The sequence below is a fragment of the Taudactylus pleione genome, unplaced genomic scaffold, assembly GCF_031769625.1.
Source record: "Taudactylus pleione unplaced genomic scaffold, aTauple2 ptg000016l, whole genome shotgun sequence".
Classification (NCBI taxonomy): domain Eukaryota; kingdom Metazoa; phylum Chordata; class Amphibia; order Anura; family Myobatrachidae; genus Taudactylus; species Taudactylus pleione.
Genome location: NW_028284418.1, coordinates 21,964,516 through 22,036,604, shown reverse-complemented (window position 1 = coordinate 22,036,604; position 72,089 = coordinate 21,964,516).

Genomic DNA, 72,089 nt, shown 5'->3' with positions numbered 1-72,089 from the left:
GATGTGTCACAGTAAGTACAGAGGTGGCAGAGTAAATACACATGTGTCAGAGTAAGTGCAGATGTGTCAGAGAAAATGTAGATGTGTCACAGTAAGTACAGATGTGTCAGAGTAAGTGCAGATGTGTCAGAGTACGTACAGATGTCTCAGAGTAATTACAGATGTGTCAGAGTAAATACAGATGTGTCAGAGTAAATACAGATGTATCAGAGCAAGTACAGATGTGTCGGAGTAAGTGCAGATGTGTCAGAGTACGTACAGATGCCTCAGAGTAATTACAGATGTGTCAGAATAATTACAGATGTGTCAGAGTAAGTGCAGATGTGTCAGAGTAAGTGCAGATGTGTCAGAGTAAATACAGATGTGTCAGAGTAAGTGCAGATGTGTCAGAGTAATTACAGATGTATCAGAGTAAGTACAGATGTGTCAGAATAATTACAGATGTGTCAGAGTAAGTGCAGATGTGTCAGAGTAAATACAGATGTGTCAGAGTATTACAGATGTGTCAGAGTAAATGCAGATGTGTCAGAGTAAATACAGATGTGTCACAGTAAGTACAGAGGTGGCAGAATAATTACAGATTTGTCAGAGTAAGTGCAGATGTGTCAGAGTAAGTGCAGATGTGTCAGAGTAAATACAGATGTGTCAGAGTAAGTGCAGATGTGTCAGAGTAAATACAGATGTGTCACAGTAAGTACAGAGGTGGCAGATTAATTACAGATGTGTCAGAGTGAATGCAGATTTGTCAGAGTAAATGCAGATGTGTAAGAGTAAGTAGAGACATGTCAGACTAAGTGCAGATGTGTCAGAGTATTACAGATGTGTCAGAGTAAGTGCAGATGTGTCAGAGTAAATACAGATGTGTCAGAGTATTACAGATGTGTCAGAGTAAGTGCAGATGTGTCAGACTAAGTGCAGATGTGGCAGAGTAAATGCAGATGTGTCAGAGTAAGTACAGTTGTGTCAGAGTAAGTAGAGATGTGTCAGACTAAGTGCAGATGTGGCGGAGTAAGTGTAGATGTGTCAGAGTAAGTATAGATGTGTCAGAGTAAGTGTAGATGTGTCAGAGTAAGTAGAGATGTGTCAGAGTAATTACAGATGTGTCAGAGTAAATACAGATGTGTCAGAGTAAGTGCAGATGTGTCAGAGAAAATGTAGATGTGTCACAGTAAGTACAGATGTGTCAGAGTAAGTGCAGATGTGTCAGAGTACGTACAGATGTCTCAGAGTAATTACAGATGTGTCAGAGTAAATACAGATGTGTCAGAGTAAATACAGATGTATCAGAGCAAGTACAGATGTGTCGGAGTAAGTGCAGATGTGTCAGAGTACGTACAGATGCCTCAGAGTAATTACAGATGTGTCAGAATAATTACAGATGTGTCAGAGTAAGTGCAGATGTGTCAGAGTAAGTGCAGATGTGTCAGAGTAAATACAGATGTGTCAGAGTAAGTGCAGATGTGTCAGAGTAATTACAGATGTATCAGAGTAAGTACAGATGTGTCAGAATAATTACAGATGTGTCAGAGTAAGTGCAGATGTGTCAGAGTAAATACAGATGTGTCAGAGTATTACAGATGTGTCAGAGTAAGTGCAGATGTGTCAGAGTAAATACAGATGTGTCAGAGTAAGTGCAGATGTGTCAGAGTAAATACAGATGTGTCACAGTAAGTACAGAGGTGGCAGAATAATTACAGATTTGTCAGAGTAAGTGCAGATGTGTCAGAGTAAGTGCAGATGTGTCAGAGTAAATACAGATGTGTCAGAGTAAGTGCAGATGTGTCAGAGTAAATACAGATGTGTCACAGTAAGTACAGAGGTGGCAGATTAATTACAGATGTGTCAGAGTGAATGCAGATTTGTCAGAGTAAATGCAGATGTGTAAGAGTAAGTAGAGACATGTCAGACTAAGTGCAGATGTGTCAGAGTAAGTACCGTTGTGTCAGAGTAAGTAGAGATGTGTCAGAGTAAGTACAGTTGTGTCAGAGTAAGTAGAGATGTGTCAGACTAAGTGCAGATGTGGCAGAGTAAGTACAGTTGTGTCAGAGTAAGTAGAGATGTGTCAGACTAAGTGCAGATGTGGCAGAGTAAATGCAGATGTGTCAGAGTAAGTATAGATGTGTCAGAGTAAGTGTAGATGTGTCAGAGTAAATACAGATGTGTCAGAGTATTACAGATGTGTCAGAGTAAGTGCAGATGTGTCAGAGTAAATACAGATGTGTCAGAGTATTACAGATGTGTCAGAGTAAGTGCAGATGTGTCAGACTAAGTGCAGATGTGGCAGAGTAAATGCAGATGTGTCAGAGTAAGTACAGTTGTGTCAGAGTAAGTAGAGATGTGTCAGACTAAGTGCAGATGTGGCGGAGTAAGTGTAGATGTGTCAGAGTAAGTATAGATGTGTCAGAGTAAGTGTAGATGTGTCAGAGTAAGTAGAGATGTGTCAGAGTAATTACAGATGTGTCAGAGTAAATGTAGATGTGTCAGAGTAAGTACAGATGTGTCAGATTTAGTATAGATGTGTTAGAGCTTCTTTCTCCAATTTACACCCAACTCCTCATCTATCCCATTGTGTGTAATATTCTGCTCGGTAAAGGAACTAACACAATTACAAATGTGTCCTTATACGCCTAGGGTATATTTAATAGAGTTTGATTTTTGAGTCGATTTTAAGCGACTGAAATCGACTAAAACTTGATTGTATAAATCACTGGCTAAATCTCTCCTTTACTAACAATCGATTGTGAAATCGATTTCAAAATCGAATGCGAAGTGGGTCAATTTTAAAGAATGCAAACATAGCCAATTTGGAATGTGCACTACTTAATCACCTACAAAATCAACAAACACTTCCTTATGTACTCCTATTTGCCAAAACATATTACATGCACAGTAAGCCAAAGAAACTCATTATAAAAAGGCTGGCACACACCCAAGCAAATTAAAAGGGTGTTTTGTGGAGAGAGAGGAGGGAGAAGTAGCAGGATAATGGTGATTTCATATAGGTGCTTGTCCTGTTACCATGGGTTATGGTGGAGATTCCTCAAAGTCACGTGTCATGACTTTATGCATTCTGTGTGCCCTGGGTAAAGTGCCCGCATGGTATATGAGTAATAACCCAGCCGAGGGAGCATCCCTCCCAGCCAATCCCGATTTCAGTGGGACAGTCCCGTTTTTCGGGCATTGCCCCGCTGTTCCATCCGCGGGACGAATTGTCCCGTGGGTGGTCAGGAGGTTGGGTACCTCCACCGCTACAGCTGTGCGGCAGTGCCGGCCCTGGACAAGAGGAATGGAAGCCGGGCCAAGTGGCAGGCAGAAGTTAATGCAGTGACTTCTATTGGGCATTGAAAACGCGACAAGCGGCAGTGTGCTAAGTGTTTTTCAGACATCTGATGCCGTGCCAAATCCAAGATGGCCCTGGAAAGACACTCTACACGCAGCACAGGAGGAGGGTCACCTGGATTATAATGAGTATGAGGAATGGGTCAGAGGAATATTATGCCGCAGGAACTGGTATCAAGAGTGACATGCATGCCACAATCCACCACATGCTTGTATTTCCTTTTATAGACATCATAATTAAGTTCTTATCAATAGAATGGTATTTAGATGCTAAAATCACCTGTTTTTTAATAGTCTATTTATGTGGCGATTTTTCTGTCGTATTTGTAGGCGATTTTCAATCTGACTGTTCGTAAATGAGAGAATACTGTAGTGGGCTATGTGAAAGTATTGATTTTTGGTCTATGGTAGATTTTGGTCTGGATTCGGTTTTATAGTTGATTTTGCCTTTAGTAAATCCGATTTGCAAATCACACAGAAAATCACCTATAAAATGTACTACACCATATAGCCAAAATCAACCAAAATCGACCTTTAGTAAATATAAACCATAGGCCCTCATTCAGACCCACTCACGAGCGGCTGTCCGCTCGCAAGTGGGTCGATGGTCTGCATTGCGCATGCGCACGATGGAGGGAGCTCCGTCGTGCGCATGCGCGAGACGCGACGAGCGAAGGACTTTCCTTCGCTCGGAGTGTCTCATCAAAGGGGGCGTGCTGTCAATGTTGATTGACAGCACGCCCCCTTTGGTGGGCGTGCCGGGGGCATGCCTGCCAGACGGAGGCGTTCCCAAGGGAATGCCTACCGTCTGAAGCCGGCCCCACTGACATCACTAGTGATGTCAGTGGGAGTGATTTTGGCTCTGATAGAGCCAAAATCACTCCTGGCCTTGCGGTTCAAAAACTCAACCGCAGGCTTTTGCTCGCAGTTTCGATGGTCGCGATAGTCAAGACCATCGCGACAATCATCCTGCACGCTCGTATATGCTGTGGGTGGTGACCCACAGCTATACGAGCGTCCAGGAGGACGCTCCATATTAATGGAGGTGGGCCCTGATTCAGAGCGAGCGCTCTGGTCAGAGCGTCCGGCTCTGAATCAGGGCCTTAGTGTCTATCAGAGCCAAAACTAAACTTTTTGGTGCCCCGAGCCAGAGAGCATTGATGCCAGGGGCGTTTCTAAAGAGGAGAGGGCCCGTGTGCAGTCTCCGACACGGGCCCCCTCCTCTCTGCCTGGCGTCCTCTCTGCCTGTGCGTATGCCCAGGTCACTCTGAAAATGGCCGCGCCGGCCATTCTCCCTGTACTGCGCACGCGCAAATGATGGGAAAATGGCCACCGTGGCCATTTTCCAGTCGTTTTACAGCGCCGGACATCCGCGCAGGCGTGGGACTCCGGAGAGGTAAGTAATATTATGGGTGCAGGGTGTGCGGTGCGGGGCCCTCCTGGACCCCGGGGGCCATGTTCCCTGCACACATTATAGATCCGCCCCTGATTGACGCCCCCCATTTTTTAAATAGGGACATAAGATAGTGCACCTGAAAAAGGGCCATGGCCTCACGGGGAAGGGCCAGGGAAGAGCTAGGGGAGGCCAGGAGATGCTGGGGATAAAATAAGAGGAAGCTACAAGTGAGAATGATAATAAACAGGAAAACTGACACGCCCAAACAGCGCCCCCTGCCCTGTGCCATGGCACTGGTCGCACTACCCTAGTTATGGCCCTGGTGTCTATATGCCTTGTGGCATGACTGAGATGCTCCTAGTGGTACAGCTTACTGTATTATATTTCTATGTTGCATGTTATACTCCTCCCAGAATCAGCAAAAAGATGCATACAGTTTACTAGAGACCATAGACTGCGACTTTAACAGCACAGGAATTGGTTTCACGCACATAAAATATCACAGATTAAGCACAACTTGGAACTTGGAGTGAGGAAAGCTGGGGCTATTCACATCGGCGCCCTTTTAGCACAGATTTGGACACACAGATGTACAAATGTTGCAAATCACAGCAGTCTGTGTACACTACAAAAACAGCTTTGTCGCTTCCAGTAGTTTTATTTGTGCATATAAGATGCATATTGTGAGTGAAAAGCCGCTCCGCAGTGGCAGGTCGCCCAGGATCTTACACACCGAGAAGGGCTATTGGCGCGACTTGAGCAATAGTGTATGGGGACACATTTGTGCCTTTTCTGAAAATTGCACTTCTACAAACAGGTTGGGATTGGTTGAGAGACCTTTGAACATTTTTTGTTACCCAAATGCTTTAAGTGGGAACTATTTTATTTTCATTTTCTCACTAACGTGCTTACCTTGACAACACATGACTCCCTCCAGCAATTTAATTAAAACAAGTTTTAATTTTCATTATTTATACACTGTAACCACCAGCTAAATCACATCATGTTGCATTTGGATACACAGATTTGTGCCACATTTGAAAAACACATTTCCCTTGTCAGGTTTGCATTCATTTCACCATGAATAATTTAAAATACAACAGAGCCTACTTGCCCAAGGTAATATGTTTCTGGCTTGGCATCCGGTATCCAGTCTTGCAAAATATAGGCCAGATATTTTTACCGGGCTGAGATGCCAATCACTGTTCCAAGACACACGATTCCCAGCTGCTGAGAGATTTCTCTTTGTAGCTGCTATACTCCCTAATGCTTGTTAAAATGCCCACTTCATTCACGTGCTGAGGCCTCCAGATAGCATAACAGAATAGAACTCAGGCTTATTATTCAGTCCCTGCAGAGTTAAGGTATCAGACTGGCTCAATCTCCGTGGCAATGGCATTTTTTTTTCTTTCAACCAAACCATCTGCTTTATTTTTCTGTCAGAATCAGTAGGTCTGCATACATTCTGGAATACAGCAGAGTTCATGCACTCAGGAATGATTGAATGTGCTAACCCTTCCTGAATTATTAAAATGTGCAAGATAGCAGATGACAGAAAGAAAGCCTCAGCAGAACTGACCAAACCACAGAATATGGACAGATGTCAAATGTCCACTCAGGTGCAGAAGAGACCGGTAATGATGTCATTACCTATAAGGAATTTCAAGTGAAAGTGAAATACACAAATCTGTTACAAATGTGTATGTAACAAAGACATTTCTCAGTTTCTCAAGAGTTGGTGCAATTAATTTTGCACAAAAAAATGATATGTATTCCTACCAACTTTTTACAAGTGGGTGCTTGCTGCCATGGTACTTTCACCAACAGGCTGGCTCAGTGTCTTCACAGCCCTGAGCTCTGCGAGTTAAAATATGGAAAGGGTTTGTGTCCATGGAAATGTGAAAACTAATCTGACAACACACCTACTATACATCAATACGGTTCCCTGCGGTTATAAAAAATGTACTTATTCCTTAATGCACTATGCTCCAGGGGATTCTAAATATTCAAAGTAATAAAAATGTACTTTATACATGTTAGCATGTCGCAGCACCGAACTACACCCGGCAGCTTCGGCACTCAGCACTGCAAGGGAGTCAGGATTTACCCGGCAGCACTAGGAAGTAAGGACCTGATTCAGAGCCTCTCGCTACATTCGATTGCTCGCTGCCAAAAAGGGGCTGGATATGCAAAATCCGGGATCGCACTGTGTGGCGTAAGGATGCCCTCTATGTCTTAGCGAGCTACGGCAGTGAGAGCTCGCTGGTGTATAAAGACGCCCCCTTTCCCCTTGCAGCACATGTCATCTCCAGGAAGTGTATGAATAATCGGTAACATTGAGAGCCATCGGAGCTGCTCGCTTGAGGTAGACCCTACCCCACCGCAAGCTCTGCGATCATTGCTGGCTAAAATTCAACCAAGTGACGTGTACAATGACGCTCCTTTGCTAATTATGCACACACATAAAACTCTGTTTTGTCGGCCAGACATGCCTGCGTTCACAGCACCACTTCCCCGTTTACAAGCACCTTCCCCTGTTCCCACCCTCAAACTGCACTATCTGTCACTCAAAGGAGCAATCTGTTTTTGTGCCACGAGCAGTATGATTCCAGATCGCAGTGACTGGTTTGCGCACGCGCACTGCGAATAATATGCATGCGCAGTTTGCAACAATCGCCCATCAGCGAGCAATCGCAGTGAGCGATCGCACCCTAGAGAATGGGTCTGAATGAGCTCCTAAGTCCTCGGCAGCAGGGCTGTAGAAGGGGGGGTCAATATGGGCAATATGGGCCTGATTCAGTTATGTACATAGCTGTATTTGCTCTTGTGCCCGTTGCTGGGGTCGTGGCTCTGAAATGCTAATATCAGCCCTTTCCCTGGTGTACAAGCATGCATCTGAATATACAAGGACTACTGTCTGCATGCTGTAATACTGATGGTGATTTTTTGTAGATACCACCATCTACGAATCACCGCTTACACCATTGACACTTGCACAAGCCTATGGCACATGCAGTTTCACTGACATACTCTGGCATCCTATGGCTGCACTGTGCATCAGGGAATGCAGCCTGCGAGACTCCCATAGCATGCCCATGAGACATACTTTTTTTTAAGTCACTTCTAGCCAACTCCCAGTCACTGTCCAGGAACACTCATTCATTTTCTGCCCCATTTTTGATACCGTTTGTCCTGATCACAGCAGCATCTTTCTGCATACACTCTGGCCCTGATTCAGAGCCGGACGCTCTGATAGAGCGCTTGCTCTGAATCAGGGCCGTCCCTCCTCCTTTTTGGAGCGGCCTCCTGGCCACTCGCATAGCTGTGGGTGATCACCCACAGCTATAGCGAGTGGCCAAAATGATGGTCGCGATGGTCAAGACCGTCACGACCATCGGGCCTACCTTGCGGTAGGGTCTTGCTGCCGCAAGCCCTGGAGTGCTTTTGGCTCTATCAGAGCCAAAAGCACTCCCACTGACATCACTAGTGATGTCAGTGGGGATGGCCCCAGATGGTAGGCGTTCCCATGGGAACTCCTCCGTCTGAGCAGCCACGCCCCCGGCACGCCCACCAAAGGGGGCGTGCTGTCAATCACCATCGACAGCACGCCCCCTTTGGGGCGAGACCCATAACGACGGCTTGGCCATCGTTATTCGGGCCTCGCGCATGCGCACGACCGAGCCGCCTCCGTCGTGCGCATGCGCACTTGGGCAACATCGACCCGCTTGTGAGCGCTCAGCGCTCGCGAGCGGGTCTGAATCAGGTCCTCTGTTTCATGCATGAACCGTGGGATTTTTTTTAAATTTTCGCATATATGCAGTTGCTAAAAATCGCTCAACTACATGAACATCAGCATGGCGTACGGATTGCATGCAATTCAGAATCAGATGCTGTGTGTTCTAAAGCAGGGACGACATTTGGTGTGTTAACCATCGATGGTCATTATCGTGGTTAACATGAATAGCACGAAACCATAGACTGGGAACCATCGATGGGTTGCACCCATCCATGGTCATCCCTGCAGTGGTGAAGGGAAGGCCAAGCTGGGACGGGGGCAGGGCTCAGCTGCGTTCCTTGCTCTGAAGAAAAAAAAACATTGGTGTCTAACAGCCATCAATGGCAGAGAACAATAGAATCTTAGCTTTTGATGGCAAAACCATTGACCATCGGTGGCAATCCATCAATGATTGTTAACCATTGATAGCCAAAGGCCGTCCCTATTCTACAGTAAGCTGGGACCGTGAGAGTAGCTCCATGTACTGCCAGCACTAAAATGTGCATGTTGAAATAAAATGTTTACAATACAGTATATTATACCAACTGTGAGGAACTACAGCTGGGAGCACTAAGTACAGGGCTACAGGCCCTGGAGATGTAAAGTCCAGAGTGTGCAATACTGTAGGTAATATATAGCACATACTTGACTACTTTAACAGTTAAATAAGGAATTCATATTGTCAAGGTTCAGGGGGAAAAGCCATCCCAACTCTCATATAAATTAATTATTAATCTGGATTAATTAGGGGTGGTATTTATATGAGAGTTTGGATGGCTTTTCCCCATACCTTGACAAAGATTCACTGGAATAGAAACTTGTTGGTGGAGGGGACACAGTCTACATTGGATGAACTTTTCTGAACTTTACTGGACTTCTTGAATCTACAAACTGTTTGTGAAGGTCCGGACATTTAACATTCACATTTCAGGTTATTTTTTATTTGTCCATATATTCTGATTGCCTGTTTAGTTGGAATTGCACATCCAAGAATTGTGACAAGTTTTATTTTTTGCTCAACAAAAATTTCAAGCTTTACGAAGCCATATATTCAATATTAAGAAAGTAGTGAAAGTATTTTTTTATTGTGGATACCCTAAGGAAAATCTATCCTGAAAAGAAACCAATATATGCTTTTTCCAGCACCAGCAGAAAGTGAGTGGGATACGCCCTTCTTTTTTCTTGAGGCGCTGCACATATTTCCATATTCTTGAATCTTTCACCTGGGAAAGTAAAAGAAACCTTTACACGTGGAGTGTATATTCACTGTTATGTGAGTGGGGTACGATACCCTTTTCTATAGTTTATGGTACTACCTTGTTCTCTATATATGATTGACTTTATGAACCATTTATGTGATTGTTTTTTCCACTGTTTTGTTTTTTTCCCATATGGTCATTGTCCGTATTTCGGTTTGGGAGTTATGGTGGTTCATCCAAATCACCAAAAGAAAGTCATATTGGATACAGACTCCTGAAATCAAAGGATTGAGCATCTTTCAATATATTTAAATTTCTATCTACTGTATTCTGTAGAATTAGGTACCTGGTACCAGCTCCAACTCATATTCAGATTGTTTTTCTTATTTGTGATCGTTGTTTAAGTGTGGTGTTACTCATTTCATATTCTGAATGGTGGGTAGGCAGCAGGTTTTTTGCTCACCTATACCATATTCCCATTTCCCTTTTTTGGCCATTCCATCACTGTATTAACTATTGAATCACATTAAAGATAATTTACAAACCCCAAAATATTCAGACACAACAAGAAACTCATCCAAATTCTGTTTTTTTTGGACAATCCCAAATAAATGAGCAAAGCTAGGCTTTCAACTGGCGCAACGACAGGCGCAAAGACTCAGGAAAATGTTGATGAGTGATGGATTGAAGATGGGTAATCATAATCACAACTTCAGTGTGTAGAAGATGGATTATTATACTGTTGAAGATACTGGAGGCCATGAAAATACACACACATGGGAATCTATACAACCAATTTACACAGAAAAAGAAAGCTATAATTCCTGACATTTAACATACTAACAAAACAGAGATGCACTGAGCACCCAAAATAAGGCAATACAGAGACACAGGACATGTTATCAGTAACTGTAAGGGAATAGTGAACAAAGGGTTAAAGTCCAGAAATAAGAGATGATCTGCATTTTAGGTAACAAAACTATATAGATGATATGATGATCAGCCATGTAGTGAAAGGGGGTGGCGGACAGATGGAGAGCAAGGTTTAGAGTATAGAGAGCTAGTAGGTGTAAACAAATGCCAGCACTGATATATTTGGAGGACCCATTTAACCAAATGCTTGAACTACTGATGTTCAGTGAGCCGATGCTTTGCAAAGGTGATATGGCAGCACAAAGCAGGAGCAATGATGTAGCACCAAATGCAGTGTTTGTACCTTGCGGCATGTTTGTCTAAGTCCCTCCATGACAGAGCAAAGATGGAAATATGAGACTCACAAAACATTGCTTTCTGCATCCAGCACAATCAAGCTCCCCCCACCCTATGTGCGCGCGCACAGCAAAAATGGGCGTGGTCACAAGGGGCGTGGTCACTTTAAAATGGGGCGTGTCAACATGACACACCCCTTTCTCGTCACTCTGAACATTACTTCAATATGCACCTTAACCCCAGTAGTGCCCCTTCTACAATACCCCCCATATACAATGTCCTCAGTAGTGGTCCCTCTTATGCAGGCCCCTAGTAGTGCCCCTTATACAGAACCCCCTTATGCCACCCCCCATTAGTTCCCCTTATACAGTGCCCCCAGTAGTGGTCCCCCTTATGCAGTGCTCCTTATATAGTGCCCCCAGTAGTGGTACCCCCTATGCAGTGCCCTTTATATAGTACCCAAAGTAGTAGTCCCCCTCTATGCAGTGCCCCCAGTAGTGGTTCCCATTATGCAGCCCCCGATTAGTTCCTCTTATACAGTGCCCCCAGTAGTGGTCCCCCTTATGCAGTGCCCTTATATAGTGCCCCCAGTAGTGGTACCCCCTATGCAGTGCCCTTTATATAGTGCCCCCAGTCAGGGCTGTAGAGAGCCCGGCCAGGCCCAGGTACAGGGGGCGTGGCCTAATCGCGGGATGCGTGGCCACGCCCCCTTTATATAAATAAAAACAGTTCTGAAGCACCGGGAGGGGGGCGCTGTACAGCTTAGCACTCTACACAGATGTAGGGGGGAGCAGTCTCCTATTGCTCCCCCCTACAGCCATAGGAGACTGCTCCGGTTGCTGCAGCAGCCGCAAGCAGTCTCGCACTGTAGCACAGCACAAGCTGTGTGCTGTGCTGCTGTGAGGGAGGGGGGGGGCAATGCCGGACCCGGGCCCCACCGGGCCCCTCTAGCAAGCCCGGGCCCAGATAAACTGTACCCGTCCCCCTCTTGGTGCCCATGCCCCCAATAGTAGTCCCCCCTATGCAGTGCCCCAGTAGTGGTATCCCCTATGAAGTGCCCTTTATATAGTGCCCCCAGTAGTGGTCCCCCTTATATAGTGCCCCCAGTAGTGGTACCCCCTATGCAGTGCCCTTTATATAGTGCCCCCAGTAGTAGTCCCCCTTATGCAGGCCCCCAGTAGTGATCCCCCAATCCAGTGCCCCCTGTAGTGGCCCATATCCTCCCAATGTAGTGCCCCCAGTAGTGGTCCCCCTAGTGTAGTGCCTCTAGTAGTAATCCTCTTATATAGTCCCCCCATTAGCAGTCCCCCCCAGTAGTAGTCTCCAGTAGAGGTCCCCCCTCCCGATGCAGTGCCCTAGTAGTAGCCCGCCCCAGTAGTGCCCCCAGTAGAGGTCCCCCTTCCCGATGCAGTGCCCCTAGTAGTAGTCCACCCCAGTAGTGCCCCCAGTAGAGGTCCCCCCTCCAATTAGTGCAGACAAATACAAGTAAGAAAAAAAAATACACTTGCCTGCATCCTCACTCTGCTACGGCCACTGCTCCTGCCACATGTCAGTCCTCCCAGGCTGGCGTGCTCTCCATTATGGGAGAGACGTCATGACATCATGAAGTCTCTCCCATTACCCACTGCAGGAGCCGGAATGTGGAGCTCACCGGCTCCTGCAGTGGGCACAGTAGCCAATGAGAGTCTGTCTGACTCTCATTCACTGCTGGTTAACACACACATCGCTGCCACGCTGGCGGTGATGTGTGTGTAAAAATGCACAGCCTGAGCCCACCTCCCACCCACCTCCTGGCGCTATTGGGTAAGTGCTCAGGGGGAGGGAAGGGGCTCGGTAGTGCAGCACACTGGGCGCAGGGAAGCCTAGCGCTGATCCTGTGTATAATGTGTAGTGCTGACCTCACTCACTGCGGTCGGCACTACACTGGCTAACTAAGACAAGCTGGTACCGTGGCCGGAGGCACCCCCCGTGCCTCCGGTCCTATGACTCCCAGGGCACATGCCCTGCTCGACCCTAGTTACGCCACTGCTTCCCACTCACACAGCCAAATGCTGCCCTCTGCCAATACCTGGGTGGATTTTAACGCCTCAGTTAATGAAAGTTGAACACTTATAGGCTGGCAGCAAGGTTTGAGATTCCTCTTCTGGTGTTGCCTCGCAGTGCATGCGCTCGGGACCCACCCCTTCCAGGTACGGTAGACAGCTGTGTAGAATATCCTCCTGTGCTTAGCACTCTACACAGATTTATGTGTATCTAGTGGCTTGCACCTATGTGGGCAACCCTGTCTCTCTGTGCCCCTGCTCTGGCACCTGTGTCCATCACCAAGGGCACAAGCCCCACCTACCCCAGTAGATTCGCCTCTGCCCAGATCTTTACAACCTGTCTCGAGTTTTAGATGGAAATTCATATGATGGAAAAAGTAAAAAATATAATTTTATAGTCTTTCCACTATCACTTTAGGACCATCTTCTTCATTGTCCTCCTAAAATACTGTTTAATTTAACCTCTGTTATGTGTTAAATTAATCATATACCTAGAAATGTGCCTAGAAATGTACTTTGCCGTAAAATAGAAGGTATAAGCAAATTTGAGTGTCCATTATCAGAACCATATTGTATTATTTCCAGATCACTGTTGTAGACAGTGATTTATGTTATCATAGCTATGGAAGGAGTCATGGAACAAAATGTGGTGGCCTGCACCAAACACCCTGCACCCATTGTTTTACTTACCTGGAGGCCCCCGAGCTAGTATACTGGTAATATAGGATGGAAAAGTTGTTGCATGAAAAGTGGATTTGTCACCAACATTTTTTTGTAGGTGATAGGGAGGCCACAGAAAATTTGCACAAGGGCCCCTCCTGACTTTAAATGCCCCTACAGCCAAGAATATTATTAGGCCTGGCCATTCACATGTTCAGGTGTCAGGGACATCAGGGGCTAGATAGAACTAAAGACCAAATTGAACAAAATCCAGAATTAGCTGTCAATCAAGCTCAAATGGTCCCCAGAGGGGAACTGCTATCCTTAATACAATATAATGAACACACAGTAATAAAAAAATAATAATAGCTTTTAGTCAACATAAATTAACTATCAAAATAGGGATACAAATGTGTCCTCATACACCTAGCGTATATATTCACCATATGGTGCAAGACGTTTGGCACAATTGAAATGCTCCACCACAGGTAGCTATACGTCCATTTTCATAAATATTGCGTCTTAGTTGGATCGTAGTCATGCTAGGTTATTACTTCTGTTCCAAAGGAATTGGTATAAAATATGTATAAAGTTGCAGATTAAACATAGCAGAACATGACAGGAGGAATGTCATGGCCACTCGTATTTTTTACAGATTTGCACTTTAGTTGCACACATCAGTACAAGTACTGCCAGCCCCAGAGGTCAGCGTATGCTTGCAATGTAGTTTTATCGCTTTAGTGGTATGAATGTTAAGAAAAAAGACACCGCACGCAGGACCAGTTCTAGACCATGTGGAGCCCAGGGCTTAGTTTCCATTGGCAACCCCCACCCCCTCCCTAGTTGGATTGATGTCTTAAAGTAAGTACTGTAGAACAAATAAAAACAAAAACAAATAGCTGTCCAATTCAGGACAGCCTACTTACTCTGTGTCCGGGAGTTCCGACACTTCTAGGGCCGCGTACACATCAGACGATATAATGGACAATATAGCAATCTTACGCGGATCTGAATAATATATATTGTCCATATAGCTCGGTGTGTGCCCTCAATTGTGCTTTCTCGTGCGTCGTCAGCATCGTCGTCCTATCTGATGTGCTGCCCGCCAGATGGCATGACGCCGCTGATGATGACATGCAGGTGAATGCAGGATTGTAGGTTATATTGCACGGTTGTACACTGGATCATGTAGCGTGTATGGCTGCCTGATATGTCAGGCGTTGGTTTGGCTGGGATACACTTCACTTTGATGTATACCCGGGCATAACTCCATGCGCTCACCTATGGTTACAAACACATATATACAGTTACACAAACATATATACACGCATATACAATTACACATATACACAGAAACATATACACACATACACAGTTACATAAATCCAAAGACACATATACACAGTTACACGGACACATATACACACAGACACATATATACTACAATTATAGAGACATATATATATATATAGAGAGAGTTACAATGAGACATATATACAGTTACACAGACACATATACACAGACATTTAGACACAGACACATTTACACACAGACAGATACCGTATACATAGTTACACAGACACATATACATACAAACACAGGCATTGGCAGTGTCAGCCGGCCTGACAGAAGGGAGGATGGAACCAGCTCTTACAAACTTTTACTATCGGGCCTTCAAATACCTAGTTATGCCCCTGCAGTAACATATACCCACAGACACCATCAGAGCCGGATTAAGGCTTGTGGGGGCCCCAGGGCAATTAAGTTTGCGGGGGGCCCCTTCAAGCCACACAGAGGCCCTCAGTAGCAGTCTGCCCCAGCAGTGCCCCCAGTAGCAGTCCACCCTCAACATTAGTCCCACCAGGAGTACCCCTAGTAGTAATCCCCCTCTATGCTGTGTCCCCCAGTAGTAGTCCCACCAGTAGTCCCCCCAGCAGTGCCCCTAGTAGTCCTCCCAGCGTGCCCCTAGTAGTCTCCCCAGCAGTGCCCCTTGTAGTACCCCCTGCAGTGCCACTAGAAGTAGTACCCCCTGCAGTGTCCCTAGTAGTAGTACCCCCCCAGAAGTGCCCCTTGTAGTACCCCCTGCAGTGCCCCTAGTAGTAGTACCTCCCAGCAGTGCCCTTTGTAGTAACCCCTGCAGTGTCCCTAGTAGTAGTACCACCGCCAGCAGTGCCCCTTGTAGTACCCCCTGCAGTGCCCCTAGTAGTAGTACTGACCCACAGCAGTGCCCCTTGTAGTACCCCCTGCAGTGCCCCTAGTAGTAGTAGTACCCCCCCAGACACACACAAGAAAAAAAACAACTTCCACTTACCTTAATCCCCGCTCTGTCATCTGTTCTTCCATCCGGTGTCCTCCCAGGCCGGCCCGCTCTGCATGATGGGAGATCTCCCATCAGCCACTGCAAGAGCCGGAAGATGGAGTCTCCGGCAGTGGGAGCAGCAGCCGATGAGAGTCTGACTGACTCTCATCGGCTGCTAAAACAAACACACAGCTGTCCGCGCCGGCGGCTGTGTGTTTGTGCTGTGTAGTGTGCCGTCCACACTACCGCCCTGCCCCAAGCTGATGCAGCAGCACTGACTGTGCTGCTGCATGCAGCTGCAGAGCGCCCTCCTCCCGGGAACAGGTGCCGCCGACCCTGTGTGGGGGCCATCTGTGTGTGGGGGCCCAGGGATGACCGCCCCGGTTGCCCACCCCCCTTAATCCGGCCCTGGACACCTTATGCACAGTTATAAGGACACATATACACACACATATTTACAACAGTTATGCAGAGACACATACAGAGTTACACAGACAAATATATACACAGACACAAATACACACAGACACATATACACATACTGGGGCAATATAATATTATTTAATGTCCCTCATACCTTACAGCAGGCATGTCAAACTCAAAATACCAACCGGGCCAAATATTCAAGGTCTGCATCACTGGTAGCGCTGGCCTCTGAAGCGATCAGAGGCTTCTGATCACTTCAGAGACCAGTGTTGCCAGCTTTAAATAAAGTAAACACTGCCCGATCAGAGCTGAGGGGTGTGGGCCGCATATTATATATATGTGGGCTCACACTGTCGGGCCTCACAAAATGTTTATTCGGGCTGCAGGCTGTGTAGTGGTTAGTGAGAGTGGACTGTGGTGGTGTAGCAGCTTCTCCATCCCTTCTATCTCCCATGTTACATTGCAGGAGACAGAGCTGTACTCTGTGCTGGGCAGCCCCGCCCCCTGCTGGAACACTGCTGCTCCTTTTCTTATCTCTTCTAACTACAGGTCAGTTGAACAGTTCCCCTTAAATAATGACCAAAGTCAGCCTCTTGGCAGGGGGTGGACAAATGTCTCCAGACCCCCAATCTGTGAGCCAGCATTCTATCAGCAGCAGCTGCCAGCTCCTCTTCTAGGAGGTGTAGTTTCTGCCTTCCGGGCTGGGAGGGAAGGGGAGGTAGTAGGAGACAGGACTCAGGAGGAGCTGCAGCCTGCAAGTGGCCGAGAGTGGGAGGAAGTGTCCAGATAGCAGTGTCTGCAGTGAATAAGACCTGTGGCCATCGCAGGCATCATCTTGAAGAAAGTAGGCGGCCTCAGCAGCGCCCCCTAGGCTGCAGCTCCCCGGGCAATGGCCCTGCCAGCCCGTTCCTTGAGCAGTCTCTGTTGGCACGGCTAAATAACGGGGCTATTTTTTCTTGATAATAGCAAAGGTGTAGGAGGACACATCTGTAAGTATGATATTATATGTTTAATTCTTAACCTAATGATGAAAAAAAATATCTGCATTATCCTTCAGACATTGATATTTAAAGGAGAAAACATTTCATTTTTTTATGTTGAATGAATGACTTCCTCAAACCTTTAAGGGTTCACTTACATCATAGCTCCAGCTCCTGGGACATTAGCCATGTTAAGCCATCAGTTACAAGGATAACAAGTATTTAATGCTGTGTCCAAAATACTTCCTGGAGTATCACTATGCTAAAGACAAAGTAGAGCCAATGGTACGTGGACCAATAATCTCTCAAACAAGCTGCATATTGTAAAATGTATACGAACACTGGATATTTAATTCAGAGCTTTACCAGTGGCCAACACCCATTATTAAGAGACATTAATAATGATATTATAAGACATGGGGGGAGATGCACTAATGCTTGGAAAGTTATAAAGTGTAGTTAAATAAAGTACCAACCGATTAGTTCCTGTCATTTTACAGACTGTGTTTAAGTTAGGTGCTGATTGGTTGGTACTTTATCTATGTCCACTTTATCACTCTCCAAGGCTTCGTACATCTCTCCCATGGCCACCAAGGATGTCAGTGAAAAGCAGAGGGTTTGATGCTGTGTAACTTATTAGATACTTGGGTAGTCATTGGTATAATCCATTAGCAGTACAGATATAGCCAGGGTTAGCGCAGTTGAAATTAAATGTTTTTGTTATTATAAGGTGTAACTTTTGCTTTGATTTATATGCATTTATGTTAGGCTACATAAAATATTATCTTGATATATTCTTTGCATAGATTCCTTATTTATTGTCCAGTAACTGACGTGTGTGTCAATCTGTCCTATAATTTCCTTTGGCCAAACAAAGAGCTGTAAGATGGCACAGTGATAAGCATTGCTGTATTACAACACTGTGGCCCTGTAAGGCCAGCACTATCATAAATTGGTTGCCAAGTGCGCCAGGGTGCTTCTAAATTGCTAAGGAGCCCATTTTCGAGGGTTTATCTCAAATACTAAGTATCCCCCGTAAGTATGAAGGAGGGACCGCAGTAATCCCTCCATTGCCGCTGGCAGCTGCCTCCCTGCATCTATGGGGGATGCGATGCTGCCAGATTTACCAAAATTCCGAATGCGATGCATTCCAGATATTGGCCTCTGCAGCTAACACCATCAGAAGGTGGCGTTAGCCGCTGTAGCCAGGGGCGCCGAGAGGGGGGGGGGGAGCAGGTACAGATTACCCGGGCCCGGGCTTCCTGAGGGGCCCGGTGGGGGCCCGGCACCACTCCCCCCCCCCTCACAGCAGCCCAGCACACAGCGTGTGCTGAGCTGCATTTGGAGACTGCTCATGGCTGCTGAGCAACAGCCACAGCAGTCTCCTATGCCTGTGCGGGGGAGCGATCACACTGATCGCGCCCCCCTGGCTTTGCGCTGGGCTGAGGGGACTCAGAGCGCCCACTCTCCCCAGTGCGCAGCGCCGCTACGAGGCGCTGCAAATCTTTTTTTTTTTCTCGGCAGGGGGGCATGGCCACGCCTCCCGCGATTAGGCCACGCCCCCTGTTACCGGGGCTCGCCACGGCTCTTGGCGGGCCTGGCTGTAGCCTATAGATTACAGCGCACACTATTAGCTGGCGGAGGGATCCGCCGGAACTCTCCCCGGCTATGGCGGATGTGCATGTGCAGTCCACGAGTCTGCCATTGTACAGCACTCCCTGCACTGGCCGGCAGCTCTCCTGAGGCATCGCCGGGACGGGCTCCTTTCTGAGGCTGTGTCCCTGCATGTCCTGGATGATACATCCAGGCTGATAGGATCACTTTTTCCAAAGCGATCAGGCGCGTTAATGGCATTCCCTCATCGCATTGCAAAAGCGATCATTAATAAATGGGCCCCTAAATAAGCAAAACAATGTGCACTAGCCTGTGTGATATACTGTATAATAACAGACCTGCTAATTTTAATTCAGTTATTGCTCTGCAACTTATTCAGGACAGTACAGTAAATGCTTATGTGTAGTCTTTTGTGTAGCATGTGAAACAGTATAAAAATGTAAATAAACAGTATAATGTAGCAAAAAAGTTTTTACTTAGTTGTTTCACAGTTACAAATAAATAGTCAAGTAACATAAGTATAAACACCCATAGCCAGCTATTACATGCACTGATCTGTAATACAGTATAAACAGATCAATAAACACAGACTTGTATAAATGACCTGCAGTTACAGTATCGGAAGGCAGTAGATGTGTTGTGAGTGACTTAGGAAGGGCTGGTACAATGTGGTCGGACCTGGTCCTGCCAGTGAGCTGCAACTACACACCAAGACATGCACTTTTGGCAATGATATAGGGTGACCCCCCCCCACACACATTTGGTCACATACCCCTATATACTGGTGACCAACAGATCTGGAGGCTTGGTGATATTATCTCTTTAATTCACAGCTGGATGATATATGTCTTAAGCTGGCCATACATGCTACAATTATCGGTGCGATCCGATGGATATCCGCGGATCGCCCCGATAATTGTAGCGTGTGTGCGGGCGACCGAGGGTTAAATATTACTCGGTCGGGCAAGCCGGATTGTCCAGCATGCCCGTCCGAAGCGATATTTATTGGGTAAACTGTCGGCCGCATCGGGCGGTGTATGCCCTGCCGCGGCGACAGACATTTCCTGTGTTCCCATGGAAGGAACAGTGAATTGTCTTCTCCCCCGGGGGTGGAGTGCAGATGTCGGGATAATGCACTGTGAGTACTCTCACAGTGTATGCCGCGGACATCTGCGGCTGTCAGGCTGCCAGATAAAATGTCTGTCGGTCTGACAGGCATTTCATCTGTACGTGTATGCCCAGCTTTACAATTATGCTGCACACTTGGCCTCTCATAACACTGAAGTTGAAAGAACAGTAGTCATAATAACCTGTTTAATATACTTTCAATGATATATGAAGGCAAAACAGTAGCAATGAGTTTTTCTATTTATTGTGTATAAGTATATCATTATCATTGCTAACTCTGTATTATTACATAACAAATAGTGATTAACATCACACTTGTTTTTCACAGATGAGTTTACTTATACATAGTGATACCATAGCAAAAGAAAAACCATAAAAACCTGCTTTCAACTAGCCTGTGTTCTTCAATGCTAAATTATTCAAATTGGGTGTCTGGCATATGCTATTTCTGATTCACCAGAGCAGCCAACCTAACAATAAAGGTGCATAAACAGTTAACAATTTTTTTAACGATTTAACTATAACGACGTCGTTATCGTTCAATCGTTGAAAAAATTGTTCAGTTTCTGAGTTATAACGATGAACGATTATCGTTCATGCGCGTTCCCATTTGTAGTTCATTCTGACTGACCAACTGAACGATTTTCATTAAGAGAAGTTACAAAAATCGTTTGTAGTTCAAAAAATCGTTCATTACACTTTAAAAATTCTGGCCCTCATTCAGAGCCGTACGCTCTGAGCAGAGCGCACGCTCTGAATGAGGGCCGGCCTCCATTTTCATGGAGCGTCCTCCTGGACGCTCGTATAGCTGTGGGTCACCACCCACAGGCTATACGAGCGTGCATTGTGATGGTCGCGATGGTCGAGACCATCGCGACCATCGAATTTGCGAGCCGGAGCCTGCGGTTGAGGTTTTCAACCGCAAGCTCAGGAGTGATTTTGGCTCTATCAGAGCCAAAATCACTCCCACTGACATCACTAGTGATGTCAGTGGGCCGGCTTCTGACGGGAGGCGTTCCCGTGGGAACACCCCCGGCACGCCCACCAAAGGGGGCGTGCTGTCAATCAACATTGACAGCATGCCCCCTTTGATCGGACACAACGAGCGAAGGACTTTCCTTCGCTCGTCGCGTCTGGCGCATGCGCACGACGGAGCTCCCTCCGTCGTGCGCATGCTCAGTCCATAACAGTGGGTCTGAATCAGGCCCTCTGACAAATAATCTGACAGAAAATCGTTCAGAAAATCATTGGTAACAAAATCATTGTGTGTGTATACAGCTTATGTAATAGTAGTAGTAGTAATAGTAGTAGTAATAGTAGTAGCAGCATTAGTAATATTAGTAGCAGTAGTAGTAGCAGCAGCAGTAGTAGTACTAGTAGTGTAATAGTAATAGCAGTAATAGTATTAGTAAAATTATTAGTAGTAACAGTTATAGTAGTAGTAGCAGTAGTAGTAGTAATAGTGTAGTAGCAGCATTAGTAGAAATAGTAGTAGTAGTAGTAGTAATAGTATAGTAGCAGCAGTAGTAGTAGTAGTAGTAATAGTGTATTAGCAGCAGTGGTAGTAGTAGTGCAGTAGTAGTAGTAGTAGTAGCAGCAGTAGTAATAGTAGTAGTAGCTGTAGTAGTAGTAATACTGTAGTAGCAGCAGTAGTAGTAGTAGTAATAGTAGTAGTAGTAATAATGTAGTAGTAATAGTTGTAGTAGTAGTAATAGTAGTAGTAGTAGTAGTAATAATATAGTAGCAGCAGTAGTAGTAGTAGTAATAGTGTATTAGCAGCAGTGGTAGTAGTAGTGCAGTAGTAGTAGTAGTAGTAGTAGCAGCAGTAGTAATAGTAGTAGTAGTAGTAGTAGTAGTAGTAGTAATAGTGTAGTAGCAGCAGTAGTAATAGTAGTAGTAGCAGTAGTAGTAGTAATACTGTAGTAGCAGCAGTAGTAGTAGTAATAGTAGTAGTAGTAGTAATAGTGTAGTAGTAATAGTAGTAGTAGTAATAGTGTAGTAGCAGCAGTAGTAGTATCTACATATTTCTTCTCTAACCCATATCTAGAAGCAGATTAATGGATCTGCAGGCACCTACGTAAAAGTTCTTATTAAGTATGTTTTCAAATATGTTAGAATGGTGTTTAGGACTGAAAAATCAGAAAACAGCAAGCAGGCCACTACATACAATAAACAGGACGTTCCACCATATTTCCTTCTGAATAGGACATGTACATTGGTTGCTCTAGTTCAGTGGTTCTCTAACTTGGTCCTCAGGACCCCACACAGGTCACATTTTCCAGGTCACCCAGCAGGAGCACAGGTGTATTCATTACTCACTGACACATTTTAAAAAAGGTGGAGCTAATTATTTCACTTGCAATTCAGTGAGGAGACCTGGAAAACATGCACTGTTTGGGCTCCTGAGGACCGAGTTTGAGAACCTGTGATCTAGTTGGTGCTTTTCCTGAAATTATGTTTTCCCCACAATTCATTATACGGAGTAGTTGAGAGGAAACATATTTTAAAATATTTAATGAAATGTGGTCATAAAGGACATCACTTTCAGGTGAGTTTGTTACAGCTTCAAAAACAGACACCCAGTAGCATAGATGGTCAGGTGCTGTGCTATATAGCAATAGGCTGCACTGCCCATGCACCGCATAGAGGAGGAGGTGTAATGTGCAGTGTTTAAGTTAAAACACTGCACATTACACCTCCTCATCCTCCCTGTGGTCCTGAGGACAGGGGCTGTGTAGCCTAGACTGCACACCCTGAGTATATATAATGGGAGGTGCTACTTGTTGAGACAATTATTGCAGACACAAAAAAGACAAATTACAAGTGCACAACTCCAAATTACTAATTATATATAATACATTTTGCAATAAAATGTTGCAATAAATTGAGGTTTTACCATTGTTTGCTTATTATATATATGTATTTTCACATCTCTATTCTTATCTATGCAGCAGTAGCTGCTCTTATCTATCCTATTTTACACTTCACTTTTCTTATTAGAGTGATGCCCTTGGGTGGCTCAGCTGGGCTGGTTTGGGGGTGTTCTGCGCTCTGGATTTGAACCTTAGTATGTTAAGGATCTATCCTAAGAGGGTACCGTGAAGTGGTGGGTAGGCCCATAACCTTGGCCATGATTATGCTAAAACCTCTATTTATTGCAAAATCTCATTGCAAAATGTATGATATATAATTAGTAATTTGGAGTTGTGCACTTCTAATTTGTCTTTTTGGTGTCTGCAATAATTGTCTCAACAAGTAGCACCTCCCATTATATATACTCAGGGTGTGCAGTCTAGGGTCCTTTTCTATAAGCATAATTTAGTACAGTCAGTAGGACCACAAAAGTGCAATGTTGTTTCTGTTGTTTCAAAGTACCCCAACATCAGTGCACCATTGTGTTCACCATCAATACTTATGATTGGCGCTGTGTCTCCTTCTGAAAATGTTCAAAACATGACCTCTGTAGCTGCAGCTCTTTTGTTTAAGAACACATTCCCGTTCACTGACACATCCATGATCCTTCCATAACACACGCATGAGACTGCCTTTTTTGTAAACATTTCAGACCACCTTCACAGTTATTGGTCAGGTGGGTGCTGCATATGGGAGAGAGGCATGGGTGTGGGGATATGCTAAAGTATAATTTGTAAGGGACATTCATATGTGACATAATGTGTAAGGGACACTACTGTGTGTCATAATGTGTAAGGGGCAATACTGTGTGGCATAATGTGTAAGGGGCAATACTGTGTGGCATAGTGTGTAAGGGGCACTACTGTGTGGAAATTATGCAAGGAGCACTACTTTGTGGAATAATATATAAAGAAAATTAATGGAATAATGTTTAAGGGGCACTACTGTTTGGCATATTGTGTAAGGGGCATTATCATGTGACATGTTTTTTGGGGCATTACTGTGCGGCATAATGTGTGAGGGGCATTACTGTGTGGTGTGTGTAAGGGGCACTACTGTGTGGCATAATGTGTAAGGTGCATTACTGTTTGGGATGTGTAAGGGGCAGTACTGTGTGGCATAATGTGTAAGGGACATTACTGTGTGGCATAATGTGTAAGGGGCCCCACTGTGTGGCATAATGTGTAAGGAGCACTACTGTGTGTTGTAATGTGAATAAGGGCACTACTGTTTGGCATAATTTGAATTGATACTATTGTATGGCCACATCCCTTCCCTGTGAGACCATGTCCCTTTTTTGGGCGCACTCTGGGCCTGATTCAGAGCCGGATGCTATTTGCGGACGGTTGTTCCAAAAAAGGGGCCGGCTATTTAAATTGAGCGCTCGCTCTTTGCGGTTTGTTGACGCCTCTATGTCTGAGCGAGCGAACGAAAAATGCGCTCGCTATTTTGTAAAGACGCCCCTTTGCCGTTCGGAACACACATAATTTCCGGTATTCATTAGATTAATCGGGTACATCAAAAGGCATCCGAACTGCTCGCAGTGCTTGTGGTAGGTTTTTCTTACCGCTATCACTGCGAGCAGTTCAGGCTAAAATACAACCAAGTGACGTGGTCGATGATGCTCCTTTACTAATTATGCACTCCCATTAAACGCTCTTTTGACCGTTTGGCACGCCTGCGTTCGGATCTCCACTCCTCCGTTTTCAAGCACCTTCCTGTTACCACCCACAAACGGTACATTCTGTCAATCAAATTAGCAGCCCCTCGCTGTTTTGCGAGCGCACGATTTCCGACCGCAATGACTGGTTTGCGCATGCGCATTACGACCCATACGTATGTGCAGTTGTGCGAACATCACTTAGAGCGAACGAGTGGCCGCTTACGAGCGGCTCTGAATCAGGCCCTCTGTACCTCTTTTTTGGCACAGGGCACCACAATGTCTAGTCATGGCTCTGGTTATAGTATCTGCATTTAATTACATTTTAAAATGGAAAATGAAACACTTGTATTTACTGAAAACAGTCAAGACACTATTCTCTTATTCTCTCTTGTGTATGTAAGCGCTGTCACTGTGCACGTGTTGTGAGGTGTCTGTGTAAGTAGTAGACCTCTTCTCTGTCACTTTGCTCTGCCCAGGCTAGCTCATGAATCTGGCTGTTAAGTTCAATACTTCCAGGATCTGCCCTGGGTCCCTCAATCAATGCAGTGCATGCACTAAGGCAGCATGGATGGTGTAATGGCATTACTGCCTCACAACACTGAGGTCTTGGGTTTAATTTCCACTATGACCCTGTGTGAAGTTTGTATATGCCCCCTGTGCTTGTGTGAGTTTCCCCTGGGTTATCCAGTTTTCTTCCACACTCCAAAAATATTGTGGTAGGTTAATTGACTCCCAAGCAAAAAATAACCCTAGTTTATGCATCTATATGTGGTAGACTCCACTGAGCCAGGGACTGATGTGAAGGGCTAAATATTCCTTGTAACTGTCATTTCTGATGTAGGGGGTACCATCAATCATTAACAACCATCGATAGTTCGCTGGTATTGTTCAATTGTTTTATCATTGATGGCGAGATCAAATAGTGTACATCAGGGGCAGAGGTCTAATTGCAGATGTTTGTGCATACACTGCCGAAATCTGCTCATGCGTGGCCGCAAACCATAAATGGCTTTTCAACGGTTAAAAAACATCACTCATCAATGGCAAAACCTGAGATGGATGGTCCATCATGGACAACCCTACTCTGTTTACTCTTTCTAACTGTCAACTACCTGCTCAACTGTCACTGCATATCCACCATCCCCTGGTTATTCTTCTCTGAATAGGGTTGTGCCTTTGCTCTCTCTCTGAAGGCATGAATATAACACTTTGTTACATTATTATATTGTCCACAAATAAGGTAATACAGGTTGAGTCTCCCATATACAAAATGCTTAGGACCAGGGGTATTTTGTATAATGGAATATTCCCTATTTTGGAATATTTGCATATCATAATGAAATATTTTGGGAATGGGACCCCAATATACACACATAATGCATTCATGTGTTATATACACCTTATAGACACATCCTGCAGGTAATTTTATACAATATTTTCAATAATTTTGTGGCTCAAACAAAGGCCCTCATTCAGAGCCGTACGCTCTGAGCAGAGCACACGCTCTGAATGAGGGCCGGCCTCCATCAAAATGGAGCGTCCTCCTGGACGCTCGTATAGCTGTGGGTCACCACCCACAGGCTATACGAGCATGCAGTTTGATGGCCGCGGTGGTCTTGACCATCGCGACCATCGAAACTGCGAGCCGGAGCCTGCGGTTGAGGTTTTCAACCGCAAGCTCCGGAGTGATTTTGGCTCTATAAGAGCCAAAATCACTCCCACTGACATCACTAGTGATGTCAGTGGGCCGGCTTCTGACGGGAGGCGTTCCCGTGGGAACGCCCCCGTCAGGGAGGCACGCCCCCGGCATGCCTACCAAAGGGGGCATGCTGTCAATCAACATCGACAGCACGCCCCCTTTGATCAGACACAATGAGCGAAGGACTTTCCTTCGCTCGTCGCGTCTGGCGCATGCGCACGACGGAGCTCCCTCCGTCATGCGATGCTCATTCCAGAACATCGACCCACTTGCGAGCGGACAGCCGCTCGCGAGTGGGTCTGAATCAGGCCCAAAGTTTGTATACATACATAAAATTCAGGTACGTTTCATAAACACCCTATACACACAGCCTGAAGGTAATTTTATACAATATTTGTAATAATTTGTGCCTTAGACAAAGTTTGTTTACATTGAACCATCAAAAATCAAAGGTTTCATTTTCTCAGTCAAGCAAAAAAAATTCTGCATTTTGGAATATTCCGTGTTTGGGAGACTCAACCTGTATGACTGGCATTTACTATTAACACTGTCCAGCTATGTCTCTACAATATTGTAGGGCATACAATAATTATACACACTTGTATGACTGTTATATACCTGGCACGAATAATAATACTGTTTATGATCTGGACATATCTTTTTGTATGTGTGCAAAGAGTATAAATGGATAAAACTCTAAGATGAGACCTGAAGTATCTCATCCAAATAAGAATATAAGTTCTTATTTGGATGAGATAAATTCGAATATAAGTTAAGTGCAGGTGCTGACAATTTGCTTACTCTGTACATAAATAGTATGTATCATGCACAACAATAAAAAACAAACAAATCTTCATTCCCATGACATTAATAAGCAATACATCTGCACCAAGCACTTCTAATACCCTTACGTTACTCCCTCATTTGAAATTGAAACATATTAATTAAATATTCAGTATGATGTCCAATTGCAGAGAACTCCCCTTATATTAAAGAAACAGAAATGGGGATGATTTATTTTTTGTCTGCACATAGATTGTGTTAATTATCTTTACCACCAGTAAATGCCATTGCAGAGTCAGTAAGTTGATAGCAAGGACTGAACCTTAAATGCTCAGTCTTGAACAATGTCCCTGTAGAGGACTTTAAATACAAGTCAACATGTGTTAGGCCTTCTTCAAAACAATAGATGGCGTTTCCTCTTGGACAGTAGCCTAAATCCCTGGTACTGGATAATGCTCTTTGGTGCCTGCGTAGTTGATACACGTAGTTGATTTGCCAGGAATCAGAACTGGGAAATTTCCATCAGTTCAGCTGGCACTTGTTCTGCCTGACAACCCCACCAGCTGTGCAAACTGCCATGTTTTTAATAAACAGCCTTAGCTGGGAAAGCTCCGAAATGCCTGACTGATTATACAAGCAAGCTGTTTCAGCTCAAACATTTCATTTTCAGATATTGCGAAAATTGTTTTCATAAATGCACATTCTGTTCAGTATCAGCGTAGATGTTGGTTTCCATATTTCATTCTTTATTTCTGCATGTATCTTCTGCTTAAATACAACTTTATGTTCGTCAGTGACATGACAGTAACGACATTGTACACTGTGCTAACATAAACCGTTAACAAAACATGTTTAACGTGGTACAAAGCAGTATGCTGACTGATTGCAGTGTTCTTACTGGTAGCTATTACTAAAAATGGTTTGCAAACCACGGGTAAATTTACTAAGCGGTGAGTTACTTGAGATCAACCCGACAGTAGCTGTATGAAAGCCCCGCCCCCTTGTTGACAATGCGGTGGCGGTGCTTAAAGCAGTGAAGTGCCTGCCCCATCAGAAGGTTAATGGGTTGCCTGCTGCAGCTGCAAGAGGTTAGTGTGTGAGCTCCCTTCCTCCATCTCTCTCTCCCCCTGTCCCCTCCTCCCTATCTCTCCCTTCCTCTGTCTCTCCCTCTATTTCCCTCTTTGAGGGGTATTCAATCTGAAATGTTAACTTCACTGTCGAAGTTAACGTTTCATATCGGAGTTTTTTTCTGCGTTAAAGTCTGGTGCGCGCTCCCGCTTATCCCCGTATTCAATATAAAATTAACGAAAACGGTAAACTGCGAAGTTGGATTTGCGTAAAGTTACAAATTTTTCCTTAAAATAATTGTAAGACCCCCCTAAAGTTGTAAAAACATGGGGGAACACTATGGGTACCCCCGTTTTAGCCTTTAATTGAAAGTCGGGGATTTAAATAGCCGCAGCAGGTGTTTTTTTCCCGACATTGAAGAAGTGTTGCAGAAGAGCAGTTAGGTTATTTTTTTAGTTTTTTAAGTGGTCCCATCAAATTTGGGGTACATGAAAATGGGTACAAGCATATTTTTAAGTCCCTAAAGTAATTTTTTAAAAATTCTGCATTTGTGCACCTGCCGCTCTAATTCTATTCAAGAAAACATCTGCCGCATACATGCAGAATAGCCCTGAACCTATTTCCCTATTGTATAACAATTTTTTCCCATTTTTTTTTTTCACCCCAATTTTTTAATTAATTTTTTGGGGTGTCCCTATTTTTTTAAAACTTTTTTTTACACAGTTCTTTTTTAAATGTCATTCCCAGGGGTGCAGGCTATTTTTTTTAAGCCTGCACCCCTAAACCCCAATTCTGCACTTTTTTTCGACACCTATTCAATGGTGAAAACTTATCCCCGTTTTTTATCAAAGACTTGTCAAAACTGCGATAAGTCTTTGAAATTGAATACGGTGTAAAAGTCAAACCTGCGATAATGATGTCAAAAGTGCGATATTAATGCAAAAACGATGTTATCGCTCCCATATTGAATACCCCTGTTTGTCTCCCTCCCCATCCCTCTCTGTCTCACTCCCTCCCCCTCCCTTCCCTCCCTCCCTGTCCCTCCCTCTCTCCATTTTTGTCCCTTCCTCCCTCTCTCCCCTCACCATATCTACACTGTATATATACTGTATCTCTATCTATCTATCTATCTATCTATCTATCTATCTATCTATCTATCTATCTATCTATCTATCTATCTATCTATCTATCTATCTCCCCACTCTAAATCCTGCATTTTACTCTGGCAGTGGCCATTTTATTTATGAGGCCCCCACAACTTAGTTGCCCCGGGGCCCCCACAATCCTTAATCCGGCCCTGCTCTTAGGGGGGAGGGTTAGGCACCCCCGAGAGAGGTTAGGGTTAGGCACCCTCCCGGAAGGGTTAGGTTTAGGGAGGAGTAAGGGGAGGTTATGGTTAGGCACTAGGGGGAAGGTAGGGGTTAAACACCACTAAGGGAGGGTTGGGGGGGGGGGGGGGGGAGGGGAGGTTAGGGTACTTACCTGCCTCTGTCGAGATCTTGATCCTGTCGGGAATCAAATATTGTGCTTATAACACTAAACATATATATCCATGCAAATATGAACAATTCGAAAGATGTCTGAATATAGTAACACAGCTGACAACAAAATATATAATTAAATCACATTTCCTCTACTATAGATATTGAAAGTACCCAATATATTTAGCAGAGACCAGATGTGTCTTTGAAGCTGTTGTACACATAGGCCCTCATTCAGAGCCGTACGCTCTGAGCAGAGCGCACGCTCTGAATGAGGGCCGGGCTCCATGAAAATGGAGCGTCCTCCTGGACGCTCGTATAGCTGTGGGTCACCACCCACAGGCTATACGAGCGTGCATTGTGATGGCCGCGATGGTCGTGACCATCGCGACCATCGAAATTGCGAGCCGGAGCCTGCGGTTGAGGTTTTCAACCGCAAGCTCCGGAGTGATTTTGGCTCTATCAGAGCCAAAATCACTCCCACTGACATCACTAGTGATGTCAGTGGGCCGGCTTCTGACGGGAGGCGTTCCGGTGGGAACGCCCCCGTCAGGGAGGCACGCCCCCGGCACGCCCACCAAAGGGGGCGTGCTGTCAATCAACATTGACAACACGCCCCCTTTGATCGGACACAACGAGCGAAGGACTTTCCTTCGCTCGTCGCGTCTGGCGCATGCGCACGACAGAGCTCCCTCCGTCGTGCGCATGCTCAGTCCATAACATCGACCCACTTGCGAGCGGACAGCCGCTCTCGAGTGGGTCTGAATCAGGCCCATAGTTGCTAGAAAACAGCAGCTACAATATGGTTTGAGGTCTCTTGTGCTGAAGAATGATGATCTCCGGTACATTTAGTATCATTAAGCTATCCGGCCTTTTCTCTTGTATTGGTGTCTCTACTAATTGAAGAGTAGCACTTTGACATGGAACTGATAGCAGCAAGTATATAACTATGGTTTCTCTTAGCAATCTCTGATGAGGAACAGTCATTAATATATTTGGACAATTTTATTAATAAGTTGGTCATCTGGAAACAGTATCTGATAATATTAACAAGATGAATTAGAGCTGCTGCTGAGGATTACTCTCATTGGCTGTTTTGTATACTTTCTCTTTCAACAGCAGAGAGACTAGCCCCATTCCAAGTTAATTGTAGAGCTCAACTTATTATTTGTGCACTGTACTTCCATGAAATACTTTACTCGGGACTAAGTTGCAGCTACTAATAAACTGTATCTGACTCCCTTTGGATAATGCAGCTGTACTCTGTCTGCAGCACCGAGAAGCCTCCTTTTAATTAAGAATCATTTTGATGAGAACTGCTCTATCTATTAATTAGCTGTCTGCTTGGATGCAGTCTGAGGAGTTGCTATGATATAGTTAAGTCTACTTAAATAGAGGAGGCTGCACTTTGACCTGCTAATTAGTCTTATTTTACCCCACATGCAGGTTGCTGTCTGTCACCTAGCTGCTAGTCCGAGTCCGTCTCCAGACCAGCTATTACCTCTGCTGCTGTCACTCACAGAGACCTTCCTCCACAGATACTGTGGCTCCAGACTGTCTAAGGTCTAGGGGGTTGACAGGTTCTGCCAGTCAGATGTGTCCAGCGGCATCTCCAAAGCACAGCTCCTGCCTCTGGATCGTTTCCTCAGGCCTCCCTGGAATGGCCGCCCTCAGATGCCTCCTGACAGCATAGCTCTGACCTGACCAATCGCTGCCTCCAACTGTCACATCTCTGACCACATGACACTGCTCATGTGACTTCCTCCTCACCTGCTGCAGAGACTGCTGGAAACTGTGGGCTGTCTGCGAGATGACAAACTCATGCAATGTCCTACATAATACCTCACATAACAGGGTATTACACTTTCATTTTCAAAGCCGCAGGTGGGCATCTCAATACAAATCTAGGGGGCTGCATCACTTGCATACAGACGCAGCAGCAGCGGTATTAGCGTACAACACTGAATCAGGCCCTATGTTTGCTCCTGCTTTCAGTCTTTGTTTTATTGTGATTTGAAGGGCTCTACAAGATCAAAGAAGCTGCCACCGTACTGTACCATCCACACAACCTAAGGACAGCCAGTGATGGTAATCACACCACAAATAACTCCATCTTTATTTACATCTTGGTATGCAGACATTGCAGTTTGCAATATACTGTATAAATATTGCCGGGATGTAGTCAGGAAGCCAACGGTCTAAATCCCGACTGCCGGCTTCCCGATTGTCATATCCCAGCAAGGTACTAAAGACAGGCTTCGAAGGCCGACGCCTGGCAAACCGAACGAACGTGAGCCGGGCACCGGGGGCGGACAGCCGCGTGGGGAGGGGAAGGTTAGGTTTTAGGGCTCCCGGGGGGAATTAGGGTTAGGCACCCCCCCTGGATGGTTAGATTTAGGCTAGGGGAAGGGGTGGGTTAGGCTTAGGTAACCCCAGGGGGAGGTTAGGATTAGGCACCCCCCCGGGAGACTTAGCTACATGCTGCGGGGAAGCGGGGGTTAGGTTTACACACTTAGAGGGGGGTTAGGGTTAGGCACTTGGGGGCAGGGCCTTAGAGAGCACCGCCGGGTCCAGGTAAAGAGGGGGGTGTGGCTTAATCATGGGAGGCATGGCCACGACCCCTTGATAAGAAAAAAAAACACCTTTGCAGCACTGGGGAGGGGGCGCTGTGAGCCCCCTAGCCCAGTGCAAAGTCAGGGGGGACGCAGTCAGTGTGAGTGCTCCCCCCCTCAGGCATAGGAGCTTAGCAGCCGTGAGCAGTCTCCCACTGCATCCCAGCACACAGCGTGTGCTGGGCTGCTCCAAGGGAAAGAGGAGGGAGGGGGGCGGCACTGGACCCGGGCCCCTCTGAAAGCCCGGGTCCGGGTAAATTGTATCTGCCTCCCCCCCCTCTTGGTGCCCCTGCTGGGGGGAGGTTAGGGTTAGGCACCCCTAAGGGAGGGTTAGGGTATTAGGTTAGCGATACTTACCGTATTTAGCGTTTGGGATCTTCACCTCTGCCGGACTTCCGCTGTCGGGATTTGAACCGCCGGCCATGCGGCTCATGGTAATACCTACTACACCCATGTTGCCACATAGGCCAAGCAATTCAGCACCTTTGCACCAACATAGCTGCCGTGTTATCCATATGTTAACACATTGACACAGATGTGTGTTTACCCTATGTGTCAAAAAATATTGTTGCGGATGAGCTGTACTTGCTGAAGCTTCCAATGCTTTTGTAGTTGTCAGTCAGGAAAGATTTATGTTTGGATAGTGCCAGACATACAAGGTGTTTGTTTTTAAGTTTTATTTAATTTCTCAGCTTAATAAAACTGGCTGAGGTCAGTTATACCAGAAACCTTGGACTTGTGTGATCTCTGGGCATACATGCATACTCTCCTGGGCTGGCAAGGAGTCTCCTAAAAATGGTGTGGCACTCCCGGGCCCCCAGAAAAGTAGGCAAATCTCCCGCCTAGCCGCCACCCCTTTGTATCCTCCCAGACCCTCCCGCATCCCCATACACACACCCGCGTCATCGTGGCCTCGTCCCCTACTTCACAATGCCATTTATCTCGCCATTGTGAAGAGGGCCAGGACCACAATCACGTCCCCTGCTCCGCCCCCACTGCTGCATCCTCGCAGCACCAACCCCCTGCTGTAGAATCCTGGCTGCCCCCTCCTTGAAGGTTGGATCTGAATGTCGGTAAGTATGTCTCTGGGCTACTGTTCACCACCGTCTACCCCAGCTGATGGTACCTGTCTCCCTAATCCAGTTACAAGCTGTATTCTCTAACCATTATAGACAGGGAATGTTAGTTTCAATTGTTGAAACATTTGTTAAGCTGACCAAATGTGTCAAAGTCTTCCCCATCTCCTACTATATCACTTCAGAAATGTAGACATGGCAATTGCTATCACATTAGTCTTAAATATAAGACATGTTTCCTGGTTTGAGATTGACTTGCATACAGGCTTTTAAAAGTAAGACTTCAATATCAGTTATTAAACACCTAGGACAGCACCTGACACAAAATGAATTAAAGGAGCTAACACTGTGGTGTATGAGAAGGTGTGCTCACAAGACGATTCATTAAAAGTAATCAAATAAGTAAAAGACATTCATTCACTGCACTCACCACTATTATATCTGGGTTGAAAAGTAATTGACTCTGCAATGTAAATGTCTACTAGAATATCTAAGGGGACAGGTTGTAATCCCAGAATACAGTATGAAGCAGATAGCAACACACCACACAATCAGACTCCTTTGCCAGACTGTAACATAGCATGCCACCAGACTTTTCAAGACACTTACTGTATAAACCTGATTTTCATCAGTACAAATGTTTGCTCTGTCACACATCTACAGTAGGTCTGATACAGAGGTGCACGCTGGGCGCACACAATACCATGTTCACATGGTTGAGCCATTATTTGCTACTGCGCATGCACAAAATATTCTGAAAACCCCTGCGTTACCCTTGAGCGCAGAAATGAGCTATGACATATGGGAAAACCATGGGAATTTCTGGGTAATGACTGGAAAGTGGCCTGAAGTGAACTGCAAAAGCTCTAATTCAAGCACTCATTATCTTCCGAATTGATCATTACAATAGTCTCCTGAATGATCTTCCCCATAAAAGACTTTCACAACTACAATACATTGTGAATGCAGCTGCAAGGCGGATCTTCCTTGCTAAACATTCATTGTTTGCTGCTCCATTCTATCAGTTCCTCCATTGGTTATCTGTATTCTACTGCATTCAATATAATATACTTTAGCTTACACATAAGGGTATTAATCAAACTACACCAACAGACATCTCAAAATATCTCCCAGCTTGACCTCTCTGCTCTGTCCAAGATATGCATCTCTCATTCATAGTCATTACCTGCATTTTTTCAAGCTGCCCCATTCTGTGGAATGCCCTCCCAGGCTCAATAAGACTGTCCTCTAGTGTCCAAACCTTCAAGCGCTCCCTGAAAACTCACTTCTTCAGGCAAGCTTATAAAATTTCAGTACCACCTATATAATCTTCATAAACTATCCTACCCAATTACATCACCTCTATACAGTCCATACATACAGTAACTTCACATATTTTCTTTTTCTTCACTTTCTCATACTGCCGACCGCATGCCAACGTTCCAGCGTGACTGGATCATACAGCCCACCAAGAACCTCTGCAATGTGTAGCCCTTATCCTTGTGTATCAATGCTTATTTCCCTTTAGATTGTAAGCTTGCAAGCAGGGCCATCTTACGTGTCTGTCTGTCTGTTATTACCCAGTCTTGTTTTATTACTGTTTTGTTCCCAATTGTAAAGTACAACTGAATGTGCTGGTGCTATATAAATAACTGTTAGTAAATAAATGAATAATAAATACATTTTCTGTCTCAGAAGCAGGCATGTACTTTGGTCAGTGATGTTTAAAGCTTGAGGCTCAACTACAACGACAACACCAGCCCAAGAAAAGTGTCTACAGATCACGTCTTTGTGTTGCCAGAGGTGATATGCTGCTTTTGGATAGCAGAAATAATTGGAGCTTTGTGGCTATTAAGTATTAATGTTTATTTTCATAAAAATACTAACGATTAAAATATTTTAAGTCTTTATTCACTACTAGATTGTTCCCTGGTGCTGCCTTGTTTTTTCTCTCTCTTTCCTCCTCTCTTTCTCCAGTGCCCCCTCTATTATTTTTCTCCTCTTTCTGTCTGTTACTCCATCTCTCTCGTCCCCCTATTCTGTCAATTTCTCTTGTCATTACTTGATTTTTTTATACAGTTTATACATACTGCAACATTAACTTTTTTCTTTTAATATGTACAATTGTACTTTTTGGGAAGTTCGCACCTTTTCTCCTCTACAGAGTGTTTTTACTTTCTGTATGTGGCCAGCACATCCCTTTGTGTCTTTTTGCTTTCTTCAATTCGTTTATACATTTTTGGTTGTGGATATTGTTGGGATGTTGTTGGGTGATTTTGAAGAGTGTCATTGTTTTCAGCATGATATGGTGTGTGATGCCACAGAGAGTGTCTTGTGTAAATAGATGCCTACTGTCAGCTTCTGAAGAGTATCCACATCTCCCGCATCCCGCCCACTTCCTAGTGAAGTGGGCAGGATGGGTAGATAAATGCCGGGAATCACGGCATAATTGCCGTGAATCGCGGTTCCGTATGGAGGGGGCGGCGTTAAATGACGTGAAAATGTGTCATTTAGTCCCACCCCTCATCACGCTCCCATGGTTTGCGGCAATTTGCTGTTGTGGGGACGGGACCTAATGATGTAGAAAGCCATCCCCATCCCCCTAAGTGGTCACCAGTGTCTGCTCCCTGGCCATCCCCTGGGGAGCAGATAATTAAAGTAGGTAAGCATGCAGCACCCTTGCAATCAGGCTGCTGCTTAGAGGGCACTGCATGTGATGACCCAGGACTCATTCTGCACATGTGCAGAATGGGTCATGCACCTGCAGAGTCAATCCACCATCAGGGATGTGCGCAAAGCATCGGGTTTATGTACATCTCTGATTTAGCCCCAACATTTCTGACATCTGTTTATATGACACTTGAATAAGAAATATTATGATTTGGTTCTGGTGATGCAGTAACTAACGAGCATTTTATCTTTAGATATGAATAACAAATATATCCAGATACCACCTCTTGTGTCAGCCAGTGTTCCATTTACCATTACAACAAACATCTAACCACACCTCTAATACACATGCTTGTATAGGTTTGCTGTATGTCCTGTATCCTCCTATCTTTCAGAGGGCCTGATTCAGCAAGGATCGCAACTGCAGAGCTGCACGCAGGCTATAGATATATGATGTATGCACGCAGGCAGCTTTGCAATTGCGATCCTTGCAGTAATGCAAATGCAGCAGGAGGTGTATCGCAACCCCTGCTGCAGTTGTGATCCCAGCACTGCGACGTAGGTCGCAGGCTGGGATCACCATCGCGACCATCGATGGTCGACGATTGCAATGGTGGACGGCGCTGAGTATGCCTTTTCTTACTCAGGCTGGTCAGCTTGTGAGCCCAGAAGAATGCGTACGTCCACGCAGTCTCCGGGCAGGCCACTCCTGGAAAACGGAGCAGACACACCCTATTTCCGGGAACGGCGGTCAACCCCTTCCCCGCACCACCCCTTAAATGCCTCTGCCTGTCAATCAGGCATAGGCATTCAAGGGCTTGAGTGTGATTGAGCAGGACCCATTGTGCACACTCGCAGAATGGATCCTGCGTACACGCATATTCCCGATAATCGCACTTGCGTGAACTGCTGAATCAAGCCCAGAATCAGCAGTGATTTAATGGAAATGTTCTCCCAATATCTATTTATTTCAGCATCTCAGCATCCTGTGAGCGCTCAGAGGACATATGTGTAGGATTTCTGCATCCTAAGAATATTGCTGAACTGAATCAGTCTTGTTAGGAGGAAATTAAATGTTCCAAAGTCCCTCCTGACCATAGCTTGAGTGTGGTTGAGGTTACTGCTGTCATAGGAGGGTAAATCAATGATTAAATTCAAGGATTCTACCCTGCACTGTAAATGTTTACACTGAGCATTCAATAAATATATCAAAATTTATAATTGTGTATTATTAGTTACAGAAAACTGTGTTTGTCTATTCTTGTGACTTAAATGAAAATCAGATCATATTTGATGAAATCCAGGTAATTCCAAAAAGGTTCACATACTTTTACTTGCCACTGTATCTGTAATGAAAGTGCTTTCTGTTAGCACCATCAAAAGTAGTGGTGGGACAATGCATCACTAGGAGAGATGTATCAATCTTTGGAGAGAGATAACAAAGAGATAAAGTACCAACCAATCAACTCCTAACTATCATTTTTCAAGCACTATTAAATGACAGTTAGAAGCTGACTGGTTGGTATTTTATCTCTCACCACTTTATCTATCTCCAAGCCTTGATACATCTCCCCTAAGTCCCATAGTAAATCTGGTTAGATTGTGGCTCTGGCATCATGGTCCCCCCACTCTGCTCTGAAAAGAGAAAAGAGTGGATATGTCCTGAATATGCAGCCAATGCACTTGCAGCAGCTCAGAAAGAGTAGAATGGGGCATCAATGGGAGTGGGGTCCTCTATGTGTTCCCCTCAGCAGCTGCACCCCAGGTAGTTTGACCCTTAAAGGAAAAGTACGTCTGTAATGGTTGCAGCTGTAGTCTTTTTGTGAATGTTGTAGAAAGAGCACTCTAAACTTTCCATTTATATACAGAAACCAATGGTATTATACATTGAACTTAATACTAAATATGTAAATACATGGAAAACACCTACTAAAGCTGGTGTAGGGGGCACTGTGATATAAGTTTTGTGTATATTGTCCATGCTGTTCTGTATTCCAGCTGTGTCAGTAGTTACATTAGTGAGCCTGGATGTCACTTTTGGATAAATGGTTTCCCCATCCCTTTGCATGTTCTCCAGCACTGTGGACCTACTTAACACATAACAGATGAGAACCTATGAGGATATCCTTGGGCCACTGAATTGTTAAAGGTGCTCCCAGCAGACATCATCCTTCGTACTCTATATTTATGAAATGTCATTTACCACGCAGCAGCTCTGATGATCAAATGCTCAAGACATAAATCAATAAATTCAGCCCTGCACAGAAACCTGGGAGGCAGGTTTCCATGAATCATGAACCTCTCAAGGATAGATAGAGAACAAAAGAAGACTTCAAGCAAACTGTTATGAAAAAATATAATATGTTTTTGGCCATGCAAACCAAATAATTTCCATAATTTGCATTCATTTAGCAGACGTGGTCATTTTATTATCATACTCCTCTGCTGTATCTGTTTTTCTCTGGCTGCAACCAGACACTTCCACAGAATCCCCTTTTCTTATTTACAATAGCTGGGTACGTACAATGGAGACCGATCCCTGGGCTCATCGGAGCAGCATTACAGTCACTGACAGTTTCCTCTTTTCCTGGATCCTAAAAACAGGAAATAGAGAAAATACTAAAAAGAGGTTATTTTTATCCAATAAGACAAGTTACATAAGTAAATAGATTCATATTTAATAACATATAGTAAATCCTTTCTAGTTGCACACAAATGGATGTATAGAAAATGCGATATGGACTTTGACAAACATTAAGCTTGGAGTGGTGCCTATAAAAAATGTTAGTTAGCCACTGTATTAGGAAGTGATGTTTTAGACACCACTTTTTGGGGCCTATTCATTATTGGGGGCCGGAGCTTGCAGCAGTAGATACTTAACTACAGGAAAAATTCAGAATTACTCTGGTGCGAAAAAAGCAGCTGTCCCGCCAATACTTAACACTGCTACTGATACTTCCCACTGCAGAGCCAGCCATCTATACATACATGACCTGAGTTTACATATATGCACGTCCGCAGGGCACAAGCGGGGAGGTAGCAAATTTATCCAATCTGATCCCTTTTCACAACAGATGGCATCGTTTCTCGGGGGTTAACTGAATACTAGGCGTCCCTTAATAATGAATGGGCTTGTTACTTAAAACATGTAGAAACAAGCATTCTGCATGTGTAACGGGGCCATAAAAGATGATGAATAGGCTTCTTTATCTTATAATCCCCCTATATCTAGCCCAAAGAACCCTGTTTTCTGGCCATGATGTGAGCTTGCAGCAAAGGAGAAAAAAGACCTTTCCCATACATATACTTTATATAGAAACATAGAATTTGACGGCAGATAAGAACCACTTGGCCCTTCTAGTCTGCTCTTTGTAAGGATATTCTTATGCTTATCCCAAGCATGTTTAAATTGCTTTACTGTCTTAACCTCTACCACCTCTGATGGGAGGCTATTCCACTTATCTGCTACCCTTTCTGTGAACTAATTATTCCTCAATTTCCTTTGAACCTCCCTCCCCCAGTCTCAGTACATGTCCTCGTGTTCTAGTACTTCTCTTTTGAAGAATGTCTCCTTCCTTCACCTTGTTAGAACCCATGATATATTTAAAAGTTTCTATCATGTTCCCATTTTCCCTTCTCTGTTCCATACTATACATATTAAGACCTCTTAGTCTTTCCTGGTAAGTTTTGTGCTGTAGGCCATGCACCGTTTTAGTTGCCCTTCTTTGTACAGTCTCTAATTTATTTATATTCTTCTGGATATGTGTCCTCCAGAACTGAAAACAGTATTCTAGATGAGGACGTACCAATGACCTACTGTATACAGTGGCATTATTAGTTATTTCTTCCTGCTTCTGATTCCTTTCCCTATGCAACCAAGCATCTGACTTGCCTTTCTCATTGCTTTGTTACAATGCTTACCTGCCTTTAAGTCACCTGAAATAGTGACTCCTAGATTCCTTTCCTCCACTGTACTTTCCATTAGAGTAACCTTTAATAAACAATGACATGGAACTGATGACCCTGCCAAAACTAGTTTATGTCCTATTCCCTTCACATATTCTTTTTGATGCCAAATGCAGTAGAAATGATACTACAACAATCCTGTTCATCAGCAATCAATTGTGGCTATTCTACATTTTGCAGATGATTGTGTAAAAATCTGCAATGTATGGGGGTTTACAGATCGGAGATGCCGACCAAAAAGTGGTAGGAATCAGTGAATCAGGTTGTCCAACATGTTGGATTTCACAGAAACTTGGGGCTATACTGTAGGTTGCTAGTGTATAGTAATGATCAGCCAATTTGCCGACCATTACTATATTACTAGTAAAATCACTTCAGTATTATGGATACACTAGTAATTAAATGGACCGAGCTTCTGCTGAGTCACCTTATACTTACTAAGGTTCCTCTTCTGTCTCATCACTACGGCTCGTACGTAACCATCACACCTAATGTGCACAGCGTGCGCACAGGGAGCTGGGGGTAATGCTATGCTCTATGTGTGACGTGTGTGTCAGCTGCTATTAGGGCATCACATTGGGACCTATTCATCAACACTAAAATAAAGTTTTAAAGGACATTTTCCTTAACTAACATTATTTTAGTATTGATGAAGAGACTTAACACAGGAGATATCACAAAATTACCGCAACTGTAGGCAGTGCTGCACATGCGCTGGTTTTACGAATGTAACAGTGCATGTGCAGCACAGATTCCAGCTGCAGTAAGGTAGTGTAGAGAGGGAAAACTATCTATTTCCCGAAAAGCTGTCATCGCAAAAATGACAGCTTTTTGGAATAGAAAGTTATGGAGAGGAGGAATGATGACTTCCTCCGGTAATTAGGTAGAACTCGTTATGATGAATAGGCCCCATAAACATGATGACTTAAATTTAGTCAGGCTCAGATTTTATAATAATAACGCAATAATATAAATATTAGAAATTAATAAAGATAATAATAATCCTTCTTTAGAATTAGCCTTCTTTAAAAATGCTGCTCCTAAATGAATATAATCTGTTATATTCCAAAAGACATTGTAAAAATTGGGTATATCCATCCAGAAAGAACACCCAAGGAACGCAGTATTTTATAAAAGATTTGCTTTGACTGACGTATTCTCTCAAAGTTGTCTAAGATGTTGAGATCTAGCAAACTGGCCATTACAGACAGGCATGGATATTTTGAAAATCAGAATGAACCCTGCAGTTCTTCCTATTGAGAGGAGTATTATACCCCTTTCACACACAAGCCAAAGACCCGGGTTTTTTCATGTGAATGCACTTTGACCCGGGTCCGGCGTACTGTATGTTTGAAAGGTCCGACCCTGGTTGACAGCCCTGGGTTCTCGACCCTGGTCACTATCAGGGTTTTTCCTGGGACTTGCAACCTGGGTTGATGACCTGGCTTATGTCTGAAAGGTGTGACCCGGGTCTTGATGACCCATGTCACACCTAAAAGAAAGTAATTGGCTGCGATAGGAAGCGTTTGGAGATTACATCATCTCCAAGGGCCCACTCAAAGCCAGAAGACCCGGGTCACTGGAAGACCAGGGTCTGGTGTGAATGGTGATGACCCGAAGAAAACTGGGGTTGTCACCCATGTGTGAAAGGGGTAAGTATAGAAAACCCCGTGCTCAGTGTCCTGGGTCCGAGCTGGGTCAAAGCCAGGGTTTCATGTCTGAAAGGGGTATTAGAGCATAGTTGCCTACATTTGGCTTCTCCTCCCCGGAAGTAGCCTTGGTAGGAGAAGCAGGTGGGCTGTGACGGGGGGTTGCATCACTAAGCCCCACCCCTTTGAGGCAAATTGCCGCAATTGGCTTAAATGTAAATAGGGGCGGGGCTACATGATGCGATTCACTGTTAATCATCATTAAGCCCCACTCCCTACACAGGGACCTGCGATGGCAGCAGAAATTCTAACCATTCTGCCCACTTCACTAGGAAGTGGGCAGAATGCGGGAGAGATGCCTACCCTTCCGGGGGTGCGGAGGGGTTACCCGAGAAATCGGGAGCCTCCCTCGAAAACTGGGAGGGTAGGCATGTATGTATTAGAGACAGCAAGTCATTGCTTTTAAGATCAGGTATTTTGGTGCTTTTAACTGGTGCTATTTTGTTGACAACTGCTGTGCTACCTCCCAGTGATTACAGACACATGTTATGATGTCACCTGGGGGCTGGCTCTTACCTAATAAGGTGACAGCTGCCTGAAATATTCACCTGGTTATAGCATTTCAATGTTCTTGCTCTGACCTGTATTGTATCCTGTTTGTTACCAGTAATCTGACTGCTGCTTGTGACCCCACATATCATCCACACTCCCATTCATATTTTTCTGCATGTACCTTAATTTGTTGGAACTGACTTATTGTAGCCAATAGAAGAAGAGGAAAAGAATACCACTCTGCTGTGTATTTATGTGGAATTACACTTTTTTTAAGTACATTAACCTCCTATGTTAAGAAAAGTCTATAAAACACATTAAAATATGTGCATGTATCTATTAATGTTGCTGATTTGTTTATAAGTAAGTCGTATATTTTCCTTGTGGAAAAAGAGTTTAATGTTGCTAAAGCAGTGGCCGCGGTGTTTTCTCATGCCAACTTCCATTGTGCTTCATCTACTACTTTGTATGTATTTAAAATGTATTCCTGTGCTGATAAATTCGCTACCCATTGTCTCTAGTACACTTTGGGTCTCATTCAGAGTCGATCTCTAGAAACAAACGGTCGCTTTGAATGAGGGCGGCCGCTTGTGGTGCGAAGTGCGGCCTCCTGGTCGCTAGCTAAGCTGTGGGTTACCACTCACAGCTCTAGCGAGTGACCAGGTTGATGGTCGCAATGGTCAGGACCATCGCGACCATCGGGGCTTGCGACGAGACCCTAAGGTTGGGTCTCGGCAAGCGCAAGCTCCAGGGAGCTTCCTGCTCCCTGGGAACGCCTCCGATTGGCCGGCCACCCCCCTGCCCGCCTCCCAAACGGGGCGAGCTGTCAATCACCATCGCCTCCGACGTGCCCATGCCCAGTGGGCAAACATCGACCCGGTTGCGAGCGCTCAGTGCTCGCGACCGGGTCTGAATAAGGCCCTTTGTGTGGTGTTTTGCTGCATCTACTATGCAATAAGGTGTAACATTTAAAGCAAAAGATGAAATGCTACACCTCTAGGAGCAATTTAATTGTGCCGGGTGTCTCGTGTTGTATAGCGTATAGAAGCGGAGTGTATGAGGACATCTGTATCTGTAGGTCTTTTTTTTGCTATACATTTACAGTATAGACTGTATAATTTTGATGTTATTTCTATTGCATTTTCAGTATTCTTATAATTATATTTGAATGTTTACCTAGGCAGGGAAATAATGTTCTAGGTTATTTTAGTATGATGAATATTTATGAATATTGTATAGCGTCCCCGTGTGTTGAGAGAGTAACTTTACATTGATTTGTCATTTTAGAATCTTGTGACACACCAGAAGTCTAAAGGTGCCCATACATCTGCGACGGATCGTCGCGATGCAGAGATGCGATCTGAAATTTCCGACAGCCCATCGGAAATTTCCGGTCGCCCACCATCGATGTTCTGCGATCCGTCGCCGGATCGCAGACATTTGATATGTTAAATGTCCGCGATTTTTTGATCGCGATCGTCAAATCGCCAAAATCCAACATGTTAAGATTTCTGCAATCCTGCGATGCCTTGTTGCAGCATCGCGGGGTCGCGGCTATCCATCGCAGATGTATGGGGCCCATAAGCCAACCATACTCCTTATATTGATCATAACTGACAAGAGTCCTACAGTACTTCAGATGCCGATGTGAATCAAAGATAACTGTCTTTCATACAGTAGGCATAATCTGTCTTGTCAGACTGGAAAAAGAAGACTATACATTCGTGTATGACTGGGATATGTGTCCAAGGCCAGAATTTTCCTTGTATATCGTTAGTTAAATTACTCAGTAAAAGACAGTGATTTCTGGCTTGTCCATTAAGTTGAGAAATTATCCTCCTACTTTCACTTTGTTTTTCAAATATCGTAGCCGTGTATGCAGCAGTGAATTGAGGATTACAAGATGGGGTCAAGTAATAGTTAAGACCTAACATCTGGAACACAAGCAGGATATATGTGTATACGCTGTGAAAACATATGCTGAGTGCTTTAAAGTAGCCACTAAGGAAAACTTCTGAGTATGTGCAGGACTGGCACAGTTTCAGGAAAGTAGAACAACATAATCCATATTCCATTCAAGGTACATTTGATTTTAGATGAATAAAAAATATCCATGGAGAATTTAAAAAGCTGTTTGGATTAGTACATTTCTTATTTTCTGCACAAACATTGTTTGATTATTTATTTTAATGTAAATCAGTTTTATTAACTTTTGCAAAAAAGTAAAAAAAAACCCTGCTAGGACCATACCTATTCAGATATTGAGATCCCTACAACCGCTTTGCAAGATCTACACATATAGCAAGCCATCTTTCCTATTGAGCTTGATACACTCACAGGTTGTCACAGGGCCGTAACTAGGGTGGTGCGGCCGGTGCCACCACACAGAGTGCAACAGCCCTGAGGGCGGAACCGGGTGCCCACCGCAAACTCTCTGCCAGGTTCCTGCTGCTACTAATAACAGTGCAGCGATCACATTGAAGCGGCAGCAGCCTCCCCCCTGCCCTGTCACAGTCACTCCACCTCCGAGTTCCGTCAAGTTCCCCATCGTTTATTGGGACGAGAGAGATGCCATTATGTCACGACGTCTCTCCTCCCACAGTTCCCTGGGTGAGAAGCTGTTTGCTGGGCCAGGTGCGCACTGCCCCCTCAGGGTAGTGACTAGATCTCCTTCCGTTTCTGTGCCATGATGTCATCAGTTACTGTCCAACGTCATTCCCTACCACTGCTCAGTAGGCGGCGGCACGTGTCTAGTACCTGCAGGTCCGTTCACAGTAACAGCCAAGTCCAGCAGCGGCCAGCACCAGCAGTAGGTTACAGTGACAGCCAGGTCAGTCGGCGGCCAGCACTATGTCCCAGTGACAGCCAGCACCAGGTCCCAGTGACAGCCAGCACCAGGTCCCAGTGACAGCCAGTACCAGCTTCCAGTGACAGCCAGCACCAGGTCCCAGTGACAGACAGCAACAGATACCAGTGACTGATAGGTCCAACGGTGGTTTCCAGCAGCAGGTCCCAGTCCATAGGTATTGCCAGCTCCTCCTACTCCCTATGCACATAAAGTGCCCAGTAAGTGTTTCAGCTTTGAGGGGTGGGGTGGGGGGGGTGCACCAATGCTATTTTGCGCACAGGACACCAAAATGTCTAGTTACGGCTCTGGGTTGTCAGTTGTTGCTAGTGTTTGTTTGTGGAAGCGGGGTCGGGTAGATGTCTGTTTGAGAAGTGGGAGGTGTGTAAGCAAAGCTTAATGGTTCCTGAAGGTGGGAACAGCATTCACAATGGACACCTTATAAAAGACCACCGGATTAGGGATCGAAATGCGTCGGTGAATGATGGAGGATATCAGATGCTGACGGAGGTTATGCTTATCCAGAAGGCTGGGGAGGCGAGCGCATGCCAGTGGAGTGCCTGGGACCTTCACTGATATTTGACATCACACGCTTACTGAGGGCTGCCTATTGACAGTCTTTGCGGCCGTCCGGTTATTTTAACCTGTGTCATATGGGAATACCCTGTCTAGGGAATGCTGAATGTTATTTTAACTGTAGATGTATGTTAAATTTGTGCTTCACTATATGCACTTTTTCTTTCTAATTCTGAGTACTATGGTCTCTCATGTGAGACAGGCCATCTATAAGGATTACTACTCAGTTTCTACTAAGTGATTGGACTAAACAAAGGGAATTTTCCTTTGATGGATTGTTGTTGAGTGCAGGTTATGTGATTTTTGCTTATTTTATATCAAAGCTGGCAGGCCTGATGAGAGCTCTTGACATGTGAGTAGATGCTTCCCTGACAGAGAATCGAACCGGGTCACGGCGAAGAAAGTTAGCGCAGCATAAACAAACGTAACTGCACTAGGAGGATAATAATTGAATGTAACCGAAGAACAGTTGAGCTTCACTCAGTAGGGACTGAGCTAGACATTGTACTGGTGATAACTGAGAGCCAGAAGCTGAAATATATACCCCAGGGTTAGCCAAGATTGGATGAGCAGCGTCACATGTTCCCTGCTGACTCAAGCTGGCTAGTGATTGGCCGGATCGATCAGGTGATCAGGATAGGAGTACTCCGGGGCTGGCTGGATGTGAGCTGTGGCCTAATAGGGCGGAAACATTGAAGCCTGCGTCTCACAGGGATGACAGTGGATGCGCGAACTGAGCTCAGGGAGTAAGTCGGCTGGCCACAGGAGCGATAAGTGACCCAGCGGCAGGGGTAACAAGCCCGGGTTGTGACACAGGTGCCTGGATGTACCCAGGTCTCCAAATTACATATAGTAGGGACTTATTATCTCTGGGTATTGAGGGTTTGCAAGATGGATGGGACACTGAAAATGGCAGATGAACAGTAGGGTGACTCCCAGGCTTCTGGTAAGCAGGGTCTCCATCCAGGGCCCCCTCCTCTCTACCCAGCAACCAGCAACGCACAGAGTGCAGCAGACTCCAGGCACTAGAGTAGACTCTAGTGCTATGCCAGAGTCTACTGCGCAAGTGCAGGTCACCGGGGAAATGGTGTGGCAGCCATTTTACCAATTGATTTGCACAGCGCTGATGAGGGACTCCAGAGAGGTAAGTATTGAATAAATGGGTGCAAGGTGTGTGGTGTGGGCTCCGTTAGACCCAGTAGCCTGTGTGCACCAAATATCCTGCACCCATTATCGATATGCCCCTGCTGGTAAGGATGCACAAGGCAAGGGATTCAACGTGTGGTTCTCCAGATTTTGCTAAAGTACATAACAATTTCCAAAATAAGGCTGGGTTCAGGAAGAGGCAGCTGGAAAACAAGGACCTGTAACAGGCAAGGCTAGGGGCAGGTAGTGGGCAAGAACAAGTCCAATAAACATAACAAGGGCAGGGCAGGCAGTAGGCAAGAGCAAGTCTGATAAACAGAGCAGTATCAGGACAGGTAATGAGCAACAGCAAGTTCAGTAACCAGACCCGAAGTCATGGCAGGAGATAGAAGCAGAATATAAAGAAAGTCTGGGTCACAACAGGCAAAAACTATGTTAGCTGAACTAAGTTCAGCACAATATATCACACTAAACTATCATCAGCAAAGGAATCTGAACAGCAAGCCAAATAAAGCCTGAGGAGCCAATAGGAAGGGTCTCGAGATCCTAAGCAAGAAGCAGCATAACCTGACAGATTTCATGACATGAGGGGGTGAGGTGGCACTGACTGCTAGCCCATAGCAACTGGATCTAAAATTTGGAGGCTGCGGTACTAGGTTGCATGACACAGGCCTTTGTTGCTAGGCAACGGCCACATGCATGGTGGTGCCTGCAGTTGTAAAAGAAACATAGGGAGTAGAGAAAGAATAATTATTACTATGTTTTCTCATTAATTAGTTGGGTTTTCTGTAAGTCATATTAGACCAAAACAGATGTCTTTTTAGAAAGAAACAGGAATAGTCTAATAAAGCTAAATCTAGAAATCACAGATTTTGTACTAAATGTACACTTTAAAAATCTAGCAGACAGTCGAACACCTCATCCATCGAGAGGGGGATCTCACCTAGACTAATTTCAACATAGAGGTTATAGCGTAATTATGCAACGCTGCTAAACACTTGCAAATGCAAAGATAAATCTGTAACAACTACCTGTACTATAATTTTGATGATTTACAGAAATCTTTGTTAGAGTCTTTCAAATGAAAGACCTGAGACCATATAAGATACATGTTATTAAAATTGTAAATATTTTCCAAAAACGTATTTTTCTTTTTCTGTGAAAGATCAAATTATCACAGCAGTGTGTCCTGCCACCCAGGCTGCACCTACTGTTGTTTGTCTTATATATAATAAGAACTTTCCCTTATTAGCTCTAAGGGGTAGATGTACTAATAGAAGGAGATAAGGAGCATGCTCGCTGCCAAAAGGGGCCTGGTATGCAAATCCCGCGATTGCACTGTCTGGCTTAAAGACGCCCTCTAAGCCTTAGAGCAGCGGTTTTCAACCGTTGTGCCGCGGCACACTAGTGTGCCGTGGCCGGTTGTGAAGTGTGCCGTGGGGCTGTCAGAGCCACCGGGCACATTTTACTGTACTTCAGCATTCTGGGCCGCTGAGCTCCTCTGGGAGACTCAGGCGCGACCGTGTAGTGACCTGCAAAGATGCGGCGGCGTGACATCACAGGTCACGCACGCCGCGTTGTCCACTGCCCTCCAGCCCGCTCTGCCAGCCAACGCCCTGCGCCAATCAGCCAGCCCGCGCTCTGTCCAGGCAGGCTCTGCAGCCTGCCTGGAAGCCCGCCCGCACGCGATCCTGCTGCAATGTGAGTGACAAGGGGGGAAGAAATGTGGGTTTTGTGGGGACCAGACACTTTTTTCTTCTTCGTGGGTACCAGCCATAGTTTATTTTTTCATGGGAACCAGTCATGTCATTTTTTTTAGTGAGAACCAGCCATATGTTATCCAGCCATATATTTGCCTATTTAGTAGGGAACAATGTGTTTTGTTTTTTGTTTCTGTGGGGCCAGCCATAGGTTTCTTTTTCTGTGGGAAGCAATTCTGTGGGGCGCAATGTGGTATGGTTGTTTTTTTTGTGGGGAGCAATGTGTTTTTTTTTTTCTGTTTGGCCAGCCAATGGGATTGTTTTATTCTTGTGGGGGCCAATCTAGTGTGTTTTTTATTCTTGTGGGGGCCAATGTAGTGTGTTTTGTTCCTGTGGGAACTAATGTAGTGTGTTTTTTCATAGTCCGCGCACACCGCATCGCCGGATAGTGTGCCTTGGCAATTTTAAAATCTTGTGTAGTGTGCCGCGAGTTAAAAAAGTTTGAAAATCACTGCCTTAGAGGGCGACCGCAGTGAGCGTACGCAGGAGTGTAAAGCCGCCCACCACTCTCTCTTAGCACACGTCAGCTCCAGGAAGTGTGTGATTAATCGGGAACATCGAGACCCATCAGAGATGCACGCAGCACTTAAGGTAGCCCCTACCCCACCGCAAGCACTGCGATCAGTTCAGGCAAAGAATCAACCAAGTGATGTGTTCAATGACGCTACTTTGCTAATTATGCACACTCATTAAACTCCGTTTTGACGCTCAGACACGCCTGCATTTGCAGCACCACTCCCCCGTTCACAAGCACCTTCCCCTGTCACCACCCACAAACAGCGCTGTCACTCAAAGTAGCGTCCAGTCTGTGTACTATGAGCACAGGATTCCCGGCTGCAATGACTGGTTCGCGCATGCGTACTTTGACACATACGGATGCGCAGATGTGCGATAATCGTCCCTAGTGAGCGTTCGCAGCTTAGCGACAGGGTCTGAATCAGGCCCAAAGTACCAACCAATCTCTGTCACTTTTCAAACAAAGCTTGTAAACTGACAGTTAGGAGCTGATTGGTTGGCACTTTATCTCTCTCCAAGGCTTATTGTATCTCCCCCTCAAACTCTTATTCATCCCCTATGATTGAAGATTCAGGAGTTGATGCAGCCCTCCCCCAAGTTATGGAACATTTGCGCACACAAATGCAGGCATTGCAGATTTGCACACATTTCTATTGCATCTACTGTACACTTACACCCAAAGAGGAAGAATTCGGTTGTAACTTCAAAGTTCAATGATTGTGTGAATAAACAAAAATATGCATGATTAGAGGCAAATCTTTAGCATCTACTGTAGTTTAATCAGGTGTAAGTGCATGCTGATGATGATAACTTCTAGCAAACTAGTATGCTACACACGCCACATCTTGCGCATATCTCATCATATGAGTGAATATACACATTATTTTAGTGCCTGCTTCTATTGATCAGTGCACACTTGATTTACTTCCACCTCTGAATCAGGCTCTCTTTTTGCAAACTACTATTTTTCCCTGGTGAACGCAGTAGATACTGCTATGTTGCTTGTAGCCTCTTCTGGTCTGTATTAGGATTTAGTTTAACTGTTGCTGGTTCTAAACTTTTTTAGAACTAAAACACAATACCCATAAGAATTACTAAAGAGATTTACCAAACCTCAACAAAGCCCAGAGGGAAAGTGAAGAGTCAATTCACATGCCAACTGTCATAGACATCTAGGTTTTGTTATCTTCTTTTATAATGTAGGACCCCAGTGGCAAGGACCAACCTGGTTTTGCTTTCCTAATCATGGCGGCTTTAAATTTGATTGCTAATTCAATAATATCTCTGCAGTTTCAGAATCCCACACCCTGTTATAAGTGTTTAGGGTCATGGCTCCAATCATGGACAGGTTAGATAGTAGTGTATGTGTAGGTACAGTGCCTTCAAACCACGTCGGATGCTGGTGACTCATCAGCCTGCAGACAATATCCCAAAACATCTGAAATCCATCATAGTGTCACAGTGTGCCGGACGCCGGCACACACTTACCGGGTCCGGCAGCACTGGTCTGTGAGGGGACAGCGGCCTGGGTGTTCCCGGCATCTGCCGCTGGTCTCCGTCGCTCATCCCTCTCTCTGATACAGATGGACGCAGCACCCTACAGGCGCACGCGCCAACCTGTCAAGAATTTAAAGGGCCATACATGACCCTTTTAGTGATGTCAGAGGAAGTGACTAAGGTAGCCATGCCTATATAAGGGGGACTCTGTGAACACTCCAGTGCCAGAGTATAGGCTCCATTACCATACTCTAGCATTCCAGTGAATTTTCTGTTATCCTGGTCCTGACCTTGGCTTGTTTGTGACTCTGATTGTCTAACCCCCTGGTACTGCATCTGATATCTGGTTCTGACCTCAGATACTCCCTGTGACCCTTTATGTCTGCTCCCTGGTACCATCTCGCCTGTTGGTATTGACCCGGCCTGTTGACTACGTTAATTCTTCTGCACTCCGTTCAGTGTTCGCCAGCACCTGTATAGGGAAACTTAACCCGAGGGCCGCGACCTGTGTGTCGGACATAGCTAAGTCCATACCTTCTTGCGAGGATTCCTGGTGAATACCGCCAGAACATTAGACTCTGCGCCTCAGGTATAGGTCTAGCCAATTCCCTAAATACAGGTCGCATCCATAATCTGTCCAAGAATTTGTGACAGAATGTTCTGGCCGAAAAAGAAACATGGACGCCGCTGGTAATATTTCACCTCAAGATTTATTGGAAAACCTCTTCACTAGAGTCGAGAAGCAGGAACAAGACCAGGCCCAAATTATGCAGTGTCTTCAGATGCTTATGCAACGGGAGGGTCCTGTTCATTTACCTCCGGTACAACCAGCTCCACCTCCTGTGCTGTCCAAACAAGCTGCAGGTACTTCAGCGCCATTACTAATTCCGAATCCCACCAAGTATGATGGGGATCCCAAAGGCTGTCAAGGAATTTTAATCAATGTTCCATTCAGTTGGAAGTCCAGGTTGCAAACTTTTCCTCCGAGAGGACGAAAGTGGCTTATATTGTTTCGCTGTTGTCCGGACAGGCGTTGGCCTGGGCATCTCCATTAACGGAGAGAAATTACCCTCTGGTAAATAATAGTACTGATTTCATAGCGGCTCTTCGGAAAGTCTTTGATGAGCCCGGACGAGTGTCCTCTGCAAGTTCGGCCATTCTACAATTGAAACAAGGCAAACAGACTGCGGGGCAATACGCCGTGCAATTCTGAACCTTTGCATCATAATTAGGGTGGAACAATGAGACCTTGATAGCAGCATTTATGCAAAGTCTGTCAGACCAAATCAAAGACGTATTGTCATCCAAGGAATTACCCACCACATAGGACGATTTGATTTCCCTGTGTATCCGGGTAGATCTCCGCTTCAGAGAAAGAGCGCGAGAAAAAGAACGGTCCAAAAGAGCACTGTTGGATCAAGGTCTCAGATATTCACGCACCCCAACTTCTTCAGAAATTCCATCAGAAGTTCCCTGGCAAACCACTTGTGGGGTGTTCGGTGCCCACCCCTAGAGGAGGGGGTAATGTCACAGTGCGCCGAACGCCGGCACAAACTTACCGGATCCGGCAGGACACTGGTCTGTGAGGGGACAGTGGGCGGGGTGTTCCCGGCATCTGCCGCTGGTCTCCGTCGCTCATCCTTCTCTCTAATACAGGTGGCCGCAGCACCCTAAGGGCACTCACTTCGACCTGTCAAGGATTTAAAGGGCCATACATGCCCCTTTTAGTGATGTCACAGAAAGTGACTAAGGTAGCTCTGCCTATATAAGAGGGACTCTGTTAACACTCCAGTGCCAGAGTATAGGCTCAATTACCATACTCCAGCGTTCCAGTGCATTTTGTGTTATCCTGATCCTGACCTTGGCTTGTTCGTGACTCTAATTTGTCTAACCCCCTGGTACTGCATCTGATATCTGGTTCTGACCTCGGCTACTCCCTGTGACCCGTTTACGTCTGCTCCCTGGTACCATCTCGCCTGTTGGTATTGACCCGGCCTATTGATTACGGTAATTCTTCTGCACTCCATTCAGTGTTCGCCAGCACCTGTATAGGGAAACCTAACCTGAGGGCCGCGACCTGTGTGTCGGACGCAGCTAAGTCCATAACTTCTTGCGAGGATCCCTGGTGAATACCGCTGGCACATTAGACTCCATGCCTCAGGTATAGGTCTAACCAATTCCCTAAATACGGGTCGCATCCATAATCCATCCGAGAGTTTGTGACACATAGACAACTAGGTGTCACAATCTGATACAAGGAACACTGACACTGGATATACAGTGAACCCAGACACAGGATAGTGTAAAGACACTCTGTAGATCCAGTCGCAGAATGGAGATAACTGTGCAGGGGACTCAAACACAGGTTAGTGCATAGGCACTCTGTTTATCCAGTCACGGAATACAAATAACTGTGCAGGGAACTCAGACACAGGTTAGTGAATTTGATTCACTGAAGATCCAGTCATGGAGGTAACGGAAGGTGCTTCGAGAATCCAGATGCAGGGAAAGCTACTGAAACAAGTGCTTGGGAATGTTACAGGAGGAGACACAGGAAACTGGTAAATGAACCAGAGCTGGGTAAACACAAGAGGATTAACTGAAGTGAAACTTGAGGGTAAACGAAAGTAAGTCACTAGGAATACAGACGCGGATATGCTCGGGATGGTACAGGTGAAGGAGACGCGAGCTGGCTCCAGTGGTATTAAAGAGCCAGACGCGGACTAGCTGAGGGATACGCTATGAAAGTGACCTAGAGCCTGGAGCAAATACTGGCATCATAGTCACTGGGAAAGCGAAGTTGAACATCAACTTCCTGTTCTTGAAGTCAGACTAAATACATAGGTAGTTGGTCATTGGATCAGAAGATCAGCTGAGTGAACGCAGGACTACCACTGGGAGATACTAGTCAGGTGATATGGACCAACAAGGCTGCGCCCATATCCGCCACCACGGAAAGTAGGATGCACAGACGGAAGCCCTAGAAGACCCCAGGAAGAATACTCAGCCACCACTCACCTCCACTCCTGGCGACTGAACACCTAAGCCCAAGGACGCTGGCGCAGGCCGCATCCAGACACTAGGTTTCGTTATCTTCTTTTCTAATGTAGGACCCCAGTGGCAAGGACCAACCTGGTTTTGCCTTACTAAACATGGCCACTTTAAATTTGATTGCTAATTCACCAATATCTCTGCAGTTTCAGAATCCCACACCCTGTTATAAGTGTTTAGGGTCATGGCTCCAATCATGGATAGGTTAGATGGTAGTGTATATGTAGGTACAGTGCCTTCAAGCCACGTCAGGTGCTGGTGACCCATCAGCCTGCAGACAATATTCCAAAACATCTGAAATCCATATTGCCCAGCTGATTCAACAGCCATGCTGGGAACACACCTGAGTGAGTGACCGAGCAGCCGGCCGATCGCCATGAAGACCAATCGACTGATTTGGGAAGCATACACACTTACCAATCAGCTGCTCTATATGTCTGGCCAGACATCACAGATGGGTAGGCAATTTGCCTGCCCAGTTGTGATGTTAGTGTCGGCGGTTCCTGCAGCCATTGTAACGGCCCGTACAAACTCACAATATATCTGCATGATACATCGCATCTGCCCTGCAGCACTGCCAACACGACACATCTGTGATTGACATCGTTCACAGATATATTGTGTGTACATAAGGGACAATGCACTTAGCGACACATCGTTCGTCGGCTGTATGATTGGTATACAGTATATCACATAGTGTGTACCCAGCACAAGAATTATGAATGAGTGTTTAGGAAGCGCAATACATATTGCTGGCCATTACATCAGGGCCGTACCTAAGGTAGTGCGGCCGGTGCCATCACACAGGGCATCAGAGGTCATGGGGCACTGGGCCTGATTCAGACCAGGTCGCAAGCGCTGTGTGCTCGCAACCGGGTCGATGGTGGGCCAGTGCGCATGCGCACGACAGAGCCGGCTCCGTCGTGCGCTTGCGCGAGACCCGGATAAAGACGGGCACTCCATTGCTCCGGGTCTCGCAACAAAGGGGACGTGCTGTCGATGTTGAGTGACAGCACGCCCCCTTTGGTGGGCGGGCCGGGGGAGTGGCTGCCCAAACAGAGGCGTTCCCATGTGAACACTTCATTCTGGGGCCGGCCCCACTGACATCACGAGTGATGTCAGTGGGAGAGATTTAGGCTCTGTTAGAGCCGAAATCTCTCTGGGGCTTGCAGCAACGAGAACCTACCCCAAGGGTCTCATCGCAAGCCCGATGGTCGCGATGGTCTTGACCATCGCGACCATCTTCCTGGCTGCTCGCTATAGCTGTGGGTGGTCACCCACAGCTATGCGAGCAGCCAGGAGGCCGTTCAAAAAAAAAATAACCCGGCCCTGATTCAGAGCGTGCGGCTCTGAATCAGGGCCTCTGTTTGGGCCTGTCAAAAATCTGTTTATTATCATTCTTGCTTGTAGCATCTCCTGGCCTCCCCTATCTCTTCCCTGGCCCTCCCCATGAAACCATGGCCCTTTTTTGGGTGCATTATGTCCCTTTGAAAAATGAGGGGGGTGCCAATGCTCTTTCTGGCACAGGGCACCAAAAAGTCTAGTTAAGGCTCTGCATTACATAAATACCATTTCCTGAATCCCATGGGTGAAAAGGACAGAGTGGAATTTTTAATACAGCTGGGGATGTGTATAATAAACAAGGTGTTATCCCTAAACAAGGTGGAGAAATAGCTGCAAAATGTAGATGCAGGGTTCCATTGTTCCATTAGAGAAAGGGATGACCAGAAACAGAGCAACACAAAAATGTTGGATCAACTAAGAGATGTGGATCTGTCTGTAAAGACACAAAGGGACATATTCAGAGGCGCACAAAGGGCCTGATTCAGAAATGAACGCAATGGCGATTACAGACACAGATCAAGTGATTGTTTGTCAGTGCGCATGCATATATCGCACTTTGCGTGCGCAGCATTCGCATTGCGATTACGGATGCACATAGGATCCATTCGCAAAGTGAGTGACAGGTAGTCAGCATTTAGTGGTGGTGATAGGGGGTGGTCAGAAATATGCAGGCGTGACTGACCGTTTAGACGCTGTTACATGGGCGTGCATAAATTAGCCCTTGCGATCTCCTACGCAGCATGAGAACCCTCTGCTAGTCAGTAGAGCTGTCGAGTCTGCGGCTTGTCAGACCTGCCACATGGGCAAGATGGCCGCACGATGTGCGTCGATGTTACCGATATTTACGCAGGTAAGCAACGTTGTACATATGTTAAGAAGGCAGCAGTTTGTGTCCTTATGCTCGGGTGATCTTTGGAACCATTAGCATATTTTCGCAGTTGTGTTGCGTACAAAGTCGCCGCTGCGATTGCTTTAGCATCCATCTCTGAATCAGGCTCACAATCCAAACGTAATGCTGATGTTCACTTAGTAGAGCAATTTTTTGCAACTGCGCATGCACAAAAATATCGAAAGAGTCGTACGGCGCATACGTTACACAGAGTTTACACACAAAGGTGCATTTGCTATCGAGACGGACATTATCAGAAATGTTGTGGAAATGTGATGGGCATTCCTGTGTGGTGACTGGGAGGTGGCTAGAAATGCACACACAAATGGTCCGTTCAGTGGGCATGTTATGGGAATGTCAATGTGTGTCAATGCAGTGCTGTAACAGGGATTTACGGTGACCTGTGCTGATCATGCCCCTGACCACATGACATCATCACATCATGCTGAGGGGCGGGGCCGCAGCGACAGAGAGAACAGCTTCACCGCTGGAGCATCCCCAGTGCATGTCTTGGGCGTCCGAAGAAGTATTGCAACAGTGACACTGATTACAGGGTGCCGTTCCAGGTATTTAAATTCAAGAGACTGACAGAAGTTGTCCTGTGGTGGTGCACTAAGTTCAATTTCGCTGACAAGGTTCCCGGCTGCACTAAACACTCTTTTGGAGTACACACTGGAGGGGGGGCAACTCAGGTAAAATAGAGCCAGTTTGTACAAGGGCCTCCAAATTGCCTCTTTTTCCTGCCAGTACAGGTACGGACTGTCTGACATGCCTACTTGGATGCTGTCACCGACGTAATCCTCCACCATTCTGTCAATGGTGACAGTATCATATGCAGTGACAGTAGACATGTCAGAAATTGTTGCCAGGTCCTTCAGTCCGGACCAGATGTCCAAACTTGGTCCTGCCTGCTCTGCATCACCACCAGCGGGTTGCTTAGGATAGATAAGTTTTTTTCCTGGCAGCCCCAGTTGCGGGAGAAAATGAAGAAGGAGCTGTTGACGTGTCACGTTCCGCTTCAGCTGACAGTGTTTTCAGCAGCAGGTCTTTGCACCTCTGCAGGCTTGTGTCGGCCGGAAAGAGAGACACCACATAGGCTTTAAACCTAGGATCGAGCACGGTGGCCAAAATGTAGTGGTCTGATTTCAACAGATTGACCACCCTGGAATCCTGGCAAAGCGAATGAAGGGCTTCATCCACAAGTCCCACATGCCGAGCGGAATCGCTCCATCTTAGCTCCTCCTTCACTTTCTCCAGCTGCTTCTGCAAAAGCCTGATGAGGGGAATGACCTGACTCAAGCTGGCAGTGTCTGAACTGACTTCACGTGTGGCAAGTTCGAAGGGCTGGAGAACCTTGCACAACACGGAAATCATTCTCCACTATGCTTGAGTCAGGTGCATACCCCCTCCTTTGCCTATGTCATAGGTGGATGTATAGGCTTGAATGGCCTTTTGCTGCTCCTCCATCCTCTGAAGCATATAGAGGGTTGAGTTCCACCGCGTCACAACCTCTTGCTTCAGGTGATGGCGGGGCAGGTTCAAGAGTGTTTGCTGGCGCTCCAGTCTTCGGCACGCAGTCGCTGAATGGCGAAAGTGGCCAGAAATTTTTCGGGCCACCCAAAGTGTCTCCTGCACGCCCCTGTCGCTTTTCAGAAAATTCTGCACCACCAAGTTTATTGTGTGAGCAAAACATGGGACGTGCTGGAATTTGCCCAGATGTAATGCCCGCACAATATTGGTGGCGTTGTCAGATATCACAAATCCCCAGGAGAGTCTAAGTGGGGTAAGCCACTGGGCGATGATTTCCCTCAGTTTCTCTAAGAGGCTGTCGGCGGTGTGCCTCTTACTGAAACCGGTGATACACAGCGTAGCCTGCCTTGGAACGAGCTGGCGTTTCTGAGATACTGCTACTGGTGACGCTGCTGCTGTTGCTGCGTAAGGTGATACATCTACCCAGTGGGCTGTCACAGTCATATAGTCCTTAGTCTGCCCTGTTCCACTTGTCCACATGTCCGTGGTTAAGTGGACATTGGGTACAACAGCATTTTTCAGGACACTGAGGACACTTTTTCTGACGTTTCTGTACAGTCTCGGTATCGCCTGCCTAGTGAAGTGGAATCTAGATGGGATTTGGAACTGGGGACACACTACCTCCATCAATTGTCTAAATCCCACTGCACTAATGGCGGATACCGGACGCACGTCTAACACCAACATAGCCGTCAAGGCCTCAGTTATACGTTTTGCTTCAGGATGACTGCTGTCGTACTTCATCCTCCTCGCTAAGGACTGTTGGAGGGTCAATTGTTTAGTAAAAGTAGTGGTGTTCCTACTTCCTCTCTGGGATGATGAACGACTCCCAGCAGCAGCAACAGCAGCAGCGGCAGCAGGAGGCGTAGCAATGCAGGATCCTCCGGAGGAATCCCGGATAGGAGAGTCAGTCATGCCAGTGACATGTCCTGCAGGACTACTTCCGATCCTGACTAAGGAGGAAATTGATGAGGAGGGAGTTGACGGTGTGGTTTGCAGGCGCTTGGATACAACAGGACAACGGGATTTAGGTGTCCCTGGACTGCTTACGGTCTTAGCCAAAGTTTCTGAACTTGACAGTAACTTTTTATGAATGCACTGCAGGTGCCGTATAAGGGAGGATGTTCCTAGGTGGTTAACGTCCCTACCCCTACTTATTTCACCTTTACATATGGTACATATGGCAAGACAGTTGTTGTCCGGATTTGGATAGAAATATTGCCAGACCAAAGAGGTGGAATGTTTGGTCTTCTGCCCAGGCATGACCGTGATGGGCTTTTTCATCCCACGGACAACAACTGTCTCCCCCGGAGCCTGATTTAAACAAACCACATCACCATCAGAATCCTCCTTGCCAACTTCCTCCTCAGCGCCAGCTACACCAGTATCCTCATCCTGTTGTACTTCAACAGTGATATCTTCAATTTGCATATCAGCAAGTGGACTGTGGGTGCTCCTTTAAGCACTTGCAGGGGGCGTGCAAATGGTGGAAAGAGCCACCTCTTCCCGTCCAGTGCTGGGAAGGTCAGGCATCGCAACCACCACCACACTTGATCTCTCCTTGGGGATTTGTGATATCTTCTTAGAACGCACAGTTCTTCGCTGTGCTTTTGCCAGCTTAACTCGTTTGATGTTTTTAGTGGGAGGAGGGCTTCCATCGTCATGTGAAGCTGAACCACTAGTCATGAACATAGGGAAAGACCTTAGCCATTCCTTGCCACTCCGTGTCGTAAATGGCATATTGGCAAGTTTATGTTTCTCTACAGATGATTTAAATGTTTTTTTCAAGGTCATTTTCCTGAACTTTGTCATTTGGGATTGTATGTGCTCTCTACTATGACATTGGGCATCGGCCTTGGCAGACGACGTTGATGGCATGTTATCGTCTATGTCATGACTAGTGGCAGCAGCTTCAGCACTAGGAGGAAGTGGTTCTTGATCTTTCCCTATTTTATTTTTATCGGAGAAAGTTTGGTCCTCCATTTATGTTATATTGATATATACGTATATACTTATGGGACACAGGCGCACACTTGGCGCTGCTCCTTTGTTGATGGACGTGCGGCTACTGCGCACACAATTCACAAACACAGAAAAAATATTTTGTTATTTGGTTTGGAGTGTACTTTGGGGGTTACAGCACCCTTTAGCGGTCAATCCAGCCGGACCTTTATTTATGGGACACAGGCGCACGCTTGGCACTACTTTGTTGATGCACGTGCGGCTACTGCGCACACAATTCACAAACACAAAAAAATATATTTTTTTATTTTGTTTGGAGTGCCCTTTGGGGGTTACAGAACCCTTTAGCGGTCAATCCAGCCAACCGTTTATGGGACACAGGCGCACGCTTGGTACTACTTTGTTGATGCACGTGCGGATACTGCGCACACAATTCACAAACACAAAAAAATATATTTTTTTATTTTGTTTGGAGTGCCCTTTGGGGGTTACAGCACCCTTTAGCTGTCAATCCAGCCGGCCCTTTATTTATGGGACACAGGCACACACTTGGCACTACTTTGTTGATGCACGTGCGGCTACTGTGCACACAATTCACAAACACAAAAAAATATATTTTTTTATTTTGTTTGGAGTGTCCTTTGAGGGTTACAGCACCCTTTAGCGGTTAATCCAGCTGGCCCTTTATTTATGGGACACAGGCGCACGCTTGGCACTACTTTGTTGATGCACGTGCGGCTACTGCGCACACAATTCACAAACACAAAAAAATATATTTTTTAATTTTGTTTGGAGTGCCCTTTGGGGGTTACAGCACCCTTTAGCTGTCAATCCAGCCGGCCCTTTATTTATGGGACACAGGCGCACGCTTGGCACTACTTTGTTGATGTACGTGCGGCTACTGTGCATACAATTCAAAAACACCAAATTTTTTTTTTTATATTTTGTTTGGAGTGCCCTTTGGGGGTTACAGCACCCTTTAGTGGTCAATCCAGCCAGCCCTTTATTTATGGGACACGTGCGCACGCTTGGCACTACTTTGTTGATGCACGTGCGGCTACTGCGCACACAATTCACAAACACAAAAAAATATATTTTTTTATTTTGTTTGGAGTGCCCTTTGGGGGTTACAGCAGCCTTTAGTGGTCAATCCAGCCGGCCCTTTATTTATGGGACACAGGCTCACGCTTGGCACTACTTTGTTGATGCACATGCGGCTACTGCGCACACAATTCACAAACACAAAAAATATATTTTTTTATTTTGCTTGGAGTGCCCTTTGGGGGTTACAGCACCCTTTAACGGACAAGCCAGCCGGCCTTTTACTTATGGGTCACAGGCGCACGGTTGGCGCTGCTCCTTTGTTGATGCACGTGCAGCCACAGTGCACACAATTCACAAACAGAAAAAATATTATTTTTTTTTGCACTTGGGGGGAGCACCCCTGACGGACAGAGCACCCCCTGGACAACACTACAGTACCCCTTTAGGACTGGGACACTGCACAGGACTTTGGAGTGGACACAGTGCCTATGGACAACTGACTGCACAACACAGTCCAGCCAGCCCCTATGGACTTTGAAGTAGTGGACACAGCCCCTATGGACAACAGCAGCACAGCACAGCACAGCACAGCACAGCACAGCACAACACTACACTGCACTACACTACACTACACAGCCCAGCCAGCCCTAACTCCCACCCTCACTCTTCATTGTCCACAGCCGAGTGAGAAAATGGCACCGACGCGGGTACCTTATATAGGATCCAAAACCCGCGAGACCCGGAAGGCGGGATGATGACGTTTTGCCTCGATTTCAGATCCGAGTCAGGCGGGAAAAGTCGAAACTGATTGAATCTATGGTGCTAATGATGGTGGTGTATAAGGAGGCACCAATCAGTATTACAGCGTGCAGGGATACTGATAGTGGGTGTCTCAGTCCTTGCACCCTGGGCAGCTAGGATGTAGATAAGGGAAGTAGTTTGTGTCTGCATTTGCATAAAGTTGCAGATGGGCAACTGCCAATAGATGCTGCTGTGTGCGCTTCTACATGAGATCAGAATCAGGCCCAGAGGCCTTAAACATAAGGGGCTGGTTGTGACTGATAATTGGGTAAAAGTTTAATATTTTGAATAGTATCATGGTCCCAAGGTGAATAAGATGTGGAAGCAGCATATAGGACAGTATAATACATGGTCCTTGTTAGATGCTGCTTATTATTTCTCTTGAAAAGGTTGGGCATTTTTGACTGTCAGGCAGTGGCGTAAATATAAATTGTGCTCCCCCATACCAAAAAAGTTTCAGGTGCCCCCCCCTTACACATTTTGACACACTAAGTAATGCCACCTATAGCACAGAATGCCACACCGAATGCCCCTTTAACACATTATGCAACACCATAATACCCCTTACAACATTATGCTACACAGCAATGCCCCTTACACATGCCACACAATAATGCCATGTATAGCACATGACATACAGTAATGTCCTTATAACAAATTATGCCACGCCGTAATGCCCCTATTTCACATTATGCCACACCGTAATGCCACATACAATACATTATGCCACACAGTAATGCCCCTAATAGCACATTGTGCACACAGTAATGCCAAATACACGTTATGCCAAACAGTAATGCCCATTACATCCCACCTTGACAGATCTACTTCACCAACCCTCCTCTCTGCTCCTGCCAGTCTGTCACCTCAGCTCAAGACAGGTTGCACAGTTTCTATGTCCATGTAGATCCAGATTATTGGGAACATAGTTTATAACCTGTAAACTGCATGCATCAAGTTAGTGCCCCTTTTACAGTGCCCCCTGTAGTTGTGCCCCATATCAATGCCCCTGTACTAGTGCCCCTTATGCAATGCCCCCTGTAGTAGTGCCCATTATGCAGGGCTCCCTGTAGTTGTGCCCATTAAAGTAGTGCCTCCTGTAGTTGTGCCAATATGCAGTACCCCTGTAGCTGTGCCCATATGCAGTGTGCCCCTGTAGTTGTGCCCCCTCAAGTAGTGCCCCCTGCAGTTGTGCTCCTTTAAGTAGTGCCCCTTGTAGTTGTGCTCCTTCAAGTAGTGCCCCCTGTAGTTGTGCCCCTTTGAATAGTGCCCCCGTAGTTGTGCCCCTTCAAGTAGTGCCTCCTGTAGTTGTGCTCCTTCAAGTAGTGCCCCTTGTAGTTGTGCCCATTCAAGTAGTGCCCCCTGTAGTTGTAGCCTCTCCTGTAGTTCTACCCCCCCACAAACCTCCCCCCCGTACTTACCTGACTCCGCGCGGCTATCATCCAGGTTGTCTCTCCTGCTGCCACGCTGACTGGATCTAAATAGATCCAGCAGACGCGGCTGCTCAGGTTCCTCAGTGCACGGGTGACATCACCCGCGCACTGCATTACTGGGAACGATGGCCTCTGAAGTGATCGGAGGCCTCCGATCACTTCAGAGGCCAGCGCTCACAGTTGCAGTGGCAAAGCTACTGCCCTCAGCATCCCCTTGCCACCCGGCGCCTCCAAGCCACCGCTGGGGCTACGGGGGCAGTAGTTACGCCACTGCTGTTAGGTGTGGGCATATGGAGAGGGGCAACTGTATAGCGTGGGATTTTGAGTCTGTGATTTAAATTTTGTAAAAGAGACTGTTCCTAGACCACTAAGGCAGAAAATTGTCAGAAAAAAAATGGGATAGAATGTATTTGCTGCAAATATTTCCAAGAGCAGAAGTTGTGAAAGTTTGTGTGTTTTTGGATGAACAGAAAATGATTATTGATGAAGCCACATGTGAGGACTGGGGAACTGTGGTGCTGCTTCACCTGTTTTCTTTGTCAGAGGGGTGATTTTACAAGCAAGTTATTATCCTATGCCTCTATAGTGTTTCTTGCATTGTCATATTTATGTTCTATGCTGCATTTCACTGCTGAGTGTATTAGCGGAATGACTCTCCAGGGTAAAATAATCATATGTACAGTATAAGCATAAATGGAAATGTAACATAGACAAGAGTCAAGTAGTTGTACAATATATTGTTATTTATGTCAGTGCCATATCTATAATGGATGCAGGGCGTGCGGTGCACACGGGCCCCTGGGACCCCACACTGTACACCCTGCACCCATTTTGTTTAATACTTACCTCTCTGAAGTCCTGCATGTGCAGTTGCACGCTGCAGAAATCACCAGCAAATTGCGCATGCGTTGTAGAAAAATATCCGGTAAAATGTCCGCCACACCATTTTCTCGGCAACCTGCTCATGTGCAGTATACTTTGGCACAGCACCAGAGTCTAGAGAGGAGGGGGCTCATACGGAGACTGCACACAGCCCCCTACTCTCTTAATAGGCCCCTGCTTTATCTATGGGGCAAGTTTCACAATGTAACCCTGGTTGCATTTATTTAATAGTGGGGATAGAGTTGATATTTGGGGGACGATCGGCAGTGGGCAGAGCTACAGTACGTAAGGCCTGGTTAACGGAGACAGAAAGGAGCTGGTCATGACAAATAACTGTCCATGGTCCTGAAACAGAGGAGCTGCTGGAGAGTTGGATGAATGCTGCAGCCCTCTCATACACTGACTCTCAGCACATACCCCAGTCCTCAGAGTGCATTATTAAAGTCAAGTCACTAGCAAGACCTGAAGACTAGTAATCATTGTACTCTACCTATCTTCAACTAGATAGATCACTTGTACAAATATTAAGCTATTACCCAGCTTACTGTACATTTCCCCCTAAAAGCATCGAAGATTTAAGAGAAGGAAATGTCTGTTACAGTTGATCAAGTGTGCAGTCCTATTTTACTCATCTATGTACTCCACAGTTATACAGAATGTGCTGTGTCAACTCTAAGTGAATTGTCAGCTGGGACATTATAGGAGTAACTACAGTGCCTGCACCAGGAAATTAAGGGCTGACTGTTATCATTATAAAGGAGTCCTCTGATGTTGTTAATAATATTTCCAGACTCAACATGACTGAGGTGACTAAAATAAGTTTATCAAGTGATAAATAAACCAACTTTCCGCAGGACAAGTATTGTAGCTAGTCCACTATTATTCTGGATTTGCCTTCTATCATCAGATGTGTCCTTTAAATCATCCTATAATATATGGTCGAATAATTCCTCCAGAAAACTACAATAGAACCACAATAAAACATGGGTTTTAAGACTAAACAAAGTGCAACAACGAGATCTAGACCAAATGGGTTTTTATTGTGTAAAACTTTAAAGGTATATATAATTCTGATTGTAGTGTTACCATATGTAATGCACAGAAATTAGTATTATTAAATTTTAATTATAGGGCGCCACAAGTGGTCCCCAGTGCCGTACATAGGTCAACAGTAGGACAGTACAGGGTACATAGAACATAACATTACAATACAGTAATCAGAACATAAACAGAGCACAAGTAACAATTAGCACCACAATTCTCAGTACACAATACAGCTGGGAAGGTGAAGGCTGTCATTGAAGTGCTACAGAAGAGGACTGTGAGACAGTAGGGAGGAGGACCCTGCTCCTAGGAGCTTACAATTTAGGGGTAGCAAATGATAATGTTTACTCTACATTACAATTTAAACAATTCTACTATTTTTGTTGCTAATGTGTTGTAGGCTATTGTGTATAGAGGTATAGCTAACCAACTCCCCTAACCAGGGGTAATCTAAAAGAGTATTAATACCCTGACAGATAGTGAGTCTAGAGCCATAACAGTTAAGAGGATGTAAGAGTAAGGGAAATAGCTGATATTTGGATGAGAGGTTATTACAAATTGTGGTTGTAATGAAATATAGATTCCTCAAGAATCTGTAAAGTTGTTGTAAGCCATGTTCTATGCTGAAATGGTATATACTGTATGGAAGTGTGTTGTTATTTGTAAATGTAATATTGTCATAACAATTTTCTCCTTTACTAAGGATGGATACCTGCGGTCAGAATACAGACAGCAGCATCCTGACACAAGTAGGTAAGTGTCCTAACAGTAGCCACTAACCCTCACCTCCCGCAGCCTAACCCTAACCATCCCCCTAATGCCTAACTCAAACAGCTAACATTAAACCTAACCCTCCCCCTAACCCTAATTCTTACCATCGGGATGCCAGTGGTCAGGATTCTGGAGCCAGGATTCCGACTGCTGTCAGGATTCTGGTGTCAGTATTCTTATCACTGGCATCCCGACCACCAGTATGGGCCGTACAAGGAAATGTTACTGCACAAGGGGACAGCTGAAAATAACATTTGCATATTCTATCACCCAGGACTCCACATCTGAATCAGGCCTTATGATTAGAAATAACAAGACCGTGAATTCTGGCATGCCCAGGACATGGATCCCTTACATCGGGAAGAGCTTCTTCTTTAACTTTTGTTTCTTAATTGCATTAGTAGTGAATACGGGGAGTGGATTAAGGGGCTGATTCTGAGTCACATGCTACTGTGACCGCTTTAGCGTCTTTTGCTGTAGTTGCGTTTGCAACTATATGCTAATACTAGTAAAAGCCCTTCCCCTGGTATACAAGTGTGCATCTGACTGTGCCCACTTTGTGCATCTTTAGAAGCAACAATCACGCTTGGTGCATCTTGAAACACCACCATCGGTTGCACATCAACACTGGCACCAGCTCCATGCTAGGTGCAGAATCTCTGACAGAGTGTGGCATCCTATGTAAATGATCCTGCGGGTGTAGGTGGGTAACAATTAGCTGCTCTAATGACTAAAATTAGGAATTGACAGTGAGGTAAGATACAACAGGGGAGATGTACTTAGCCTTGAGGAGAGATAAAGTGGAGAGAGATAAAGTACCAACCAATCAGATCCTGTCACTGTACAGGCTGTGTTAAAAAATGACAATTAGGAGCTAATTTGTTGGTACTTTATCTCCACTTTCTCTCTGTCCAAGGCTTAGTATATCTACCCCAATGACCTCAGAAAGAGAGCATAGTGTATGCCCAGCATAAGGGAGATCTCCTTAGGTTCTCTGGTTAGCCACCCACATCTGTCAGCTGCTGCAATCTGTTGGAGAAACTGCATTCAGACAAAAAAATAAAGGTACATTAAGTCACGCATTTTTACCACAAGTAAATGTCTTTTTATTGTATATCTTTCCCTGGGGCCTGTCAGCAAAATCACTATGATTCCTCTGTGGGGAACCACTCCCCTTTTCAAATATATACATACATACATACATACATACATACATAATGCAGTCTGACTCATTTCCCAGGCCCCTCTCTCTATCTCTCTCTCCACTGATTATACAATCAGATTTTAATGTTAAAGATTTTCTGTCAAACCAGCCAAATGCGGCAGCAATTGTAGCTGACTTGTGTCCAACTCTTCATCAGCACAAGTGTCTTTTATAAAAGCTGCATACACACATAAATATTTTCTGTCCAACCATCCAACTAGTTGATTGGCTGGATTGAAAATCTGGTAACGTATGGGAGTAAATGATGATCAGCAATTTGCTCCTAAATGCCAGAAAACAGATGAAAATGGTCGTTCAGACAAGTTTGTTAAATGTTTGATCTAAACAATTTGTTCAAACAACAGTTTTTGTCCATTTTCCGGCATTTGGGAGCAAATTGCTGATTGTCATTTGCTTTCATACCTTACCAGATTTTCATTCCAACCAATCAACTAGTTGGATGGTTGGACAGAAAATATTTATGTGTGTATGCAGCATTTATAAAAGACACTTGTGCTGATGAAGAGTTGGACACAAGTAAGCTACAATTGCTGCCGCATTGTGTGTATAAATTTCTCTATACAGTATATGCATCTCTGCATGTGGAAAACCCCTGTCTGTACATAGATTGCTAGTGTATGGAAAAGATCAGCAGATTTGCAGACTGGTACTAGTAAAATGATGGGCATTTTAAGATTGGCAGATCTATATTTGCTGAAAATGATCTGCAAATCACTGAAAAAGATCTGTAATGTATGGGTGCAGATTGCTAGATTGGGAGATCCTAAGACCGGGCAACAAATCTTCAAATTGTGGTTTTCAGATTGCTGATGTATGGGGGCCTTTACCCATTGATGCAATTAGTATTATTGATGCAATCATTAGTATTGAAGCACTTGCCCCATGCTAGGTGCAAGAGAGCCATCAGAAATAGGCTTCCCTTCCCTGCACAAATTGTCCAGAGCTCGAGATACAGCACCTGACACTTCCTTGGCACCCCCACAAGACAGGACAATTCCATGCGCTAGCCCCAAAGCACCCAATTTCACAGAAAGACAGATCCATCCAAGTTCTGTACGACTCAGGATAGGACACTTATACCCCTTTTCCACCAAAATTCCGGGTCTGACCCGGAGTTGGAACAGAGTTCCTATCTGGATCAGACCCGGAATTTAGCCGGCACCGACTCGGGATATTCCGTCAGCTCCAAGCCCCACTGAAGCCAGACCAATCGGCCGGCTAGCAGCGCAGTCATCGTGACCCGGAGTGCGCTGTTCTTACAGCAGGGTTTCACGGGCTACGCCCGTGTTAAACCCTGCTATTTGCCTAGGTTGGATTGCCGGGTCACTCGACCTGGTGATCCATCCCTCTCCCCTTTTACATCAGGGAGCTGCCCTGGTTAACCCTGCAATAACCTGGGTTTTAGCTCCAGTGTAAAAAGGGGTATAATACACAATAATGCATAAATTCTCATCTGCTCCTGGGCTGTATGCAAAAACTTGCCATTTGCATAGAGCTCAAAATGAAACTTACAAATTATTGCCCATTTAAATGCAACCATAACTAAGCGGGGACATAAATTACTGGGGCAGAAATGCCTTGAAGAATACATGACATCAGGCTCACAAACACATTGTTGTCCAAATGAACTAAAGTAGAGTCCAAATTAACTTTTCCCAATATTTACTCCAAGACAGATGGGGCAGGGAGGGGGTCTTTTGTAATTGGGTGCGTGCATGTGCCACTGCGAGAATTCATGTGAGGGTCCCCTTTTTATTTAAAGCGGCAATCATTTTAAATGCAGAACCAAGTAGGTGTTGTCTTTAAAATAATTGTCGCTTTAAAAAAAACGGGAACACTCACATGAATTCCCCCAGTGGCACAAGCTTACACCCTATTACATAAGCCCAATGGTATTTGTATTTGACCTCCTCCATCAAGATTTTAAAAAACTCAGCTCCGGTCAGTGACAAACTGATTGTAATACACCTATGGCAAGATAAAAGATGGTGTCCAAGCAACAAACATTCTGATTCTTAGGAAATAAAAGTACAATCTGATTGGTTGCCATGGGCAGCACTTCCATTTTGCCTTACGCAAGGTTTTAGAATTAATTGTTAAAGGCAAAATTATAATAGTGAATCTTTTTGATGACATACTTGTACAGATTGTAACAAAATGTCAATAACATTAAATAGTAAATACAAATTGTTACAGCTTTTAATGGCAATGAAAGGGCTTGTACAGTAGCTGTAGAATATAATGCCTTGAATGGCTTACTTCCAGCTAATACGTATGCAAGTCTGATGCTATAAAATGGTTTCGATTGTTAAAGAGACCTTGGACAGAACTGTGAGTGAGGCTACAAAGCCACCATTAATTTTTTACGATAACAGGAGCTGTGCCCTTGCCTCTCCTGTGATTCACTGCCTATTGTCAAGTACATGAGTTCCACATTCATCACAATTCAGTTGGCGAGCGAGCTTCCCTGACAAGTCATCCAGCTGTATACTGCAACATGTTCACTAAATGGGCTTAATTTGACAGGTTCACAAGTACTTGACTAAGTGTATTAGTAATCAGGCTGTCTTACCTCCAAGCAGCTCCAGGCAGACATGCACTTGCAGATCTTTATAACGAGAGAGCATCATGTATCTGCCTGCAGTCTCTGCTGCAGACTTAGAAGTTAGAACACCACAGCTCCTGGTACTAATAACATTCTCTTATTTGTATGCAAGGATTTTATGTGGAATGTTACAATGTGTTTCAATGTGTCAGCACTTTCATAGGCACATTTTGAGCTAGTTATAAAGTATCTATAGAAGCACAGAACAGGATTATGTTTGTTATTTTAAAGTACCTCAAACATGTTATAAAAATAACATAATGCATTGATGCTTCATATAACATAAATAAAAATAAAATAAATACATGAAAGTTCCCAAAACTTGCTAGAACTGGTTCTAGTAAAAGTGACATTCTGGGCCGGAGACACTATTAGCAAATCCTAGGTGGTCAACTTGGGCATCATGGTGTAAGGGTGCACCAAAAGCACACAATGGGTGACAACATGTCAGTCATTTGGTGTAATTATTTTACCCACAGTGAGTTCTGTCCACTGACACGAATGTACAACAGCCGGCTGCCTCTTACCTGTGATGTTGCTGAATGCTGCTCTTCAAAACCAGTGATGGGGATGGTCATCGGCCATTGATGTTTAATAACCATCAACGTTGTGACTGACAGTAAATAGTTTTGACATTGATGGATATTTACCGATTATGAAAATTGTCCAGCAAAAGTCTGATGTCGGATGGCAGCCATAGTCTCTGCATGCCCTTAAATGGTCTGTGGGCCTGATTCAGAGATGTACAGTAAGTTATTTATGATTAATGTACATCTCTGATGTTGAGGGGTCTGCGGGTCCTGTGATCTCGCTTGCAGACTCCCCCAAGCCGCAGCATGATTGACATGCTGAGGTGTTTGGGGTTGGAGCGGGGGAGTGCCTGGTCACTGTTCCCAGAAATGGGGGCATGTCGGCCCCGTTTTCTGGGAGGGACGAGGCCAGGGATTCATGGCCTCTTAAGTGACCATCACCTGCAGCCTGACCAAAGGAGCAACCATCACGACCATCAGTCACAATGTTTGAGGTGGTGATCCCAGCCTGCGATATCGGTCCTGGTGCTGGGATCACAAATGCAACAAGGAGGTGTCTGACAACTCTTTCTGCATTTGCATCTGAGATGGACAGAATTGTACAGCCGCTTGCAAATCCGTCTATCTCTGAATCAGGCCTTGTGGGGGTGATTCTGTAGAGGATGGGATTGCAAAGCTGCACACAATCAGCTTTGCAATTCTGCCTTGGTAAAATGCAAAAGGAGGTGTCTGACACCTCCTGCTGCATCTGAGACCATCAGTCGCATTGCTGGATAGCGCCGGCCAGCTAAGAATGCCTCAGTTTATGCAGGCTGGCCGGTTTGTAAGGTCATGAATCTGCATCCATGGATGCAGGTCCTGGCCTTGCCAATCTGGGAATGCAGGCTGTCCCCACCCCCATACCGCTCTGTAAATACCTCTGCTTGTCAATCAGTTATACGGGGGCTTGTGCGCAATCATGCAGGACCCTTTATGTGCATGCACAGATTTCTGATAATAAGTACACTGCTGAATTAGGCCCTATGTGCACATGCATGAGGGACCATTGATGGTTCAACCCTAAAAGTTTTCCTCTAAAAACATAAAAACATTAATGGCTAACTCATCAATAGTTAACCTGTCGATGGTTCGCTCTAGTCAGTGATACGCTAAGCTACAGTATGGTGTCATAGCCAGATTTCTGATAATAAGTGCACTGCTGAATTAGGCCCTATGTGCACATGCATGAGGGACCATTGATGATTCAACCCTAAAAGTTTTCCTCTCAATTGCATAAAAACATTAATGGCTAACTCATCAATAGTTAACCTGTCGATGGTTCGCTCTAGTCAGTGATACGCTAAGCTACAGCATGGTGTCATAGCCAGGGCTGGCCCTACCATTACGCTGGGTATGCAGCTGAGATGGGCATCACGCTGAAGTGGGTGCAGCTCACTGGTTTGATAGAGGGGGTACAGTGCAGATACACTGAGTAGGGGGTCACCAAGGATGGAGAATAACCCCTGGCTGAGAATCTCCCCCGTCTGCCCTCTCCTATCTTTCTATTCTGATTGGCTGCAAGCTGCTCTAACTTCGGGACCTTTGGCACAATGCATGCTGCTGTTATCTGGACCCAGAGTTTGGATGTGCGCAGGGAGCTGAGGCTGGATGCTGGAGCAGCCTGGTAGCAGCATGAGGAGCGCAGATGGGGGAAATATGGATGATGGCCTTACTTGGAGGGGTGAAAGTGATACCACTGTGCCTGCAGAATGGAACCTCAGCTAACCCAGGTGCAGTATATTATTGTATTATATACTGTGCTATCAGTTATCATCACTGCTGGGTCTATCACATACATGACAATTGGGACTGTGTGTGTGTGTGCGCAAGTGGTGAATAGATGCCGTGTACATACTGTATGCACGTGTCTCTTCACTGGAGAGAGGGACTGGGACATTCCCAGCAGTTTCAGCATTACTGGGCATGCCCCTGGCATGACTAAAATGTGGGGGGGCCTGTGTCATAGGTATGGCTTTTCTCATGAGACCATGCCCCCTTCCTTTATCAGATGCATGCCGAAGTCATGTGCAAAAGTCCACCAAGGGACACCGAAATCTATTGCCAAAAAATTTTGGCTAGAACTGACCATGGTCATAGCCCAGTTTCATTGGAGCAGAGGATGCTGGTTCACCCTTATTATTATTATTATTATTATTATTATTATTATTATCCTTTATTTATGTGGCGCCACAAGTGTTCCGCAGCGCCTTACATAGTACATAGAACTAATAGGTGAACAAGAAACAAGTAACTTACAGTACATTAGAGTGCAGGACAAGGACACAACTTATATACATTGCTGAAATAGTGATTAAAGCACTCACAATAAGCTGCCGGGAGTTGGCAGTCACGTGTTAGGTGCCCTATGGGGAGTAGAGAGTAGAAGAAAATGTAAAGAGA